Here is a 72,089-nt window from a genome sequence, read left to right as displayed (position 1 = left end):
ATAATAGTAGTTTTAGTGAGCCATAGTTATATCATAGTTATATTAAGGGTGGGGCTTACAAGATTTCCTGGTGAATTGGATATAGGTTGTAAGGTAGAGCTAAGAATGATTCTGACTGGCCTGGAGGAGTCGAAAGATAGAATAGACATTAACTGAGAATGAGAATATTGTATAGATTTCTTTGTTTACTCAACTTCCCATGTTCTACACTGTTCATACCTTGCTCACTGCCATGTTATATGTGGAATGTTAGTATTGGAGGCTTTGATACTGCAGGTAACAAGTTTCTGAAATAGAAGTAAAATCTAAAACTCATGGATATACTTTAATGATTTTCTAGTTTGGAATCCTATTATTGATCCAATCACTTGTGGAAGGAACAGCATCACTGGTGGATTCATTATTTGAGAAGTAAATCTGTATTATCTCAAGTTTGATTTGAATCAATATCTTTGTAGCTAGAGTTGTCCTAATCGAGAGACAGAGAAGAGTTTCATGGGGACATGTTCATTAAAAGAATACTTGAGAATAAGCCAGATAAGTAACAAAATCATGTTTTTAACTCATCAGAGAACTAAAGACACAAAATTAAGTAGCCAAATTCCAGAAAAAGATGAACACTTCCCAGAATTTAAAAAAAAAAAAAAAAGAAATCTCATGACTGTTTTTACCCCTAAGGGCACTGCAGAGGAAGGAGGCAATCTGCTTTAGACAGGAACAAAGAGAAATCAGCACAATTTTTAACAAGCTATTAATGGTCTTGTGGATTAGAGGGACGGTTAGAATTCCAAGGAGTCTCCATCAAAAGGCATTTCTGTAGCATTCAAAGAGGAGCTCTACTAAGTGTAAGGCCATGACTTGACAAAGATTGGTATAGGAGAGAAGAGCTAAAATAGCCTACCCCATGGCCTACAAGCCTTTCATCTGTTGCATTGTTACAACTACTTGGGGGCAAGGCGGCAGAGTGGGAGAAAGATATTCAGTGGCATGGAAAGCTTGGGTAGTAAAAAGAATGCTTCAATAACCCATAAAATCCAGACACTCACTTCAATTACAGATTAGATTGGTTCAGTCCCTCACACAGACAGACCGAGGAAGAAGCAGGCTTTGTGTGTGTGTGTGTGTGTGTGTGTGTGTGTGTGTGTGTGTGTGTTTACTGGAGAAGATAAAAGAAATTATGACTTATTTCAAAACTGCAAAATGAGAATGAATCCTTGGAGTCAGAATATGCAGAGATTGAAAGTGAGGTTCAAAAGCTTCATCAGAATTTTAATGACTAAACTGTATTAAGAAATGAAAAAACAAACTAATTAACAACAATAAAAAATATCTACTCTCCCAGAAAGCTAACTGTAGAGAAAAGAAATGGTTTTGAAAGAGGAATAATAATGTTGCAAAATGGAGACATGAACCATAACCCTGAAGAGTAAAATACCTAACAAAAAAATACCAAACTTAAAAAAACAATAATTTGTTCCTTAAAAATCTGCATCATTGGGATGCCTGGGTGGCTCAGCAGTTAAGCATCTGACTTCGGCTCAGGTTGTGATCCTGGAGTCCCAGGATCGAGTCCCACATCAGGCTCCCTGCATGGAGCCTGCTTCTCCCTCTGCCTGTGTCTTGCCTGTGTGTGTGTGTGTGTGTGTGTGTGTGTGTGTGTGTGTGTGTGTGTGTCATGAATAAATAAAATAAAATCTTTAAATAAAAAAATCTGCATCATTGCCCCTGGAAAGAAAATATATGACATGTGGTTGATAGCGCAGGCTGGTCTGAGAAATTTTAATGACTTAAGAGAAAAGATCACACACAGACTGACACTAACTGAAGTGGATGTTAAATTTGAAATTTTAGAGATAATAGTGCAATTTTGGCATATAGGAAAAGCCCAAGAGAATCAGGGAATCCTCTAAGTTAATAAGGGTTGTGTCCAGTGGAAAAGATTTGTAGATACATGATCTATGTTCTCTGTTGACCAATTCTGCTCCTGCTCTTGCTGTGCAAGAGCACATGACTCCTTTTTTTGCCTCTGATCATCAACCTTGATCAACAGGACTCATAATCTATTACATGCTTTCTGTCAATAGAACTGATGGCCCTGTATCCTTTAAAATGGAATCTGGTGGAAAGAGTCTTTAGAGATTTAGGTATTGCACCTTTGTTAGATTTTCATTCGTTAAAAAAAAAAAAAAAAAAAAATTCATTTGTTAGGTAGAGCCCTGGGCTGTCAGATGGTCAGCTGTGGTTCAACAAAAGACCAAAAAGAAACTGAAAAATAAAGAAGTTTATTACTCAGGGGTCCTGGAGAAGATACATGGTATATCTCTTAGGACCACGTGGAGAGGTCAAGAAAGGGTGTAGACAGAGGGTACAGGACTAGGGGCACATACCTTTAGTAGAGTTGGTGAGTAGAGTACTTTGGGGTTCCCAGGCTAAGACTGAATTTGTCAATTCAAACAAAAAAAAATTGAAGAGTTTTGGTAAGCTTTGCAAGGGTCTTATCAAAGGGGGGCACAAGGGGAAGGCCTCGGAAGGTGTAGGTTACTCCATCGCAAGGACATTTGGGGTATCATATCAGGAACTTACATTTGCTTGTGATTATGCAAGCTGTTATCTTGCCCTCATCAGTAAAGACATGCCTTAGAGAGGGGCTAGTGTCAGATCAAGGCCTCTGCAGGCTGTCGGTCACACAAAATCAAGGCTGAGGCAGCAATATTATGGAGAAGTTTAGCAAAACACTCAACAAGATGCTTCTGGCAATTTGCATCTTCACTATCCATCTCTTTACATGAAAGTAAAATGGCTGACTAAGGCTTTTTTCCTCTACCCCGTTACTAGGTTGGAGGCTCATAGAGGGATGGTACAATGGGGGAAATTGATGAGAGCAGAGGACACCCTTCCTACCCCAACCTTCCTCCAGGGAGTTTATGAAGTGTTCCTCTTCCTGTTCCATTACCTTCTACAGAAGTGTTTTCTTGGGCAACCCCATTACCCAGGAGCATTGTGAAATGTCTGTCCACCAAGAGGTTTCCTTGTCATCCTTCCAAACCCAGGATTTCACTCCACTTTCTGAAAGAAGGAATAAGTCCTTGTTGGGCTGAAATCTTCAAATATTCTGAAGATCTGGAATCTGAGCAAGAAATGTTTCTTTCTTAACTTGAGAGGTCAATCTGCCTAAAGGCTTCCCTCTGTATATCAAAAATCTGATGGAGAAGCCTTGAGCCACAGATAGGCCTGTCACATCTCTTTTCTTAAGTCATTTTGAATTCTCTTTCTTTTTACTCTAACAGCTATAAATTAGGTGGTTATACATTTACCTAATTCAAAGCTTGATCAAATTATAATTCTTAGGATAGAACTTTATCATTAATGGTGATTTATTATAATTATATGAGTGAACTTTTTCCACTTTATTGGACTCTCTAGGTTGTATGAGTATGATATTATGATGTCATTAAATAGCCAACAATGACACAAGCTATAATGGGCATTTTGCATATGTAGTTGAGCAACTGGATGGATTTTAAACTTTATAGACCATTTCTGTTTCTTTACAACTTATAATTGTGAAAGTTGCTTGAACTTCACCTAAGTCCTTTTTTATATTTGTTTAAAGAAGCAAATGAAAAGACATGGAACCTCTTGAAAAATGCTATGAAGGAAAAGCCATTCTTTATTCTCTTAGTGAAATGACTTAAAAGAGGTCAATCTGTCAAGAGGCTTGCCTCTTGTATCAAAAACCTGATGGGAAGGCCTTGAGCCAGAAATAGGTCTGTCATATCCAGAGGTCTCTACTTCCTTTGGAAAAACTGAAACTGTAGGCCTCATTTCATTTTATACCTAATTAAATTATTCAAACTAGGTAGTCCTATTTGTACGTTTCCCTCTCCACCTTCTTTGAGAACAAAGAAGACATATATCCATTCTCTTGTTTCTTGCTTTATTTCTTTTATTTATTTATTTTCATTTTGTGTAAGACCTCTGGAATCCCACTTCTCTGGTCAGTCTCAGTGTACTGATTTGCATTTTAAAGTAGCCAGTGTGAGATGATAAATTTACCAGTATTAGAGTCCTATCAGAGGCTGTTCTACTGGTGCTCTTAACACACAGAGACGGATAAGTGAGAGAAGCAAGAACCTAGGCGATAGACCCGTCTCATTTTAGTTCATTGTAATCAGTTCAAATTGAAGTTTCACACTCATACAGCAGAGATGTATCTTTTAGGAGGGAGGGATGAGATAGAATGGACCATCTGCCTCTCACCACAGAACAGAGGAGACAGGTGTTTCCAATCCACAGAATGGACACTGGAAACCCTATATCAGCCTGGCTCCTCAGGAAGATTATGGCTCCTTCTGAAGGGAGAAGAAATCAACAAAGAGGTGATTTTGGGGTTCCCAGGCTAAGACTGAATTTGTTAATTATTAACAAAAATTCAATTGTGAATAAAGAGATGAATAGACCACAAAGAAAGGGCTTGTGTGACACTAGGAGATGGAAATGGAATGTGGTGACATAGAAATTTAATAGAATGTTGGTACAGTGTTATATTTTTCTAAATCAAATAGTATTCCTAAAAATGTGGATATATTTATAAATCCTTTAAACTTAAAGGACTCTTAAATGTAAGACTGTTCATTAATAATATTGAAATTGAGGGCAGCCTGGGTGGCTGAGTGGTTTAGCACTGCCTTTGGCCCCGGGCGTGATCCTGGAGACCCGGGATGGAGTCCCACATTTGGACTCCCTGCATGGAACCTGCTTCTCCCTCTGCCTGTGTCTCTGCCTCTCTCTCTGTCTCTCTCTCTCTCTATGTCTATCATGAATAAATAATTTTTTTAAATATTTTTTAAAAAGAATTAAAAAATTAAAAAATTAAAAAAAATAAAAGAATAAATAACATCTTAAAGAAATAACAATAATAATCTTGAAATTGGAAAGAATTTGAGGGAAAAACTTGAAAACAGAGTATGTTTTTTACCATCTAAAAGATAAAAAAATGTTTCATACTTAAACATGTTTTGTTAGAGTTGAATGAACTCTTGCATCTTTATTAAAATCATGGTGACACCAGGGAGACATTTTTTTTAGATTATATGTATTGAATTAATTTTAATTCAAACCTAAAAAGACATACTTATATGTTGCCTTAGGGAAGTTACCAAATTTCTGTGGTCTCCTTTCTAATTTGAAAAGTAAAGATAATATCAAAAGTTGTTGAAAAAGAAAAGCTGTTGATACACAGCTAACATTGTAAAAAGTTGGAAGCTCTTCCTTCAAAATTAGGAAGAAGACAGGGGGGCAGCCCGGGTGGCTCAGCAGTTTAGCACCGCCTTCAGCCCAGGGCCTGATCCTGGAGACCCACAGGGATTGAGTCCCACATCGGGCTCCCTGCATGGAGCCTGCTTCTCCCTCTGCCTGTGTCTCTGCCTCTCTCTCTCTCTCTCTCTCTGTCTGTCATGAATAAATAAATAAAATTTTTAAAAAATAAAAAAGAGGAAGAAGACAGGGATGTCTACTCTCACCACTTCTGTTCAAGGTAGTATTGGAAGTCCTAGTCAGAGGAACTAGGGAATAAAAATAAATTAAAGGCCACTAAATTGGAAAGAAAGAGGTACCACTGTTATTAATACGCAGATGACATAATGTTGTGTATAGAAAACCCTAAAGACTCCACCAAAAAGGTCCAAATAAATTCAGTAAAGTTGCAGGACACAAAATCAATATACAAAAATCTCTTATGTTTGTAAACACTAATAATTAACTATCGGAAAGAGGAATAGAGAAAACAATGCCATTTACACTTGCATTAAAAATAATAAGGGGATCCCTGGGTGGCTCAGCCATTTGGTGCCTGCCTTTGGTCCAGGGCGTGATCCTGGAGACTAGGGATCGAGTCCCACATCAGGCTCCCAGCATGGAGCCTGCTTCTCCCTCCTCCTGTGTCTCTGCCTCTCTCTCTCTCTTTCTCTCTCTCTCTATCATAAATAAATAAATAAATAAATAAATAAATAAATAAATAAATAAATAAATTCTTTAAAAAAATAAATAAATAAAATGAATGAAATATCCAGGCACTTAGGTAGCTCAGTCAGTTAAGCATCAGACTCTTGATTTTAGCTCAGGTCATGATCTCAGGGTTGTGAAATCAAGCCCCACATGGGGCTCCACACTCAGCACAGAGTCTGCTTGAGATTCTCTCTCTCGTCCTCCCTCTGCCTCCCCACTTGTGCTCTCTCTCTCTCTCTCTCACTCTAAGTAAATAAAATCTTTTAAAAAAAGAATAAAATATCTAGGCAAAAATTTAACCAAGGAAGTAAAAGATCTATATGTTGAAAACTAAAAGACACTAATTAAATATATTAAAGACACAAATAAATGGAAAGTACTCTATGCTCATGGATTGAAAGAATCCGTATTGTCAAAATGTCCGTACTACAAAAGCAATCTACAGATTCAATTGCAATCCTTATCAAAATTTCAATGACATTTTCCAAAGAAACAGAACAAATAATCCTAAAACTTTTGAAAAATTTGTTTTCCTACAAAAAACTCTCAATAGCCAAATCAATCTTGAGAAAAAAAAAAAAAACAAAGCTAGGGACATCATGCTCCTGATTTCAAACCTGAATACAGAGCTGTGGATATCAAAACACTATGATGTTGGCATAAATATAGACAGAGAGATTTATGGAAAGGAATGGGGAGTCCAGAAATAAACCCATGCATCTATGATCAATTAGTTCATGAAAAAGGAGCTGGGAATATACAAGAGGGGGGAAGACAATTCCTTCAATAAATTGTGTTGGAAAAACTGGACAGCCACATGCAAAAGAAAGTAACTGGCTTCTGTCTTACACCAAGACAATAATATATTTCAAATATTTTACAGAATTAAGACACTATAAAATTTAGGGAAGCTTGGGTGGCTCAGCAGTTGAACATCTGACTTCTGCTCAGGGCGTAATCCTGGAGTCCCAGGATCAAGTCCCACATGGACTCCCTGTGGGTAGCCTGCCTCTTCCCTCTGCCTATGTCTCTGCCTCTCCCTCTGTCTCTCATACATAAAGAAAATAAAATCTTAAAAAGAAAAGAAAAATAAAATATTTAAAAAAATAAATACAGGCAATATCTGTTTAAAAAAAGACACTATAAAATTTAAAGTATAATTAAGTTGTAAGCCTTATTGAATATTATGCAAACTACTAGGGAAAATATTTCTCATTATGGGTAGACCACCAAGTTTATTTTTCTCACTGAAAGAGGTTATGAGAAGAGTTTGAACATTGTATTTGGCATGAAACAAAATATTTTATGGATTTTAGAGGGATTTATACTATTTACACAAACTACTAGAAGGAATGGTCAAAAAGAGAGCTATCATCTCTCTGATGAGGTTTTTAGGTTTGATTACACTATTTCTCTAGCAGATTTATTATAGCATTTATGTATCAGTTATTATGAGGGAATATTACAATTTGGGGATAATTTAGATCCCCAAATCCTAATAGCTAAAATATATAGATATAAAAATACTCACTGTTAATTAAATGTAGATTTTTACTTAGAGCCTCCTCTCTCTTACAAAAACATCTAAGCAAAGTTTTAGTTAACGACTAAGCAAAGAAGTGAGGCAATGTAGGTTAAAATCTAGATTTCAAAAGTCTTTACATTTAAGTAAATCTATAGCAATGCATTATTTAAAAGGTACAGAAAGACCCACCAAATCAAAAATACTTCCTTAAGTAGCAGTGCGCAAAATTCAAAATTCTGTCTTCTGGAGAAATCTATTGTATTAAAATGTCTTTTTGAAAAACTCCAATTAGTGAGAAAATGCCATATTAATTCATTACATTTGTCACTTAGTAATTATTGAATATCTATGAATTTCCAAACATAAAAATGACATATGATTTCTGCCCTTGACTTCACAGCATTAGGATGATAGACATGCCTAGAAAGTCTGCAGAAAGATGCAAACTCCTTTCATCGTAGTCTCACGAAGAGAGTAACCAACATCACTGCAGGACTGACAGACACTCTAACATAGTGACACTTGATCAGAGTTTTATCTAGGAAAATGGAATATATGTTCAAAAGCGCTGAAGCATGAAAGCTCACATGAAATGTGTTTGAAAATGGCAGATAAATCAGTTTGGCTGAGGCATAGAATTTTGGTGGGAATAAAACATGTGGCTAAGAAATTTATTTACCAAATAGACAATGAGGAACTAATAAAAGGATCAGAGTCAAGAGTGGCCTGACCCCATTTGCATTTCCAGACATTATTTTGGCAATAGGTTACCACATTCACTTATCTAATTGGTCGGGAGGGTCAATAGACAGCATTTAAATAAGGAAGGATAGACTGAAAAGTCAAAGGGTAGCTACTGTGAGAAGTAGAACATTACTTGGAGCCTGGATACTTGGAGTAGAAAAGATTCCCAGAGTTATGATGAGAAAATGCAGGAAATGCCTTCCCTTAATTTATGACCTTTCCTCAAGGTCATTGTTATATGCCATTGTGTCAAAAAGAGTGGTTTTAGATGTTACTCCCCCTCTCTCCACCCTAGATTCCCCAATGAACTCCCTACCCTTCTCCTGGGCTTGACCATATGGTTCCTCTTTGGAATTTGTGAATTTAACATTCCGCATTTTTCAGTAGTAACTGAAAGACTATGAAAGTTTACATCATCTAGTAACTTTTTGTTGTTGTTGTGGTTTTGGTTTATTTTTTTTTTTTTAAACACAAACTTTAAATGCTTTGAGGATGATAGACAAAAAGAGTTATTAGAGGACTATACCTAGTCAAGTCCCTAGTTTTAAAACTTCAATTTAGCTTTTAAAAAGTTCCCCTGGTCTTTGAATAAGGTGTAACTATTGTGAAATGATTCTAAAAAAGGGGGGGGGGTGGAATCAACAAGCAAATGAACAACTAAAACCACTATTTGTTTTTTTAATAAAATACGACCCTTAAAAATAAAAAGCCATGCATTAATAGAAATTATAGTAATAGAAATTATGAGGAAAAAAGTGAATAGGTTTAAAAACTTAATCCAAATGATTGATGTTTTGAATAGAAAAAGAAGAGGGGAATTACTGGTGAGTTATATCTACACAAAGACACCAAATAACCTTCATGGATATGAACATAAACAATTAGTGAAAGATTTTACATAGTTTCAGAAATATATTATTATGGAATCACCAAGTTCAGAGAATTTTCAAGGTCTAGGGAATATAAAGAACAATCTTTTATACATATAAAATGTTATAAATTTAATTAGTTTGATATTAGCTTTAAAGAAAGCTACTTGATTTTAAAGTCAAGGAAGTCCAGAAAATCTTCCCCATAAGGGTGTTGTATTTGCTTATTTAACATTTAGTTGTTATATTACTGTTTAAAATAGATTATTCATTTCACATACTGCATAGTGCATTGTTTTTGTTAAAATAATACTTTTTTTAAGACAAACTGACATCAAATTTAACTAAGATGGGTATAGCTTAATAGGACTTATGAGTTATTGGGAAAACAAAGGTTTAAACAAGTACTGAATTAGTTAAAATTATTCAGAAATGTGCTTGAAATAATTTTAATGGGAAAAAAATCATTTGTTGAAACTATTGGTATAGTAAATGCACTGATGGGTAACAACAAGCAACAATTTTACTCAGCTAGGGAGTATCTACAAATGACTACTTTTCTCCATAAATAACTAATTATTCCACTCCCATGTATAGAGTCTGGGGGAGGATGCCAAGGAGTTAAGCAAACAAATTAGGGAAAATGAGAATAAGAAAAGAACTGAAATATAAAGAAGAGAGAATAAAGATATCAAAAGATACTTAAATCACAAGAGGAGATCAGATAAAAACAAGATACCAGCTGGAGTTTGAGAAAAGAAACATTCTCAAACAGTTCTGGTAATATTATATTAGCATGAGTGTTGAATTACGGATCCTTTCAGTTCATGGGAATCATGTGTGCTTCTACTATAAAAACTAAACAAACCAATGAGAGAAGGAGGTTTAGATGGCTCTTTTAGACCAGGGTGGTGTTTTCTTATTGGTCATTCTAAGCTGTATCACCTTAAACCACACCTTTTATGATTTGTGGTTTATATCCTTTTGATTCCAAAGTATTTGCTCCTAGAGTTCTCTTTATCAGGAACGTGCCTTCATTTCTGTGTGTCTGATACCTATTTACAATTACAGCTAATAAAAAAATGTTTTTAATTAAAAAGACAAAAAAGCAATTACAGCTAATATGTTCTTTTGTCACTAATAATTCACATTTTATATGATTCTTGCGCATATACTTTATCCCTCAACTAGATGGTCAACTCTTTGAGCCCCAGAAATTTTTTTTCCCAGAAATTAATCTTAGACTAATTAGTATCAACTTATTTCTAACATAGTGCTTTATATGAATTTATAACCTGTGGCTGCAGTTTGAATAAATCATTACTCTCACTGAAAACATCATTAAGGATTATTACGTAAAACATGCTAGTAGGCACTGATGAAAATGAAAAATATGCAAATCTTTTAGTAAAAACTTACTGAACACCTATTGCCTGCCAACAGTGTACAAGACACTGGGAATACCATTGTGCACCAAAATGAACAGGGTTTAATTTTTATTCTAAGAGATCTGAAAGATGTTAAATAATCCTACTAGTTAATATGTAATTAGAAATTGAGGTAAGAGCTCTGAAGAAAAGAAGCTCAGTTGTTTCATGTAGTTTTGAAATCTTTATTTTCAAGCAAAGGAAAACATTCAAAATCAAGAGGGTTTTTTGGTATACAATGTATATTTTATTATTTTTCTTTTTTTTACATTTTTTAAAATTTAAATTCAATTTGCCAACACATGGTATAACAGCCAGTGCTCATCCCATCAAGTGCCCTCCTCATTACCCATCACCCAGTTACCCCATTCCCCACCCACCTCCCCTAAATCAGGAGATTATTTTTCTCGTTGTCTGTTTGTTTGTTTTCCTGACTTTACACTAAATACACTTCTCCAGAAATTATTTTTTCTACCACATGGAGGAATCATCCTCCAACTTCCTATGAATCCAGACGGACCTGAGGTCTAAGGGGACCTAACAGGTAGACACCCAATGTGTTGTGACAGAGTGTCCTGGACCTCCCTTCTCTGTTTTATTTTTCTGTAGATGAATACTGTCCAGGAAATACTTAGGTCCAGTGTCATAGATGAGCCTACATGGCATCTTAGCTCAGCTGAGGCAAGCCACACTCTACCAAGAGGCAAAAACTCTTGCCTTTTCAGTCCAAAGTGTTCGAAGATCATCAATTTGTGTTTAGTCATCTCATCTGTAAGGAAGACAGTTTTCACTATTGAGTAAATGAGCTGCCAACGTTGTAGGCACCAAACTTTCTTGTAAACGTTTAAGTTACATTAACAACAAAAAAAGTCACCATAGCAAATCATCACCTTTAGAAGTCAGCTTAAACATATGGGCATTCACGTGTGCCGGCCAAAGTATGTTGGCCCAGAGCTGACAGTCTTTCAGAGTTCCCCAAAGATCTTTCATTTTGCTTGGCTGACTCTGCAACTCCAGTAAAGTGCAGCCAGACTCGAGTAAAAGAAATAAAGTGAACACTTTGCTTCATCCTACCTTTGCTGCTGTTTGCATTTTGCCACCCGGCTTATGGACACGAAATCTATTACTCGGCAGGCAGTTCTTGCACAAATGAAAGATAAATTTTTCTTCTAGATAGGACAGATCAGTGAGACTCATAAAATATTAATAATGAAAGCTTTGGGAATTCGATATATCTCTGACCATAGGTTTCTCTTGACAGTGAAGCTCAGTCACTTTAACCCATTTTTTTTCTCTAAGAACCCTATCAAGAATGATACAAAGGGAAAAGAATACATGATTTAAGATTTAGATGAGCATAGATTTTTTTTGAGAAAAGTAATTTTTCTGTCTTTCATTTTCTCTCAAGTTTCTGTGTTACTTATCTGCTGTAAATTTCACTGAATGATGTAGTGTGGTTTGATTTCTTAAAGCTGCTTCTCTGCCTATGAAGAAAATTGCTTGGGAATAATACCAAAAGTACACAATTATTATTATTATTTAACATACAATGTAGTAATGCCTGACATTCATGTGACTGAAGAAATTTATTTATCCAAAAGTTAGGGATGTGTTGAATGTGTATTCACAGAGATATCATTAACAAAGGACTGTGTTTTTCAGAAAGTCAATGTACAGATATGTTTCATCCTGAGATTTGGTTATTCTGAAAATCCTTCCATTACCATTACAAATTTGTAATTGTTTCTAGGGTTACTATCTCTTTGTAGACTGCTTGGTCAATCAGCATTACCTTGAGATTTTTCCAACATATGTTTTCACTTTACACAAAGTATAAAGAAACACTTTTTTGCATTTATAAAATTTAAACATAATAGAAATTTATTATTATTATGACAATTTAAATAATTATGTTATATATTTATAAATGTATTTTATAGATATTTAAATATCTGTAATATCTGAATATTTGAAGCTTGAATATTAGAAATTGTTGAAAATAAAATGATTCCATCAATTGTTTAATTCTTTAAATTTCTGTGCTAACATAATGATTTGTAATGTCATTCAAAATATTTAATCACAATAAAGAACAGAAGTATATAAAACTAGTTATTGTTCATAATAGTGCCTCAGAAAGAAGATAATCATCCCAAAATGAAAGTAAACACAACTAAATCATATATAATTTAAATTACACTGAAAGTGCCCTCTTATGTGAAATATCAAATAAAATAAATTTTGCCAAAATAATATTTATAAAAAGAAAATAGATGACAATACAATCAGAGAAAGTTATCTTTGTTTAATTACTTTTCACTTAATTGAATATCTTATTTCATGTATATCTCTTCTCAGGTACACCTCTGTGATAATTTTCCTCAGTATATATGAGCAATAATCAGCCAAATATAATCCTTATAAACCACTAATGAGCCCAGTGCTTTCAGTATATGTGTGTTTCCAGTTGGTGATAGGCATACAAGGATAAATCAACAGCTTCCAGTGTTAATTAACCTTTCAGAAAATTCACCAACTTATTGTAATAAAAAATCAGATCTGTTAAAAACCTATCTTGAAATATAAGGTCATATCACTAGTAAATGGACAGTCAGAAGGCAAAGGCCATTACAAGACATTATAAGACATCCGGGTCTTGAAGGATGTTATAAAATCCTAAAACCAATACAGCTCTTTCTTGATTTCTTTATCATCTGATTACCACCTCTACTGTCTTGACTCCCTTCATCAATGTGTTCCATCCATAAGCTTAAAAACATAAAGTTCATAGACTAAATGCCTTGCTGTGGCCAAATACCAAATGCTTGCTATAATTTGACTTACTGGTGTTATAGACTTCTGCAGACCAAATTTTTTGGAATCTATAGTGAGATCTTTTTAAATACTACCTCCTTTATGCCCAACCCTAATCACTGAGTGGTAATATTTCCACTGAGAAAGGAGTTTATTTGAAATAAGAATCCCAAAAAGACTACTACCATTTTAAAAGATCAGTCTCCAATTGTAGCTATCCTTCCCATTATGGGGAAGCTATAGAATTAAAAATAGAGGAAAAATACAGAAATCCTAGTGAGGCTGAGGGTATGGTTGGCCACAGCAGTTGAGCACAGTACATCAAAGTAGATATGAAAAGACTGATGGAGATATCAGGGGAGACAGAGGAATTTGTGTTTTAAGAGCATATGAATTTTCAAACTCCAGAAAAAAACATTATTGTCTCCTTGGAAGTAACTAAATAACCCAGAGATGCACTGATTTTTTAAAATATATATATATAAATAGTACTTTTAAGTATAGTCAAGGAAAGTAATGCGAAATAACGACATATTTGTTCCTCAAACTATCTTTGCTCAAAGAATACCCACATGACTTTAAAGACTATTATCTTTAAAGACTTTTCTCCATGTACTCATTTTCTTATAGCTGCGGTTTTCTTTTGAATATCCTTGTTATATGGTGTGGCCAGCTTGCAGTAGCAAACTGTGGTCCAGCCAATGAGTTTATAATTTAGTAGCAGACACAATTTTTGAATGTTGTCAACCTTTATATATGATGGAAAAATTAGAAATAGACCTTTGTAACAAACTAGTCTATGCACTTCATAGGTGAAGCAAAGCTAAGTAATATGGACTGAAGTTACTTCCAAAAGGCAAATAATCCTGTGCTGAAGTGGAATACTATAAAATATATCTAAATTATTTACTACCACAAAAAAGTCAATGGTAATGTTAAAAGATATATATATATTATACATATATATATATATATACCTTTATATTATATAATATATGCTTCAAACATTTGACTATGAACATAATGCAACTGCATGGGAAATAACAAATTGTCTAGAATATTTTTTATTTTACTTTTAATAATAATAAACTAAAAGATTGTATTAGTAATACTGGACTTTCTTTTTTCCAGTGTATCAACATTTTCTGTACAGGACAGATTATGACAGCTTCTTTCTTAAGGTGAGATTGGCTATCTGTCATTCACAGTAGAATTCAGAGGAAATACAAATTGTTTATATATTATCAAAGGTATTTCATAAAATCAAATTGTTTTGGGGTAACTAGTCATGCCCAAATTGAAGATATTTGTTCATTAATTTTATGTAAGCAATTTCTGTTTTTTTCAGTACTGCTACTTTCACTGCAAAGTCTAGAGAGTGTTTATTGGAAATTTCTGAATTTATCAAAGCATTAATGTGATGTTTTGATTTAAACTTGAAAATATATTATTGCTAGAAGAAAAACCAGATCATAGAACAAAATTAAAATACACTAATATAACTAAGATATCTTCCAGAGTGTGCATACACACATGCATGCACACACACAGGCATGTTAGTATCTTTAACTCCCTCCCAACATACAAGTATATTAGAATATTTTAATTCTCGTGAGCCATTCAGATTTTTGTGTTAGTGTTGAACATATTTCTGCTCTATTATTCTAAAGTTGAAATTATTATTGTATTATAAACTAATATTATGTCAGATTTACTCACATATTAATTGCTTATTTTTCACCATTCCTTCTTATCAGAACTTCCATCTTATCTCTCTGCTTGAAGAATATTCTTTAAATTTTCCTTTAGTGGATGCTATTTCTTTTCTTTTTTTTTTTTTGACTGAAAGTATTTGTATTTTGTTCTCATTCTAGAAAATTAATATCCCTGGACTGTGAATCTAGATTGTCAGTAATTTTTCTGACACCATTTAAGACTTTATTCCATTTTTTTCTGGATTCTATTTATTAATGGAAAGTCAACTGTCTACCTCATTGCTATACCGTGTGTGTAATTTGCTATTTTACCTTGGCTGCTTTTAAAATCTTCTCTTGATCTTTGGTGGTCGCTGAAGCTAGTTATGATGTGTCTAGGAACAGGGTATTTTTAAAACACATTTTGTTTATTTATTTGAAAGAAAGAAAGAGAGTGAAAAAGAGAGCGAGCAGGAGTGAGGGGACAGAGGGGCAAAAGGTCAAGCAGACTTCCCACTGAGTGGGGATCCCAATTCGGGGCATGATACCAGGACCCTGAGATCATGACCTGAGCCCAAGTCTGACATTTAACCAACTGAGCCACTCAGGCACCCCAGTACATTTTTTTTATATATCACACTTTAGATTTCTTGGCCTTCATGAATCTGAGGATAGATATTTTTCAGCAATTCTGGAGCTACTCAGTCATTATCTCCTTTAATGGAACCTCTTCCTTTTTTCTCTTATCTCCTTTAATGGAACCTCTTCCTTTTTTCTCTATCCTTTATGTCCCTTGTTTTTCAAATCATTTCATAGTTTCTCAATGCCACTTCTTTAAATCTATATCCGATTCATTGCATTAACCTGCGTGCGTGACTCATTTTAAATTAATCTCTTTTTATACTTTTAATTTTTATAACCTTTGTGTTAATAAATTCCATTAGAGTGTTTTACAGATTTAATAATCTCTTCTTTCCTTTTCTAATGTTCCAGCCAAACTTCTAATTTTGTGATTCTGATTGTACTCCTGTTGTGTCTGCTTGTTTTCACATATGAAATCCTATTTTACTTAGGTGTTTTTGTTTTTGAGTATGATCTCACACATGTGGAATATTGTCGATGGGAATTCTTTAAGGCTAGATTTGGAATTCTGTTCTTAAAGTATTGGCTTTTATCAATCTCCGGCAGGGGGCAAGGAGGCTCTCAACCCAGGGCCACCTTTAAGCTAAATGCTCTGCCTTAGGCTTTTAATCCAACAAATAGCATGGATTCACATGTCAGATCTATGATGAGGACTAACTTGTTATGAATTCTTTTTCTTTCCTCTTCAGACAGCACTAAGGACAAGATTTCCTTTCAGAATCACTTTCTTTATGAGTTTTATTTCTCATTTTATGGGGAGAAGGGTTTTGATTATGCTTTCTACTTTGCTCCTCATGAAGCAGTCAAAAGGGAAGCGCAAGGTTTCTAAGAATTGCGGGAAGTTTTCATATTGAAAGCTGGCTTTGGAAATTACTTGTCAGGGTTTCTGATTTAATCTTTATATTAGTCTCTGCAGATATATATTTTTTCATGTTAGATCAAAGATTCTTAAGAAGTATATACATATGTGTTTATATGTAATTTTATTTTAATTATCTTTTCATCAGAAGTTTTCTCTGACTGTAGACTTGAAGCAGAAAATCAAGTGTTGTGGTTTTATAAAGATGCTAATATTTAATTGTTTAGACTCTGCAGAGTGTAAATGTGATATTTAGCAGAAAAAAAAACCTGCTAAAACTTTGATTCAAACTAATTTCCTACCTTGTTTTCAACCTTTCCCTTACATAATTCCAATATGCTTCTGTTATTTCTTTCTCTTTTCTGAAGCAAGGACTTCATCACATTAATCTTGCTAAATTATTAAGCCCTGTCAGCAGAGAAAATGAGTATGGTTTTTGTTTGATTCTGCTTTTGTAGAAAATAAAAAAGCATAATTTGTGTCCCTCTTCTAATCTTTTAGACTCTTCAAACACACAATATTAATTTTATAGCCTTTGAGATTCTTGTAATTATCATTAATGCTAACTGTTTCGCCAAGTGGACAATTCATAAGATGCCCATTCTGACTCTCTAATGAAGTTACCTATATGGTAGTTGGAAATAGAGCTAAAAATGGCAGTCCATGTACACAAGTCTTTTCTTCTCTTATTCACATGAAAGATGTGTGTTTAAGCAACTGTTGGTGACACTTTCTGATGTAAACATTTCAAAAATTTCTGCTTACTACCTTTGGGGACTGGCTCTTTCACACTGATTTAAATCAGGCAGATTTATTTGTAGAAAATAACATGATGTTATGTGTTTTTTTAAAATAAGATCCTTTTTCTTTACTTTAAACTATAACCACATGCTATTTTCTTGTTTGTTTGTTTGTTTGTTTCAGAAAAGATGTGAAAATGCTGTTATTAAAACATTCAGTTTATAACAGGCTGTCTTTTGAGAGAGGGAGGAAGAGATTTTCAAATGAAATTTTCATCAGTACTGAGTTCATTTTCATAAGCTTTTTAGTTTTCAATTTTTGTTTTTAAAATGCTGTCCAGTAACAATTAGAATTCACAGTAATTTGTGTTTTCCCAAATATTTGTAATATATGTCGTTCATTTTTCCTTTTGATAAATTGAGGGGTAGGGCTCCTTAATTACACTTGTGCTTTCTGGATTTCCACTACTTCAGCTTCCTATGGTTAAGCCAAAGAGTTCATAACAAAGTACAAAGCAGAAGAAGCTATGCTATTCAAATAGAGTGGGATTAGTCAGCTTCATGTGAACTTCCTCCCAAGTTCAGGAACACCTTAAGCAGATTTGGATTTTAGTGAGTTGCCATGCGCTGTAGTATGAAATATCAGCCCACAGAAAAATTGAGCCCTTCATAATTCTTTCATCACAGCAGATACGTAATCCCATATTAACTGTTATTTCTGATAAACATGGACACCTTAGGAGCTGAATAGTCATCTTTTTGCTTTTGATTTTATTTTACACACAATATTAGATAGTGAGACATTGTCAGTTCAAAATATCTTAATTTTGATCTTAGTATAATAAAATTTATGAGCAACTTCACCTTTCCTAGTGCATCATTATCACAACTCCAGTAGGATTCTTCAACCTTCAACCTCAAACTAAATTAGAAAAAACCTTATGGATGCTCTCTTAGTTAAAATTCTCAGGGTCATTGTTTCCATGTTCCATAGAAATTATTGCTTTGTATAGAATCAGGAAGAAAATATTTGTTTACAGGTTAAATCAATCAATGTTGATCAATATTTTTGCATGTGTATTGGAAAAGGAGTAAACCTATCTTGCAAGTATAAAATAATAAGGCACAGAATAACTCAGTATTACTAAAAATGATGAAAGCATGTCCCTGGTTGTATAGATTTCAAAACTTTATAACTACACAATATGCTAGAGGAAATATGTCATAAGGGACAAAAAATAGTGATTTTTACTTGAAGTATAACTTGTATTCTCATTATGGAGAAATGTCACAGATATAAAAAAGGTGACCTATTCTGTGTGGCCTGTGCACCTCTAGCAAGCCAGGGTGGGCCTGTACTGTGGCAATAAAGATTCCAGGACAGAGAATTGAAGCATGAAGGGCCTATTGAGTTCTAAGCTTAGAATTCCACACCATCAATTCTAGAGCATTTCTTTGGCCAAAACGTATGAAGAAGTCAACCGGCATTCTTGTGTGGGAAACAGATTCCACCTCCTAATGGGAATCATTACAAATTCATATTACAGAGGGGGTACATACAAGGGAGAGTGAAAAATTTGTGACATTTTGTCAGCCTGTCAACCATAGCATCCTAGACTCCCAACAAAAACATAAGGTAAAAGTAATCATTTCCTAACTTTCAATTGATTTAACTCTGTCACATATCCTACAGAATTCTGTAAGGACATATTTAGAAGTAATAGTGCTGCAACCGAAAATTCACTGGTGTTTTTGGCTTTACCCTGCAAATGCTTAGGTACAACCAGTATCTCAGGCATAAGAAACCTAACAGATGGATTCATACTAAATGAAATATATAGTACACCGAAATTAAGGAAAACTTCACTTATTTCTTAACTTATAATAATTTCTTAATCTATATATGCATATATATACATGTATATATATATATATATATGCATAATCAGCAAAATATCTTGCTATAGCTAAGTAATACTAACCATACCATGGGTATGCCATCAAAAATTCACTTTTGCAGAGATCAAAAGTAACCAAAATACCAAAATTTGAGCACATTTATTCCTTATAGGCAAATATAGATATCAGAATATTTTTCTCTGGTTATCAAAATACAAAATAAGAGGTTAGATGAGTAAAGATCTAATGACATTAAACCAAGAAAGACATATCTGAGTATTGTTTTTTCTAACGAGATGGAAAATGCTTAAAGTGTGTATACTATATCTTTCTCCACCTCAAAGATAACCATACCATTATAGATAAAAATACCAATTTTTTTTCAACTTGAACTCCGTTCCTGGATCAGATGCTGTATACTTAGCTGTCTAAAATCATAGAGGTAATATAAATGAGTGATTAGTTCAGTATTAAAATACTAACAAAATGGGGGAGGGGAGATCGCGTGAAACTGGAGAACCTTCCCATCTAAATGGAATTAGCAACTATTAGGTCTAGCCCATTGTTGTCATGTGGAAATGAAAGCTCATTATTACTGTACACTCTAATTTAAAAATAAATCTAGATATTTATCTAAATGTTTTTTCTCATATTGCATAGACTGAGTCAATTCTGTTGGAACCTAGATTCTCCCTTAATTGGCTGTTGTTGTGAAACCTACATCATCTGAGCATTGCAGATATTGCCATGAAGCTCTTGGTTTTTGCCCTTGTTTCAATTGATATGTTGCTTTGTATTGAGGTTATATATATTGATATTAATGTATGAATATTGATATTCATACATATTCATAATCTAGTCTTACTCTTTAAAAATTTATTCAGTCTTTTGCTCTTATGCATTAAAGTTCAGGAACACCTAAGCAGATTTAACTCAAATAAATAAAACTGTAAAAGGTTAGCAAAAAGCAGAGAGAGAAAAATGGGAGAGAAACAGAAATAACTATTTATATACATTTCATGCAGTCATTCTTGCTTACCATTTCACTCGGACTACCCCACTGTGAACCTGAGAATGAAATGGGAGATGTAAGTCACTATTCCCTCAGTAATTATTAGTTCCTATGTATGAACATCTTGCCAAACAGGTGTGATTCTAGAGATTAGAATGCATGTATTTCATGCATGATGCCTTAACTCCAAAAGATTACTTTCGGACCTCAATAGAAAAAGAACAATTGTTTATAGCACAGGGAGAACCATTGACTATGGTGAATCAAATGCTAGAGTATCAATCATAAGTGTGGCATGGAAGGTCTGCTTGTCCCATTTTGGATTATCCATGTCTTATGCCTTAGTTGGTGACTTTGAATTTAATGGCTAACACGAAATACCATGATTTTAGACTCTAAGGATATTTTAATCCTTTCCAATGTGTTATATTGACAGGGAACATCAGTCTAGTCTTTGTCCAATCAATAATAAGTTAAATCAGTCACTTGGACTCTCTAGTATTGATTTTTTATTTTGCATAAACTTATGGTTGGACTAATAATCTTCACATTTCTTTGTAGCTTGAATATACGGATTATCAGTTTGATTTTTAGTATCATTTTTTCATAATTTAATAAAAAATCAAGTATGCTTTGAACCCAAGTAAATGATAAACATTTTCTCCCAGATTATAATGTAACTAGTATTCTATTAGAAAGCAACTCAGAAACATGTATCAATTTTTAGTCTTTCCTCTTCAACTTTTTTTTAAAAATAAGCATCCCACGCTTTGTACATAGTAGATTTCTCAACACGTGTTTTTTGGTCATTGATAACAGCAAACTTTTCCATTTAATGCACTTTATCTATGTAGTACAATTTGTAGAGGTAGTCAAATCCACAAATGTCAACATATATCATAAGCCTCAGCATGTAAACACATAGCCAAGTAAAGATCTCTGCCATAGACTGTCATCTTTTGTATTCCACAATCATACTGATTTCAACCTCTGTGTCAATCTACAGACACATGTCTTAGCCCATTGTGCAATAACAAAATAAACAGACTGGAAAGCTCATAAATAACAGACATTTATTTCTCACAGTTCCAGAGGCTGAAAGTCCAAGATCAGATGAGGATCTTTTTCAGGGTTTCAAACTTCAGCTCATATCTTTCCATGGTGGAAGGAACGAGCCAGGTCTCTGCAGGTATCTTTCATAAAGGCTCCAATCCCATTCATGAGGACCCCAGTTTCATTACCTAATCACTTCCCCAAAACCCTCATATTATCCTCATATTATCAATTTGGGCATTAGATTTTCACCATATAAGTTTGGGGGAGACACAAATATCCAGGCCACAACACATAAATTTCATACAAATGGTTCACACACGCTTTTTCTTCTCACTAATTAGTCCTGGATTTCAAAATGTACAAACCTAGGGACGTCTGGGTGGCTCAATAGTTAAGCATCTGCCTTCAGTTCAGGGCATGATCCTGGAGTCCCAGGATCTAATCCCACAATGGGCTTCCTGCATGGAGCCTGCTTCTCCCTCTGCCTGTGTCTCTGCCTCTTTCTCTCTCTCTCTCTCTCTCTCTCTCTCTCTCTGTGTGTGTGTGTGTGTGTGTGTGTCCCTCATGAATAAATAAATAAGTAGAATCTTAAAAAAAAAAAAGTGTGGTTATTTTTGTTAAATGATTGTTTCTAAACTGTTCATCCAAATACAGTTATATGCAATTAAAATTAACCCCTAGACATGTTCTATGCTGTAATCATTAGGCATTTACAGTTCTTTTTGATGTTAATGAGACTTACACACATTCATCAATGAACAAAAGGAAAACTCTGAGCCAGAATCAAATTGCAATACAGCTACTTTATAAAGTTCCTTATTAGGTGTAAATAAGTATTACTGCTGATATCATGGGCAATAGTTTTAAATTAGATAAGTGGCTCCTTCCTCTCTGAAGAAAATGAATCCAAAGAAACAATAAATTAATTAATAATCTTCAAGAAATATTTCAGCAAGTTCTCCCTTCCCCTTTTTTCTTGGTACTCAGCATCTTGAGTAAAACAGAAAATGTGATTGCCACAAAAGCAGAAAGGAAATTTTGTGTTCTCACATAGTAAAAGACTCCACTGGTTTTACCAGTCCAGATCTCTGTGCAAGTAGTTAAATAGCAGTTTGTCTGTTTTTAAATAGACTATTTACAAAGCGTACTAAAATCATATTGTATCAGCCACATTTCCATTATAACTCTCATGTGATAGCAGATCCACCCCCACACTCTGAATTGACTATGCACTAACTTGGGGTACTCTTTTCTTTCCCACGACTCACCCTACTTTTTAACTCTGTCTCTTTTGACCTGATATTGACATTTGCCTTCAACTATGACAAGGCCTGATAGGGCTGGAGACCTGAGGATTAAGACTTTGCCTAAAATTACACAGCCATCAGTGGAAAATCCAGAATGCAAATGTAGATGTAACTGGCTCCCAAATTATCTCTTTCAAGTAGATGCAGGAGGAGATTTGGAGTTGCGTTTGAAGGATAAATAGAGGTTAATCAAGAAAGCAAGGAGAAAGTAATTGCAGGCAATGTAAACAATAATAACAAAGGTATATGTGGTAAAGTGAATGGCATAATTTGGGAAGCAAGTAGACCCTTTAACTCTCAGATTGGTCTTGGAATGGAACCCTGACAAATAGAATGGAAATGTAGGCTATAGCCAAGTTGTAATACACCCAACACAGAATGACAAGAAGCTATGTCATTGAAAGTTTTCAAATAGGTAAACAGAATTGTAATAAATCTTTAGAAAAATAATGCTAATAACAGTATGGAAGATGAGCTGTAGGAATGAGTGGTTTGGGCAGAGCAATTAAGTAAAACCCTGTAGCTACAAACAAGGGCTTCTGAGTCCAATCATCCTGTTGTGCCAATCTATTCTGGAGTAATTTCAAAAATGAAATATGAAATTTCACAAAGGACATACCTCTGTGCCTGGCAAATAATGACCCTCCAAAAATATTTATTGTTGTTAGGTTATTTTGGAAATAAGTATTCATTTGTTCCTTTCACAAACATTTGTTGAAAGCTTACTATGTGCAAGGATCTCTTCCAGAAACAAAGGATACTGCAGTGAACAAAACAGATCAAACCCTTGCTCTATAGAGTTTACATTCCCTTGAGGGAGGAAATGAGTCAGAAAAGAAAAACAAAACAAAACAAAACAAAAAAAAGTCAGGGACATTCCTGAGATAGAATTGACAGAAACTGATTACATCCTTCCTGTGGGATGGTATGCCTCATAAGTGAGGACAACAGGAAGAGTTAGGAATGATGCTGAGATTTTTACCTCGGGCATTGTCTTGTCATTAGCTGAAATAAGAAAAATAGACCCAAGAACACACGTGGGCAGCGTTGAGAAAAGGAGCAGGAAACGAATTTGATTTAGAACATGCCAAACTATAGATGTCTATACGTCCACGTAGAGATGATGGGCTCCGGAAATCAGTTTCTCTGGCGGTATGCTGTAGTAGAGCAGAAATAAATTTGCTCTAACCCCCAGCAAAATGCTAGGGTATACTGAACATGGGCTTAACAATTTTGTTATGGAAAATAATTCATGTATATTTTGAAGAAACGAATATCTGGAACTTCATGACTAACTTGCCGTAAGATGGTAATAAAGAAATTCCCTTCTGCTTCCCATCTTTACTGTTCTCTGACTACATCGCCTCTCAGATGCAAGTAACCAACCTTGAGTGGTTTATTTAACTTGCTGAGGTAAAAGCTTCCCTTGGGTAAGAGCAGTATTGTTCTTCTTTTCTAAGAATAACTCTGCTAAGATATTATTAAGCAGAACATAAGTTGATACTTAATCAGAATTTTAAAGACTGTCCATTAAGAGACTCTAAGCTTGTTAGTGGGAAATATTATATTCATATTTGCATCCTCATGCTTTATCCAGATACACAGTAGGCACAAAAAAGTGACAAATTAATAAATGAAGAATTTTAAAAATGAATGCTATATAACACACAAGGAAATGGATACCCCAAAAACAAATTATAATTCTTCACATAATCCAATCTGAATAAAAATGCTCAACTGATCCCAAATATTTCTTCTAGAAATGCAATTTTGGTACTAAAGTTTGACTGTATTGAAAATAAGTGAGCATATCATGTAAACAGATCTTACTTTTAGAGACCTTTTTAAATATAACAAAGAACATTTTCAAATTAAATCACACAAAAACAATGATTTTAAAGTAATTATACCATACAGTAGACACCTCTTCACAAAAACATCTATTAATACAGAACAAAGTCATATACTGAAGCTTTGGATTATTCATATTGGTTTTGCAATTTTTTTTTAAAAAGTGAAAAAAAATATGTAATTTGCACTGGAACTTTGACTTTTATCCAATTGACCTATCTCCCCATGTGTTGACAAACTTCTTATTGAAATGTCCAGTTATTCCAATAAAAATAATCTTCCATAACTAATAGACCTTATTTCCCTTGTTTTCCCATTTTTGCTCTTTAGTTTCAAAAGGCATAGGCTCAAGTAAAATGGTTGCTCCATTACTAACCTATCATCAAGATTCTACTTAGAGTGATTTCACAATGTCTGCAGATTTAAGGACAAACTTATTTTTTTCATTTTAATTCATTTTTTTCTGTTCCAGATTAATCTCCAGTCTCAAAAGCATACATAATAATACTTTTGTGATATGCCATGCTAGGCTGAAATTAACCAGGAAACTCCTTTCACCCCAAATTCAGAGAAGGAAGTATGTGTTGTGGTTGAGATCCTGGGTTCTGAAATCAGCTGTCTTTGAGTTCCCTCTCTGCCTCATTTCCAGAGTGTGTATCTTATAAGAAATGAACTTGTTCCCACATGTGTGAAATGACAAAGATATTAACGGTGCCTATCTCACAAATCAGATGAATTATAGCACATAAAATTCTTAACATTGAGCCAGCACTTAGTAAAAGCTCAATATGCTGGTGGTATGTAAGTTTGGAGATTATCAGCTTTCAGCTTTTGTACCATTGTCCATTTAAAAAGATCAGGTTTTTCACTATGTGTTATCTTTAACTAGTTCAGTCTCTTAAAGGGCTAATCATCTGACTCTGACTATGTTAAATGCTGCAGACAATAATTACAAAACCGAAAACACAGCGTTTGGTACTCCAGTTTGATCAAAATTACAAAAGTGAAAGTTTGAAGCCACTACATGTAGAATGAAAATATAGATAGATGACGATGTGTAATGAGAAATCTGAGGTCATTTATACCTATAATATGGCTCTTTCCCTCTTATTTCCTTCACCAGAGCTTTTTGTTTTAATGCAATCGTCCTGCTCCCAACCCCCAGAAACTCTGCTCAGACTCAAATTCCCACCCACACTTTTGCATATAACAAAGCCAACAAATTAGCAAAATAGCTTCTTATAATTCAGAGCAATTTCTTTGAAGCCCCACTAAAGGTTTCTTAAATTTTGATTAAAGAGATGCTTTTGTCTGTGTTCTCAAATGGCAAATTCATCAATTAAAAATCCACTCAAAAATGTTGGGGAACATCTCTGAGGTATACGTTTTCCTAAGTAAAGTATATATTTTGCCTTCAATGAACCCATAGTTTATTAGGGTGAAAATTGTGTAAAGAAATAACCAAAAGAAAGAAAGAATGAATGAATGAATGAATCACAAGGATGACTAGGATGACTGGGTGGCACAGTGGCCTGCTCACAGAGTGATCCCCAGGTCCTTGGATCAAGTCCCCCCATTGGGCTCCCACATGGAACCTGCTTCTCCCTCTGCCTATGTCTCTGCCTCTCTCCCTCTCTGTGTGTCTCTCATGAATGAATAAATAAAATCTTTATAAAAAGAGAAAGAATCGCAATAGAGGGTTAAAGCTGATACGATAGAAAAGTTACACAAAGGGTCCCAAATAAAGGACTGATCACTTCTGTTTAGAAGAGGGAAAATCAGGCAATGTTTCAAAGAAGCAACAACATTTGAGCTACTGGAGGTGGGGGAGTGGGGAGTATTGAGCAAACACAGAACACGGTGTTGGCGTGGAATACTGTCAATTACTAAGACAAAAGGAGGTGACAGGAGGTTTTGATGACATGCAAAAGAATTTGAACTTTGTACCATCAGCAAATGGAATTATGGAATATCTCATGCTTGAGAATGACATGGTCAGATTTGTTTTAAGGAAAGACTGCAGATGAGTGGGACAGGGATCTGAAGGATGTAAGATATTCTTTAGAGACAGCAATTGATGGAACAGTTTTAACAACACATGTTTGATGATTCTGGACTAAATACACTTGCTTTTTTTAAGATTTTATTTATTTATTCATGAGAGACACATAGAGAGGGAGAGGCAGAGACACAGACAGAGGGAGAAGCAGGCTCCATGCAGGGAGCCCTATGTGGGACTCGATCCTGGAGCTCCAAGATCACACCCTGGGCCAAACAAAGGCAGATGCTCAACTGCCTGAGCCACCCAGACATCCCGATACACTTGCTTTTTAAGGCTGGAAAATTTAGATATCTTAGGTCAATGAAGAACCTATAAAATCAAATATTATACTGATTATAAACCATTACTAACTATATATATTTTATGTTGATGAATCATTATTGCACATATGCAATATTGTCCTAGGAAAAATGAATAAGCACAGTAAGTCTAAAACTGTTCTTTCAAAGATGAGTTTAGCAAAGTGAAGGGAAGTTTAACATTAGTCAAATCTTTGGAATATGACAATAAAAGCTTTATGGATGGCCATGAAGCAAAGAAAGATTCTAAACTGTTTTATGAGTTATAAAATACACAGTTTCAGTGTTACATGTATTCACATAAATTCCAAGTGTTCGACTAATTGTTGAAATAGATAATTTCTCATTAAACAGAATATTTTATTACTGGGCCAGCATTCTCAACAGAATAGAGAACAGTTAAAATGTGTAGTCTGTAAAGACTGTATTCTCAGTTAATGTTTTTCAGATGAATTTTATGGATAAACATCCAAAAATTCTTGACAAGAAATAGAGGATAATATATGATTTGATCTAAATAATTAATTCAAAATTAGAGTAGCCAATGGCATATAAATGAGAAACTACTGATTTTTTAAATTATAATTTTCAAAATAAAAATCTAATAAAATTATTGAAAAATACCCAAAAAAGTCTAAATATCATTAAATAATGCTTCTTGCTAGGGTATTTCAACTTAGTCACTAGCCCATGTTTTTGTTTTGTTTTTAAAGATTTATTTATGCATGAAAGACACACGGGGAGGGGGGAGGGAGAGAGAGAGAGAGAGAGAGAGAGAGAGAGAGAGAGAGGCAGAGGGAGAGGCAGGCTCCATGCAGGGAGCCTGATGTGGGACTCGATCCCAGGACTCCAGGATCATGCCCTGGGCTGAAGGCAGGCACCAAACCACTGAGCCACCCAGGGATCCCACTAGCCATGGTTTTTGAGGATATATGGAAGACAGGAGAAGTCTGCTTTTAATGCTTAATTATCAGAAGAGTCAATAGTTGGAAAAATACCTATGAAAATGCTTCCTAAGGGTCTTTCACAGCCCCTTCACTTCCTGTTTATGATGCTATATGTTCAGTTTGCTTATGAGGTGGGGCTTAGTTTCAAAGTTAAAAATCTTCCATTTCCTGAGAGTCTCCTAATAATAGTCATTATAGCTCTGTTTTTTTTTCCTATTTTTAAGAAGATGGACATATTTATTTATAATATACTGAGAACTGGTTAATAATGATTTTAAGAAACCAAATTCAATGCAGACTGAAATATGCATGTTTTCTCTGGAGATCTCCTTCTACTCAGTAAATGGCACCCATACACAAATGCATTGTTCTTACTTTAATTGGAAAGAACCCCTTTTAGTAATGTCCCTGGCTCTGGAAGAATTATAAACACACAGATTGTAGGAGCTAAGAAAGCTTATTTAACTAAGCTGTCAACAACAGTCTCTCAGATCTGCTTAAATTTATTGGGAGGCGGGAAGATCTATTTGAAATGCTGACAAGAAACACAGAACCAGTTCTAATAGTGTTACATTTAATACACAGGGCTGTATTACAAGGTTAAAGAGAGTTGGCAGTATGTATCATAAATGTAGCTACCCTTTAACCCAGCAACTTCATTTATAGGATCATATCCAAAAATTATGCACAATAGGTTACAAGAATTCTTACTGTATCACTGTAGCATATTTCGTAATAGAGAATATTTGGAAACAACTTACAGATGTATGTGTAAGGAGAGGGGCAAATAAAAGTTCAATTATTATGATTCAGCAATTTTAAATAATATAGAACTATTTTAAATAATATAGAACTATTCATACTGACATGGAAAGATTTCCAACATATGTTAGGAAACAAAAAGACCCAAAGCAATACACATAATGTGGTTCAGTAAATTTGTGTTATTTTAAGCAGATGTGTGTGTGCTGTGTCTGTGTATGTGTAGAAAAGCGCCCTAGGAAATTAAATTATGAGGGGGTCTGGTTATTTCTAGTAGGAACTTTGGTATTTGGGGGAGGGGGATAGTCACTGCTTCTATTTTTATACATTCTTGTATTACTTGTGTAATTAAACTATGAAAGCAATATAGCTTCTCTTTCTATCTCACGCCTTATGAATAAGACTTGGACACTTTATTGTAACATTCGCTTTTTTATTTTTATATTAGCAAAAACATAAGATTTCAATATATATACATGCTATCACAACCACAGAATGTATCTATAGTACTATAAGCAATATTTCTCCTAATTTATCATTCTACTTTCACTATATTAGTTTGGCAGGTGACATATATATAGATATATATATTGACATATATCTATATATAGATAGATGATATAGATATAGACATAGATATAGATATAGATATAGATGATAGATATAGATATAGATAGATATAGATAGATATAGATAGATTAGATATAGATATAGATATAGATATAGATATAGATATAGATAGATATGTCTTTGGTTTGAATCTCAACTATTATGCCACCCTGGACAGGTTTGTTAAACATACTCTAAAACCTCTTTTTTCTTGTTTAAAAAATGGATATCATAGTATCTAGTTTTTGAAGTCCTAGGGGGATTTAACACGAGAGTGCATGCAGAAAGTCATGTAGCATAGTACCTATCATATGTTTCCCTAAAATGTAGATTTTTTAGTGCTTTTCCATAGTTAATAGCCCATTTTCCTCAATAAATTATAGAATTTATGAAACAACATATGAAGATATTATTCTGTGAATTTCTCAACAATGAATATATTTGCAAAACTTTTAATTTTCTAATAACATTTTAGCTATTGAATACAGAAATATAATTATTTTAGTATAAAAGAGCTGGAGGTTAGCCTTGAAGAAACATATTTTATGTAATTCTTTCATTTTAATCGATTATCTGCACAATGCCACGAGTTGGTGTTATTTGGGGTACACATGGGAAATAATGCAAAATAGATTACAAGAATGAACATAGGAAAATTGGATTTCCCTGTTGAAATTATTAATTTCTTTCTCAAATGAGTTTTTCATTACAGATTTTCATTATGCACTCAGGCCATAGCTTCCTAATCAATAAAGTAATTCCTACCAGGGGACAATGAAAAGGAAGAGAGACTTGAAAGGTTTGTATAAAAATAATGTTTAAGGAACTGGTAATGAATCTAGATTTAAATTTATTTATTTATTTATTTTTTAAAATCACTTGATGATCTCTTTTAAGAAATCTGTAGCCATGGGGAAAAAATAAAATTTTGATTCTGTTTCCATCTGAGAGTAAACCAAATGAATTGATGTTATTCTACAACTGTTACTAATACTAGGTTTAATCTTAACCTTACAAATCCAGGAACTGAAGAAGAAATAAGCTGATATATTAGAATTTTTTTAAGATTTCTGATAACAAAGTGAGTGAATGGAATTAACACTTTGAAACACATGTTTTAAAATGTCAATTACATCATTGCTGTAAAAATCCTTATGCCACAGATACTGCCAGGCTTTCCATTTGAGCATTTAGCTATGGAAATGACTGTTTCAATTTCACCAAGGGCAGGTTATAGGATGGCAAATGATATTTGTCTTGTTATGCCTGAATTAGCACTTCTGGTCAACCTGAAATTATGTATCTGTCTAGCTCTATGATGTAGAATTTTATGGCTTCAGTTGTCCATTTGAAGTACAAGTATGGCTCCTTTTAGAAATGAAAACTGTATCTTCTATAAAATTAATATGTGAGCATTAATTTTACAAAATATAAAAAGAGAAGGAATTGAAATATTCCTTAGCTCAGAATACATATTTTACCTTTAGACTAATACCTTCTAGTATTTTTGGTTCACACTTTTTTGTATAATTTTAAAAATACATTGTAGGTAGAATTTTAGTGGCTTTTTAAAAAATATGTTGTTTTGGGCAGCCCGGGTGGCTTAGCGGCATGATCCTGGAGTCCCTGGATCGAGTCCCACATCGGGCTCCCTGCATGGAGCCTGCTTCTCCCTCTACCTGTGTCTCTGCCTCTCTCTCTCTCTCTGTCTCTCATGAATAAATAAATAAATCTTTAAAAAAAATATGTTGTTTTAAATATGCTATGTGTCTCCCATTCATTTGGGGAATATGAATAATAGTGAAGGGGAATATAAGGGAAGGGAGAAGAAATGTGTGGGAGATATCAGAAAGGGAGACAGAACATAAAGACTTCTAACTCTGGGAAATGAACTAGGGGTGGTGGAAGGGGAGGAGGGTGGGGGGTGGGGGTGAATGGGTGACGGGCACGGAGGGGGACACTTGACGGGATGAGCACTGGGTGTTATTCTGTATGTTGGTAAACTGAACACCAATAAAAATTAATTTATTAAAAAAATAAAATAAAATAAAATAAAAATATGCTATGTGTCTATTACAGAGAATTAGGAAATATAGATGAGTATAAAGAAGTAAAAACCATCCATATTTGTATGAAACATACAACCAATATTAATGTCATTGTAGCTCTTTAATCTTTTTTCTCTATGCATTTTTGCAGTTAAAATTTTACATGTATTTAAGAGTAGTAAACATATAAGAACACTTATAGGTCTTAGATAAAAGAGAATATGTGGAGGTGATTTATTGACAAATTATGTTGGACATTTTCACTCAAGAAGAATTTTAAAGATATAGAAAAAAATTCATTTCTCAAATTTCTTGACATAAAAGTAACTTGTAAGTAACTCAACTCTACTGCTCTGGTAGGAATAAACCAAAACCAAAATTTGTTGGTAATTATACTTGTAAACCCAAATTATATAAATGCTATAGCCATCATAAGCATGCCTACTTTGTGAATGGAAGAAATTCAGTTACCATTTCTAGTGCCTATAAACCAAGGAGTAATGTATTGACCGTTGGATACAGTTCTATTGACCGTTGGATACAGTTCTATTAATACATTTCTTGATTCTTGAAAATTCAAAGGTATGAAGGAGAACTGAACTTTGCAGTATTCATTTATTTTGTTATTTTGATTTTATTTGGAAAAGGAAGAATTGCAATTCAGCACAAATGATGGTAAACCACAGACAAGTCTGAAGACACAAAGGGAAGTCAGCCTTTATTAAGTTTTTGGAGGCAGTTGAGGAGGATTTGCTTTTTAAATGTTTTTAAGATTTATTTATTTATTTGAGAGAAATCACATACATGGGCGAGAGTAGGGGGGTGCAGAGGGAGAGAATCTCTAAGCAGACTCCCCATGAGCAAAAGGCCTGACCAGGACTCAATCCAATCCCGGGACCCATGAAATCATGACCTAAGCTGAAACCAAGGGTTGGACACTCAATCAACTGAACACCCAGGTACCCTGAACTCTGTAGTATTTAATACAAAGTCCAGCTTCACTGTTCAGATTCAAAATCAACATGAGAACAGCTAATTCTTATTGGTTTCCTAGGTTCAGAATCAAAACTAAGAACTTTTACCTATGTAGCCCTTTCTCACCATGTCTCTCCATTCTTGGTTCTTAATTCGTCTCTAAATGACTTACTGGATATCTGTAAGTATTTCTAAAGAGAAATAATACTTGAGTTTTATTTCTCAAGACTTAATATATCAGAATAAAATATTTTATTTTGTCCCTGGAAAATAAAGAGAGCTTGTGAATTGCAGTTATGGGACAAGAGCATTTGCCTTGGGACATAAAGTCCCAAGATATTTTCTCATTATCTTCCTTTTGAATAAAATTATTATGGATGAGAAGTCTGAAACCAGTCTGTTTATTTCATTTGTCAAGATCTTGGTAGTTTATTAATGTGTACTGTGTCTGCTTAGATGATTGTAAGATTTTAAGAAAAGAGAAAAAAATACCAACTTCAGAAAACAGAAATGCTATACTCTACCTGCTGCTTTCTTCCCCACCCTTACCTACTCCATCTGCCACCATCTCCCCTATGGAACATTTCCTCAAGACATCAACTTCCAAGCAGACTGGGCAACTTCCTTCTTTCTCTATTTTGTGTTTCTACATATATGCACATTTCTAAAGTCATATTCTAACTTATTACGGATGTGATTTATTTTCCATTTACCTTGCATTAAATAGTAGTGCAAGAAAATGAACTTATTAATCTTTTCTCTCTAGTACAATTTCACGATAGTGAAACTTCAGTAAACACTGAAAGATCAAAAGGGATATTTAACATCTAGGACGACACAGACTAAGCAATCACCTAATGGTATTTCTAAAACCTCTTGATTTGGAAGGTATTTCTAAACACGATATGTGCTTTTATTTTACTTCCTCAGTATGTTTTTTTTTCCTGTTCTAGTTAGTCTAGATATGAAATTGCAGGCATCGTGCCTAGCACAGATACCTGGTACATAGTGTGAACTCTATATATACTTGAATGAAAGGATAAATAAATGGTAATGAATTTTCTAAACAGACTCATTCATTTTTATTTTAGAATTTAATAACAAACTTAAAACAATTCTTAGTGAAAGAGGAAAACACTACTGAGCATATTATTCAAATAGTAAGATATATTTATGCATATACCATTTTTATCTACCTAAACTGAGATTTGGCATTACTGGATTCAAGTTACTGTTTACCTGATCCATTACTATCCAAAACTGTGGCAATTTTATCAAAACAACATATTGCAGACTTTTATACTATTCTAATGATTATGCATAAATGCTTGTATGATCCTTTGGAGGAAAAATCATCTTGTGTAATATCTTCTCATATTAATGATAGAAATATGATTATTAATGTGTTTAAATATCATTTCTTTACTCCAAATTTAGCACCTAATTTTTAGGTCTTCCTGACAAACTGTTTGAGTAGGCTTTAATGCATAAAAAGTCAGAGGTTTGAAAACCTGTCATTTATCATACCTATGTAGCATACTTGGTATATACTGTCCCTGAGCACATGACTTTATCTGATCTTTAGTGTCCTTATTTGTAATGTGAGAATAATCACAAAATGTATTTTTATCTACCTCATAAGTTTTTTTACTTGAAGATTTATTTATTTGAGATAGGGGTGGGAGGGCAGAGGGAGGAGAGAGAGAACTTCCAGCAGACTTCCTGTGAGCATGGAGCCCAACACAGGGCTCAATCTGATGACCCCACGGTCATGACTCCAGCAGAAACCAAGAGTCAGACACTTAACCAACTGAGCCACCCAGGCACCCCTCTACCTCATGAGTTTTGTGAAGGACTTATTTTACAGTCCTCTAAATGAGTCAGTTATCGTCATTGTCACTGTCACTTTATTCCCCACCACAACTCGAAACAACTTGCATGCCCATAATTTGCCCAAGCACTATCTCCAGTATTCTCGCTAAAGTGCTTAGTTCAGTGCTATTATTGTTTGACTCCAGCTCGCTTTTTTCATTTAGCTCATTGGAAAGAAACTCGAAATCTGTAAGAGAATGATAGCCTTAAAAAAAGAAGTTGGTAAATACAGAATACTTATGGTCTCCGCTTCATGTTGAAAAAGATTGTTCTTTCTTCCCAATCCTCATCTCAAGTTTTACTATTTTAATGGTCAGTGACAGGAAACCTCCTGCTTGTCAGTGCTACACATTTTCTATCTGTGTTTCTTTCTGCTTAAAATAAACCAGAAAATCAATCTTGCTAGTCACTACTGTAAACCCTAGGGAATAATCTAGACTTTATAATTTTCTATTTTGCTACCACCTATAGCTACAAGTGGACTATACAATGTGAGATTGCAAAAAAATCTTACATTAAAAAACAATTTGTTCCATTAATATCTGAGCCATTTGTACAAAATGTAAAGATAATCATGTTTTGTAACACTCTTCTCATTTTTTGACTTCCTGAAGCTTTTGCTATGTCAGCAGCATTCTTTCTTTTCATCAGAAAGTATTGAATACTGCCCTGAGGGTGTATGCAGCCTTCCACAAAGTAGAAAAACAAATTGAGCAAGCATTAAAAAAGGCAAGCCAAGCAAGTCAGATACATATAATGGCACATGTCAGACAGATAAACAGTTGATGGCAAGACTCCTTTCATGATTTTCCCTGATGTGGGGTTTAGTATTGGCTCAAGCCCATATGACTTAGAGAATATAATTTTACTTTTGCATTTTTTTATTTAAAAACAGACTATTAATTAAAATGTAAACTGAAGCTTAGTGCCTTGGGGTAGATTAATGTAGCCACATTCAATCAGATGAATGTAGAGAACCGACATCCCTACATTAATGGCAGGGATATGGCTTCCCTTTCTCCCAATATCCTGTACAGCTGTGGAATAGTTTGCACTCGGGATGTATGGTTTCACCCTAAAGAGCCAGAGAGAGAACTGAGCTCATTAACATTTGGTGGTTTGTTGCATATCGTCCAAGTAACATTCTAGAAACATGAAGAATTTGTGGTAACATGCACGAGCATATGCAATCTAAGCAAACAGCTCTGTGGTATAGTAATTCACTTGTCACTTCACATCAGGATCAATTCTTTAATAAATGACCATTTTTTTTCTGAACTGATCAAAACTAGCACGCAAATTTCCACAGTGTCTTCCCAAGAAGAAAAATAACGGGAGTGCTTGTGGAACTAATATTCTATCTGTGTCCATGAGCAATAATTTGAAATAAATATTTATTGTGTTACCATGACATAGTCTTTATTTCTATATATATATATGTACATATGTATGAGGTAATAAAGATAAGCAGATGGTTCCACAGAGCCAAATAATATCTGTCCCAAAATTATATGGCTTCTAAAACTTTGTGCCATACATGAATTCTGATATTAGATCAGATTATGTCTGTCTCAGGCTCTCCTGGCACAAGCTAATTACTCTGTTTTGCTGGTGTTCTTCAAAGCACCCATAGTGTCAACATTATTTTTTTTTTTTTTGCTGCTGCTGCTGCTGCTGCATTTCTTAAATATTATAAGAGATCTTGATTTATCTCAGTTATGAAAGATTTCAATCCACCAAATACTAAAACTCACTAGTGGCATTATCCTCATTTTTCCCTGAAATTATAAAATAAACACTGAAGAGTCTATGGTACTTTGATAATGGACAAAGATAAGTTTTGCATTTTGCAACAAAATACCTAGAGATTACATTGTAGGTCTGGATCATGGCAGGGAAGCTCTTACACAAGATTTAAGAGTGGTGTGGGAAAGAAATACAAATATTCATCGCCTAGTAATTTTCTCATAGCCTCAAGTTCAAGATTTCTGCAATGCAACACACACAAACAGAACAGTAGTTGTTTGTTCTTAAAAAAAAAAAAAAAAGCAAAACAACAACACTTCTCCAAGTACTAAAGTGATATGATTTTGTTTGTTTGTTCTGTTTTTTTATGTAGGTTCCACGCCCAGCGTGGAGCCAAATGTGGGGTGTGAACTCACAACCTTAAGATCCAGATCTGAGCTGAGATCAAGAGTCGGATGCTTAACCAACTGAACCACCCAGGTGCCCACATGATAAGAAATTTTTTAAAAATATTCTACATATAATAAGCTCAGGATCTAAAGGTAAATAAGACATATAAAAACAATATCAAGAAGTAGAAAGTATTAAGTAAATTAATAGAAGTATAGATAAAATGGTAAAAGTTCAAAAAAATAAAAAACAATTTTCGACTAAATTGGTGTTCAGAAAAATCTTCAGCAAGAAAGTAACATTTTTGGTGATCTAAAATTAAATTTCAAAAAGTGGGAATTGGTAATAAAAGAGAGCAAGTGGATGGAGATTAAAATGTGAGGCAAATGTAGAGAACAGTATCTTAAACTGATGCACACAATTACAGAGCCTAAGGAGGAAAGGAATTATGTAGCAAAGTATGTTCACGTATTAGATAATTTATTGTTAAGCCTTTGAGAAATGAAATAGTGTCTCACATTTTTAGCCTTACATACTTCTAAATAGTTCAGTCCCTACATTTCTCTAACCAAGGGTAGGGAGGGATTCCAGAACTAACATGCAGATTGGCTTTCAGTTGACATCACTCAGCTTCACCTCTAATGCAGGACTGATTCCCCTCAATGTTGGATGCAAAAGTAGAGTCCAACAGAGCTTTCATGGAGATCCGCTGCATTTCCCCAGTAGGTATCTTCAGGCACAGGGATGCTCATGGTGGTGTGGGTGATTGCAAAGTTCTGCTGGATCTATCCCATTTGCGCACAATTTTAGATTCCATAGCTTGGGGCTACCCTCAACCAGAGGTTTTGCCAAGCAAGTCCCAATTCTGGCAATACGAGGTCATCTTCCTGTGTTTCAAATGGGTTATTCAAAAATCCTCCTAGTCTAAAATTGCTCAGAGATAGGTGACTTCAACCCTGTGACAAAACTTTGATAGTACCAGACTTATAGAATGGAAAAGTTCCAATAAACTGTATGAACATTTGTTTCTAAAAAAGGTATTGTCTTGCTTGACTGGCTCTCTTGCATTTTGTTGATCTGTAGATGGCAGCTTCATCAAAGATCCTGACCTCCATTACAGAAAGGGTTATCATGAAGCCTGGCTTAATCCTTTTTTTTTTTTCCATCTGCCTAACCTATCTATTTTTTAGCTATTATTTTCTGTACTGTCTGGAAGATGGTCATTTCTTCCACTTGCATTCAATGTAGTTATAGTAATTTCAGGGTTGTGTCTATGAGGAAGGATGTAGCCCATTTCTATGAAGTTGTGTCCGTACAACCACACACACTGCTATGTATCCAAAATCCAGAGATAGTCAGTCTTGTAGAATTTCAAAGTTAGTTGATCAATACTCTTTCATTGTGATCACTTGCTTTACATTTTAAAAGATGCAGAATTGTTTACAAACAAAACATTAGTAGTAAGCACTTCAACTTCATTAAAGGTCAGAGAGTTGGAGGCCACTGGGAAGTGACAGCTCTTAGATCCCTGAGGCACTATCAGAATGAAGCTGCTCAGTGTCATATTTTTTCCTCTAGTTAGGGCAGGAATTGCCAAAGCTCCTGCCTCAACCAATCTAAGCTTCATTGTGGTGGCAACTTTGCAGGGTGTTTCTTCCAGCTCTTAGATCCCTGAGGCACCAAGTTGAAACTATCAGAATGAAGCTGCTCAGTGTCATATTTTTTCCTCTAGTTAGGGCAGGAATTGCCAAAGCTCCTGCCTCAACCAATCTAAGCTTCATTGTGGTGGCAACTTTGCAGGGTGTTTCTTCCAGTTGGGTGACTGGGGGGCACAGTCACAACCTGTATAAATTTTAGGGTTCTCAAACAAGACGCCTTTCATATAGTCAAGAAGGATGGTTCTGGCCTGTGGTGGGTCCTCCACTGGACCTGGGGCTCCTCTTCCAAGTCCCCACTGATTGCCATGACTCCAGCACACACAGCTTGTAGGGAGGCAGCAAAGGGAGATCATACCTAAACCAATGGGACTCCCACCCTAGTGGATGTAAGTACTGTTTTATTTCCTATAACAAAAGTTTTGGGGTTTGGTTTGGTTTTTTGTTGTTGTTGTTATTTTATGTAAAACTACTTTATTATTACAAAACCCAACAAGCAAAAAAAATTAAAAATAAATAAAAATAAATAAATAAATAAAACAAGCTTTGGGTATTTTATCTCAGGGCTGGGAAGAAGTACAGGGTAAAGAAAACGTAGTGCTGATCCAAAAGAATTACTCAAATACTCTCTGCCTCCTCCACCTGCCCAGGGCTGCTGTGCTGTCTTCCAAGAACCCTTCCTCAAGAAATGAAAGTACAAATCTCAGTGCAGCTAATTCCAGAACTTGAAAAATAAACAAAATAGTTTTTAAGAACCATTAATTAGGTTCCCCTTTCCCTGTTTTTACAGAAAGCAGGACTGAAACAGACCAACTGGATTTGGCTTCACTGCATGAAGCTTGGGGTCTGGGGGGCAAGGGAAGTCCTGCGGGATGGGACCCCCTGGTTGAGCGCTGTGCAGGGCAGGCTGGGCTTTTGTTAACGCGCTTCACCACCTGGCATTGTTTTATCACTGTGATGACCGAGACCATTTGCAGGTAGCTTTCTTGATTTCTGCCCTGCGGCACAGCTGAGTCCTGTTGTTACGTTTTTCCCTACAAACCCGACCTAATGGAAAAGCCCCACCCCCACCTCCACCCACACCCCCAGGCCCCCACCCCTACCTCCCACCTCCCGCCTGAAAAGGCATCCTGACATCTAGTGTGGATCTTCTCACTTAGCAGCAGAACTTCCAAAGCTAGCTTCTTGCTTCCCGTTCAGGATCTGATACCTAAGAACTAAATGATGAAAAACATAAAGGTAGGAAAAACCATCAGTACCAGGAAGCATGAACCTGAACTCTGATAATGGTAGTTAAGAATGGGGAGAAATTGTGGCAGGTGAGAATGGAAGACTCGAGACAGAACCTGGAATATTTCTGACTTTGGGAGAGTAGGAGGCAAATAAATAACATCGGAGATGATTTGACTAGGCGATTAGAAACCTAGACCTACCAAAAATGAGACTCTAAGGAGGAGTAAGATGGAATGGAAAGTCATCCTGTTGTTTTAAATTCATTGTGTTTGTGTGATCCGCAGGAAATCTGCCTAGAGATAATAAATAGTCTCTATTCAAAAATTGGAAATAGGCTCCAAAAGGAACCCTAGCTGAAGATCTAAATTTTGAATTTTGCTCAAAAAGTGGTTATAAGAGAGGTCACATAATGCCAAAAGGTTGTAAAGAAAAGAAGACGGGACGGAATGATGGGAAAAAACAATATTATAGGAGGGAAAGATTGCTAAGAATGTCTTGTATCCTCTTTGGGGATGGTTTAGTAAAGTTAAGAAGACAAAATTCAGGAAGGATTAGTATTAGTATTAAATAGTGAGGAAAAAGAGTACCTTCTCACTAATCTACTTGTTTCGTTGACAGTGGTTATAGTGGTTTTTATATATATGCATAATTATGTGTATAAAAGTGTATAGGAGTATATGCTACACTATAATTTCAAAATTATATGTAAATACATGAATATATAATATACATTTTATATGTGAGTATATTATCCATATCTTCATATGTAGTCTTTATGAAAAGAATTACAGAGTGAAAATAATTTATTTCGGGGATCCCTGGGTGGCGCAGCGGTTTGGCGCCTGCCTTTGGCCCAGGGCGCGATCCTGGAGACTCGGGATCGAATCCCACGTCGGGCTCCCGGTGCATGGAGCCTGCTTCTCCCTCTGCCTGTGTCTCTGCCTCTCTCTCTCTCTCTCTCTCTCTGTGTGTGTGTGACTATCATAAATAAATAAATAAATAAATAAATAAATAAATAAATAAATAATAAATAATAAATAATTCCATTTTAAAAATGACTTATTTGGTATAGCATTACATCCAAACGATTTTTAAGTAGTTATGTCTTTGAAGTAGTTGTGTACATGTGAACATTCAAAACCTGGGTCTTCCAAAGAGAATGTGATTCTTCCTTAAAAAGAGAGAGAGAGAGAGAGAGAGATCTTATTGAACCAGATGTGCAAACTTTGCATACATTTGGAGCAGAGGAGTAGGGTTTTTACATATCCTTATTTCCATAACTATATTTACAATAGACAGTGTTGTATTATAAATTTCTGACAAAGAAGCTGTTTTTGAAAACATTTGCAGTAAAACTACTAAACAAAACATGTCCCATCACATGTGCAAGAGATAAAGTGTATTGTAGCATATGTTGTTAGCAAATAAATCTCTCATGACATTTAGGGGTATATAAAGATGATATATCATCCTGAGAAAATATCTCACTCAAACCATGATAATATGAGTTATCATATTTCTAAATGAACCTAATCTGTAATAATCAACCCATGACCTCTGAAAAACACTTTATACCTCTCTAGAATTATGCGAAGACCAAGCAGAAAATTTCTAACAAATAAGACACTGTTTGAACATGGAACCAAAATACTGCTCAAATAACCTGTCCTCATTTGTGTGACTGGTAGTTTCAAGCAGGAGCATGCTGGTGCCATATATGTTATCAGGATGTGCTCACCTGTTTAAGAACTGGAAACCAAGTTTTAACTGTCTTTTAATATTCCCAGTTTGGTAAGCATGGTGAGCTTGATTTTGCCAGGTGCAATATAGCGGTTTTCAATTGATAATCAGTTTTATTACTTAACTTGTATCAACATGCTTTCTTTTCACACTAGGACCCTGAGAGACTAATGCTGTTGCAGAGTGTCTATGGATTAAAAATGGCCACATGGAATGCCTGGGTGGCACAGTCAGTTGGGCATCTGACTGAGTTTCGACTCTGGTCATGATCTCAGGGTGGTGGGATCAAGTACCATGTCGGGCTCCACACTCAGCATGGAGTCTGCTCATGATTCTCTCTCCCTCTTCCTCTGACCCTTGCCATCCCTCTAAAAATTAATAAATAAATCTTAAAAAAAATAAAAATGGCTACCCAGTAATGCTATCATGATATCTAGGAGTTACCTTGCTTTTAAATCTCTCTACTTCTCTCCATCACATTTCCACCTAAGCCATCAGCATCTCTTTCATGGAATGTGCCCTTCTCTCCTTTGTTGAATTATTTTGTATTACATCAGTTTATGGTCAGACAGGAAACATTCTTTAAAATCTCTATGTACCAAAAAAAAATAAAAAATAAAAAAATATGTACCGTATATGCTTTGTTGACCAAAACATGCACAAAAAATTAAATATTAAGGGATAACATTGGATTATTCAGATGCTCTGTCTTTACTACTTTTTTTGGGCTATTTAAACTGTCAGATCCTGAGAGAAAGATATTACCATCCCTCACTGTGTTTGCAGACCTATAAACACGTGCTTATGTTTCTAAAAGTTCTTAATTTACATGTGTTTCTGCTCTGATGTTTCCCAATTTTTGGTCTCTTGACCTGTCTTGGGCTGTGAACATTTCCCTCATGTCTTTAGCTGAGCACCTAGTGCATGTGTATGAGAACATTATCCAACACTGGTAAAGAATCACTGGAAAAGAACAATTAGTTCAGTTTCTGGAACACAAAGACATAAGTAATTCATGTTTCCTTCATTCAGAACAGAAAAAAAATGTAATATATATATTTTTTAAATATTTTATTTATTTATTCATGAGAGACACACAGAGAGAGAGAGAGAGAGAGAGAGAGAGGCAGAGACGCAGGAAGAGGGAGAAGCAGTCTCCATGCAGGAAGCCTGATGTGGGACTCGATCCCAGGGCTCCAGGATCGTGCCCTGAGCAGAAGGCAGACGCTTAACTGCTGAGCCACCCAGGCGTCCCAAAATTGCAATATATTGACCATCAGATAGAGTACTCAGAAGAGTATTATCTTAGTAGTGAAGTAAAATTAGCCTTAGTCTGGAGGCTACTCTGAAACTGGCACTCTGACAGCAAAAGTTAAAAAGGGAAATTATAACTGGAGGGTATTATACTGAGCAAAATAAGTCCATCAGAGAAAGACAGTTATATGGTAACACTCATATTAAGAATATAAGAAACAGTGTATAGAATCATAGGGGAAGGGAGGGAAAAACAATGGGAAGAAATCAGAGAGAGAGACAAACCATGAGAGACTCTTAAGTATGGAAAGAAACTGAAGTTTGTTGTAAGGGAGGTGGGTAGGGGAATGGGATGGCAGGTGATGTAATGAGCACTGGGTTTGATATGCAACTGATGTATTACTGAATTCTGCATCTAGAACTAATACTGTTCTATATGTTGGCTAATTAATTTACATTTAAAAAAGAAAGGGAAATTATATATATTTCACTACTAAATATGTAGTTATATTTAGCTTAAATTCTAAAATCAATCAGTATAATTTATCATATTGAAAGAATAATAGAATAATAAACTCCATATGATCAACTTAACAGAAGAACAGTGTTTGACAAAATCCAGCCTTCATGCATGATAAAGACTATCAACAATTTAGAGATAGAAGGAAACATCTCAGTGAGATAACATGCATCTCTCTAAGTAATTTGCTTTCACTACTTTACTATTTCAGTTTAATATTATACTGGAGACTGTTGCCAGTAAATAAATAAGGCAGCAGCAGCAGCAACAACAAATTATAATAGCTTAGAGATTAGAAAATAAGTATTAAAACTGCCTTTGCTTGCTGATGCAATGACTATTTAACAAAGTCACATGATTTAAGATGTCAATATTAAAATATCAGTTGTATTTATATGTAGTAGAATCAAACAATTCAAAATGAAGTTTTTAAAAAGGCTCTAATAACATCAAAAAAGGTAAAATTGTTAGGAATAAAGTTTATAGAAAACATGAAAAATGTCAATATCACTGAAAAATTAAAACATTTGTTACAGAAATTAAAGATGATCTGAATAAATGGAAGTAACTACAATGTTCATAAAATATATTTTCAGATCCAAATAATTTAGTTATACATCGAACAAATTCTTAAATTCTAAACAGCTTTTTTTTAAGAAATTTGTGTTGATTTTGAGATAATTTATTTACAGACCTAACAAAGTCCTAATAAAAATCCTAACTATTTTTTTTCTGTCAAAACTGAGTTATTATATAATTTCCACAGAAATGCAAAGGACATGAAAAAGCCAAAAAAATCTTGGAAAAGAAGAGGTAAACTAAAGGACTTATAATAAAGATATGATAATTTGGATAGTGTAGTATTGGCATCAAGGTAGACAAATAGGTTAATATACCAAAGAAAGACTTCAGATATATAACTATGTACAAATCAAATTGTTTTCAGCAAAGGCACCAAATAAAGTATTTCAACAAGTGGTACTTGAGCAACTGATTAAGTCTACAGGATGAAAAAGGAACCTCATCCTTTTCCTCACATCATAAGCCAAAATTAATTTGAGATAATATGTAGACCTAAACCTAAAAGCTAAAACTACACAGCCTCTATAGGAAAATAGAAAAATTAGGTGATAGCTTGTCAGAATACAGAAAAGCACTACACTAAAAGAATTGATAAATTCAACTTGATGAACTCTAAAAGTCATTCCTCATCAAAAGACGCTGTTAACCCTTTTTTCTTATGCTCTTATTTTTGTTGAAATATATTTGACTTATAACACTATATAAGTTTAATGTGTACAACATCTTGATTTGATATATCCATATATTGTAATATAATTGTCATTGTAGTCATGTCATATCTCCATCATGTCACACAATTATCATTTCTCTGTTCTGGTGGTAATAATTACTATCTGGTTTCTTAGCAAGTTGGATGATTATAATCAGGTATTGAGTCTCTACTCACTATGCCGAGTGTTAAGTCTCTTCATATTGTATTACAGAGTATTGCATCATCTTTCAAGTAGGTAGAAATGAGATTTAAAGACTCCATCTTTGTAGTTTTTTTTTTTTTAACTTTTCATGGAACATGGTTGAATACTCAGAGTTTTTCATTTTCTGATAATGACAAGGAGAAAAATATAAACAGAAGTATTCACTTCATAATTATTAGATGAATCAGATGATTAATGCAAAAAGATAGAGTGTACACTACACCACATGATAATGGTAAAATTGATAGTATAAAAATTCAGAGCAATTACTGAGTGAAAGATATATGTCTAAAGAAAAAAGAAAATGTGGTATTCTTATTTAGAACATCTTTAAACAGAGAGGATTGCATCTCACAACGTTGCGTAATGAGAAGCTAAAACTCTTTTGTGTTCAGTGGATATGGAACAGTATTCATTCATTTCTTATGATGTTTACACCAAAATCTACTTGATACTATTATTAGCACACAAATGCTGGTGTGTAAACAAAATGAGTTGGAAGAAAATAAATGTAGATGTGAGACTGGTGTTTCTACTTCTACAAAAGAAAATGTAAAGTTATTATGAATCAAATAAGAAGACTATTCTTGCTTTAACAAAATTATGAGCCATCAAATTTCCCAAGAGCATTGAGTCTTCATGGTGCAAGTTCAAGAAGAACCTGAAGTAATGATACCTGTTTGAGATGTACTTGAAATTTGGAATTAGAACTTACAAGATGGATACATTCCTGCTTCAAGAATGATGGTTGAAAAGCAGTTTATGAAACATTAGGAACATATAGTTCTAAATTAGAAAAATAAGGAATAAAATTGGGATTATTTTTGCTTACATCCTTACTAATACTTCTAATGAAGTTGTTTTTACTATCTTTTTTTTACTCCTATAACTTATTTGTAAAATGACAAAATAACAAATAAACATTCTATTGTCTGAACATGAAAAGACACTCAACATCATTAGTCATCAGGGAAATGCAAATCGAAACCACGCAGAGATACCACCTAATACCAGTCAAAATGGCTAGTATCACAAAGACAAGAAATAACAAGTGTTGATGAGGATGTAGAGAAAAGGGAGCCCTCATCCATCATTGGTGGGGATGTACATTTGTGCAATCACTGTGAAACACAGTGTGGAGTTTCCCCAAAAAATTAAAAATAGAAATGCCCTATGATCCAGTAATGCCTCCACTGGCTATTTACTCAAAGAAAATAAAAGCAGTAATTTGAAAAGATAGATGCACTCTTCTGTTTATTGCAGCATTATTTACAATAGCCAAAGTATGGAAGCAGCCCAAACGTCCATCCATAGATGAATGGATAAAGAAGATTAGTCAACAAAACTCAAAGACAACCTACAGAATGGGAGAAGATATTTGCAAATAACATATCAGATAAAGGGCTAGTTTCCAAAATCTATAAAGAACTTATTAAACTCAACACCAAAGAAACAAACAATCCAATCATGAAATGGGCAAAAGACATGAAGAGAAATCTCACAGAGGAAGACATAGACATGGCCAACATGCACATGAGAAAATGCTCTGCATCACTTGCCATCAGGGAAATACAAATCAAAACCACAATGAGATACCACCTCACACCAGTGAGAATGGGGAAAATTAACAAGGCAGGAAACCACAAATGTTGGAGAGGATGTGGAGAAAAGGGAACCCTCTTGCACTGTTGGTGGGAATGTGAACTGGTGCAGCCACTCTGGAAAACTGTGTGGAGGTTCCTCAAAGAATTAAAAATAGACCTGCCCTACGACCCAGCAATTGCACTGTTAGGGATTTACCCCAAAGATTCAGAGGCAATGAAACGCCGGGACACCTGCACGATGTTTCTAGCAGCCATGTCCACAATAGCCAAACTGTGGAAGGAGCCTCGGTGCCCATCGAAAGATGAATGGATAAAGAAGATGTGGTTTATGTATACAATGGAATATTACTCAGCCATTAGAAACGACAAATACCCACCATTTGCTTCAACGTGGATGGAACTGGAGGGTATTATGCTGAGTGAAGTAAGTCAATTGGAGAAGGACAAACAGTGTATGTTCTCATTCATTTGGGGAATATGAATAATAGTGAAGGGGAATATAAGGGAAGGGAGAAGAAATGTGTGAGAGATATCAGAAAGGGAGACAGAACATAAAGACTTCTAACTCTGGGAAATGAACTAGGGGTGGTGGAAGGGGAGGAGGGCAGGGGGTGGGGGTGAATGGGTGACGGGCACGGAGGGGGACACTTGACGGGATGAGCACTGGGTGTTATTCTGTATGTTGGTAAATTGAACACCAATAAAAATTAATTTATTAAAAAAAAAGAAGATTAGACATATATAGATATACACACATACACACATTACAATGGAATACTACTTGGCCATTAAAAATGAGATCATGCCATTTGCAACAACATGGATGGATCTAGGAGTTGTTATGCTAGATGAAATAAGTCAAACAGAGAAAGTCAAGTGCCATATAATTTCCTTATATGTAGAATCTAAAAAAATAAACAGGCTAGTAAAAACAGAGAACAGCTGGTAGCTGCCAGAGGGAAGATGGGTCAAGGGATGGGCAATATATGAAGGGAATTAAGATGTAAAACTTCCATTCATCCCATAAACAAGTCACAAAGATGAAAATACAACATAGGGAATACAGTCAACAATATTGTAATGACACTATATGGTGACAGATGGTGACTATACAGTGAGCACGGAGTAATGTATAGAATTCTCAAATCAACATGTTGTACACCTGAAATTAATGTAGCATTGCATGTCAATTATACTTCAATAATAAATGTTTAAAAACGTCTTTTATCTAAAAGACCTTGTATAGAATATTGTTTTTTCCTCAAAAATATTTGGTAGAATTTGCTTTCAAGCCATATGAACGTGAAGTTTCTTTGCTATATTTTCCCCTGGGTTTACTAAAATATAATTGACATCTAACATTTTGTCTGTATAAGATATACAATGTGATCATTTGATAAATGTATATATTGCAAAATGATTACCAAAATAAGGTTATTTATCACCTCACATAATTACCACTTTGGTTTTTTGTGGTGAGAGTATTTAAGATCTATTTTCTTGGCAACTCTCAAACTTACAATATCATACTGTTAACTATTGGGCACTATGCAGCACATTAGGTTCTCAGAACTTATTCATCTTACAACTGGAATTTGTACCATTTGACTGACATCTCCCCATTTTTCCCACCCTCCCAGGCCCTGGCATCTGCTCTTCTAAATTCTCTGTTTCTGTGAATTTGGCTTTTTCAGGTTCTGTCTGTAAAATCATACAGTATTTTTGTTTTTCTGTCTGACTTATTTCACCTAGCATAATGCCCACAAGATCTATCCATATTGTCTCAAATATGGATATTTATTTAGGTTTTTCTTGACCCAGATGATTCTGTTTCAGATGGGACAGGACTATGGATGAATTACTAGCTTCCTTTTCTTTTACTGTGGTTTGTCTGGTATTATTTATTTATTAAATGACATATATTTTGGTATGTTTTCTGATCATTTGTTTGCTTTAGTTTGGGCTCCTCAGCCAATTCTGGGTGTTCTTGTTTTCACTTACATGTACAGTATTGTTTTTTCTGGGTGTTATTGTTTTAACTTACATGTACAGTGAAGTTTGTGCTATTAGCTTTCTCGTGGGTATGCCGAGGACGTACACTATGGAAGGTTATTTGTGCTTGGATATGGAGAATTCTAACTTAAAGGATTGGATATTAGAATTTAGATGGTCACCATTATTCTCTCAGGATTCTTTCTTTGCCAACTCTGGAATTTCAACAGGGGGTTTTGTTGTTGTTTTGTACTATTTTTGAATTATTGCAGAGTGCTCTGAAGTATTGCCTCCAAAGTGTTATATTTTCTACTTCTCATATTACTTGAAATATCACTTATCCCACCCACCTCCTCACATTATATATTTAAATGTTTATTAGGTCATTAAAAGTTTTTCTGCCAAAAACTGAATTTATCTTTTATATTATTTCTATGTTATTCAAGAGATTGAATAGGTGAGATAGTTTGTTGGCAACAATATGTTTAAAATGTTGTATGAAACCTAATTAGTAAACCATATACCAATAGTAGTTAATAGAGCAGATTCTGATCAATTACAATATTTAAAAACTGGAACCTTTCCTTATTAAGACATCTCAAGAAAACCCTAGGTTGTTTTTTTTTTTCATTTGTAAAACTAATGGTACTATTATAATCTCAGCATTGTTATGAAGGATCAATGAGTTACCCATGCAAACTGTATTGCCTAGCATTTAGTAAGTATTTAATACATTTTAATAGGTATTCTTATATTCTTTGTATATAATTATCTACAATTGGACTTTACAGATTGAATTTGCAGTCACATTATTTACATTTTTTCCTTTATTCCTTTGTCTCAAAGGAATAAAATTAGAATATACTTCTTCTTGACTTAGCGTTTATATTGAACTTGTAACATTCAAGTTCAGGGCATCCAAAACATACCATACAGTGCTACATTTTTAAAATTTTATTTCCTGGAAAAAATTGCTGCATTTTGCTTTTGTATACAAGAAATAAAATGCAGTTTTGTTTTCCAACAGTAGAGAATTTTGAAAATTAAAAGTAACTTTTTAAATACTAAATGTATGTACTTTGAAAGTATGGAAATTGAAAACAGTAAAAACAAGATTGAATATTCTTGATAATTATTCTATACTGAGATAATAGTGGTTAGTATCTTATTGTTTCCAATTTATTTTACAGTCTTCTAGCATCATGGTTAAACATTTACTCTCAAATACAATTTTTGTCTTTCAATAGATTTTTAGAAGTATAATTGCAGAGTCAAAGGAAATACATGCATTTCGTGCTATTGATAAGTCTTCCCAAATTGACATTTAAAAATATTGTGTCCTGTGGTGTATAATTAGATTCTAATGCTTTGTATTTTTGAATATTTTCAAAATACATATAAAAATCTTTTAAAACATGATGCAGTTTCATCTGTAGAATCATTACCAGGTAACAGAATTTCACTTAAATTAAATATTTTTTAAAATTTTAAGAAGAATTTCACTCATGTTTTGGTTTGAAATTGCTATATATTTTATTACTGAAAAATGTTATAAATGATGGGTTTATAAATACATTTTTAACCTGTAAATGAAAATTAGAAAGTGACCTTATTCTAGAAGTAGCATCACATATCAAAAGAATGGATGATCGATATAAAGTATGGGACACAATAGTAATGTTCTTCTTTATTTCTGGTTACACAGGAGATTACACTTCCCCACACGCTTGAAGTCAAGAGTGGTAATGTGACTAGTATTTATGGCCAGTTCCCTGTAAGTAGAAGACCATCAGCTCTCCATATGAAAAATTAATAAACAAAACTATTCTGCTACATGATAAAAGACACAAAGATAAAGTCTAGATATATTAAAAATCTATCCATGAAAAACAAGCAAAAAATAAAAGAGACTGCCCATATGATGTCAAAATTGGGAAGGATTTTTTAAACATTATACCAAAAAATAAAAGCTGTATGTAGGAAATAAATTTGAAATAAAAGACACTCAATGCAGAAGTGAGACCAAGAAGAAGAAAATATAATACTTGGAGAAGATATCTAAATATTTGCAACATAAGCAAAGATAAATGTATATATATGCATCTCTAGACATATATTTAAAACTTCTGTAAATTAACAAGAAAAATAAAATAACCTAAAGAAAATGAACTATAATGTTTATATTTCTTTTGAGACTTATTCTCTCCCTTTGTTAAGCCTTTCTCCCAATTCCTAATAACCTAAAGAAAAATATGGCTAAAGAAAATGAACAATAATTCTTATATTTCTTTTGAGACTTCTTCCATTCTCTGCCTTTGTTAAGCCTTTCTCCCAATTCCTAATATTCTTTCTTATAGTTTATAAAGATTCATAAAATCCTTCTTGTATTAATTCATCAAAGAGACATTGTTTGCCTGGTGTGTCCTAGACATCATTTAATGGCTTGGGGTACACGTCATTTTCACTTCTTGAAGTTCTTTATTCATATAAATTTTTTTATTTTTATTTTTTTTATTTATTTATGATAGGCACACAGTGAGAGAGAGAGAGAGAGGCAGAGACACAGGCAGAGGGAGAAGCAGGCTCCATGCACCGGGAGCCCGACGTGGGATTCGATCCCGGGTCTCCAGGATTGCGCCCTGGGCCAAAGGCAGGCGCCAAACCACTGCGCCACCCAGGGATCCCCTTTATTCATATAAATACTTCATGCTAACACTGAGCTTAGGAAGACCCAGTACCCAAATCGAAGGGGCACAGTTTCCAGACTATACTTGATTTTAGACAAAATATGATTCAACCGGTCTTTTGATCATTCCATATATGTTTATACTTTTGAACAAACAATCAGTAATCTAAAATCAGTGATTGGAAGATAACACAAAATGTACATGAGTGGAATGGGGAAAAAAATTAGATCTCCACTAATCTCGCTGGCAGTAATCTTGGTGGGTTTTTTGTTGTTGTTGTTTTATTTTGTTTTATTCTGTTTGCAGGCTATGAATTATTGTAAACAGCCAAACTTCTAATTAGTATATCAAGCAAGACAATGTAGATATGCCACTCCAGTATTTACTCTGACTTAACAAGAATTTTTGGAAAAATAAGCAAACCAACTGTTAACTCAAGTTCTCAAAGATATGTTTGCACTTAGCCCAAAACTTTAACTTCCTTTACAACTTTCTTTCTCTGACTCAGACTCCCTCCCAGGTGCTCTTCCCAGTGCACTTACTCCAAAATCAATATTAGGTGCATGCTTCTAATTTCTTCCATTTTCATTACATTATCCTATGAGGCAATAGAAGTTACCTTATAGTTTGTCTTTCTCTTTTATTTTTCTTCTGTTTAATCAGAGAACTTTTTTTTTACATGTTACCATTATCAATGTTCGTATGTGCAGAAATAACAGATTTACCTTTTATTTTTATTTATTCCACATCAATATAAGGCAGTGTATTGACCTTATGTTAAGATATGAACCATCTATGAAAGTCACAGTTGTGAAATTGGAAACAACTTTAGTTAAAAACGTGTGAAGGGTGAGATTTTATAAAGGCCTGGCTTTGGATACACATTATGAAAAAATACATCCAAAATTAATCATCAGTAATTCTGTGCCTCTTTTCCACAGGATAGAATGTTTAAATTTTGTCAAATGAAGCATATTTTTGAAATACTCGATAAAATGAGATGCCTGCGAAAACGTTCCACAGTGTCATTCTTGGGAGTTCTTGTCATTTTCCTTCTCTTTATGAACTTGTACATTGAAGACAGCTATGTTCTGGTAAGTTTTGGAGGTTATTTTTGTTGTTGCTGTTATAATAAGGTCTAAGTCAAATTAGGCTTAGTCCAATTGTAACCTGATTTCAATCTCAGGTTCCTGGAATAGCATTAGTTTGAGCAAAACTGTAACATATATACTTTCTATCTAGCTACTTGTATTAATCCTATATTACCAACATTACAATTACTTTGATTTGTGTTGCAATGTTTTCCTGCATATAGTAGTTCAAATATGCACATTTAGTTATAAATAAATTAGCTATCATCACTATGCTGAATTATTTTATTTGTGTGTACACCATAATACTTTTTGAGCTTTAACTTGAAATATATAGAATTTTAAAAATTGCTTAAAGATATTAGTCCTTACTTTCTCAATTTTTATATTATCATCAAATTTTCAAAATCTTATTTTTAATAATACTAATTATACTATTTTGGTAAGAAGTAATATTTTGTTATAATGTATGACACCTCATTTGATTTTGAATCAAATGTCATAAATGGCCACCATGTTATGTATTTATATTCACAGAAAAGTAGTAGAGAAGCTGAGGAAATGGAGATAATGATGTGAAAACTATTTAATAGCTTAAAAAGGATAAGTTAGCATATAACATATAAATAAATTTTTAAGTAAATTCTAGAAATAAACAAAAGGACTTACTCTGGCTAATTTTGAGAACTCATTTTGTTCTATCATTTTTTATTGTTATAGGTATCGCAACATTTTATGTCTGAGGAGAATAACATGAACATTTTTCTTATTCACTTTCTATGTGAACTGAGCTTAAGATATCTGAAAAAAATCCTACTCTTTTTGTTACATTTTGTAAATAAAACACATGATATTGGCAGGATACTTATTGTATCCAATGACTTGCATTTCTGAGACACTTTCAAACCCAATTTCAGTGTTTCATTTTAAACAGACAAAACACCATTGTGTATAACAAGCATCCTTATATCTTGTATATAGAATCTCTTCAAATTCATTATAAAATGTGTAAGGAGTAATAGAGTATATTTTTATAAAGATCAAATACTATTGTCCTGTCTTGTGGATTTTTACACATTTCTATACAAATTTCAGTCCTATCTAACTAATGTAAAAGGTGTGATTTAATGAAACAGCTCTTACTAAAATAATATTTTGTCAATGAAAATTTCTCTGGCTAGATTACATGTATATCTAGTCAAATTTACAAGTAAGCCCAAGTGTAGAGAAGGGATTGCTCCTTAGTTTTAAAAATTGTAATTATTTTTAAATACTTATATTAGGTTGGGAAAAAAGTGAGTTAAAATGATGGCTAAGGGACACCTGCGTGGCTCAGCGGTTGAGCATCTGCCTTTGGCTCAGGGCATGATCCTGGTCCTAGGATTGAGTCCCACATCAGGCTTCCTGCATGGAGCCTGCTTCTCCCTCTGCCTATGTCTGTGTGTCTCTCATGAATAAATAAATAAATAAATAAATAAATAAATAAATAAATAAATAAATAAATAAATAAATAAATATGGTGGTTAAATACAAGCACTCCCCTTACTGAAAATTTAATGACAGTATTTTTATTAGTTTCATTTCTCTCTATTTATTAGATGATTTTTTTACATAAATGCATTTAGAGCTAAATTTTATCCCAAGGCTTAATATGTATAAAGATTTAAAACATTCTTTAAATAATTAATGTAAAATTACATTAAGATGTTTTTCTAAAAATGTTTAATTGCCAAGGAGAACCAGCTACCTGCTGGTATACGATGTAGTTTCTCTGTAACACTTGTCCCTTTTGACCTTTTTATCCGTGTTTATTTCAGTTTTCACAACATTATCTCATTCGACTTTTTTTTGCCTTAACTCCAGAATACCACAATGTGTACAATTTGCTAAGTATAGACAATAGTACATTTTTCTTTTCCTTCCTTCCTTATTTCCGGGGGAAATACGAGTTATAATTCAGAGAAATCAGATAAATACTTACAAGTAAAAGATCTCTAGAGGGGATCCCTGGGTGGCGCAGGGGTTTGGCGCCTGCCTTTGGCCCAAGGCGCGATCCTGGAGACCCGGGATCGAATCCCACATCGGGCTCCCGGTGCATGGAGCCTGCTTCTCCCTCTGCCTGTGTCTCTGCCTCTCTCTCTCTCTCTCTCTCTGTGACTCTCATAAATAAAAAATAAAAATAAAAAAATAAAAAATAAAAAGATCTCTAGAGTTAAGGAGCACATTCTATTCTGCTGTTTTTGGTAGAAAAATGCATTTGTGGCCTTAAATCCGTGGTATATAACAGTTTAATGGATTGCTTACATATCCGGGACATATGTGCCTTTCGTTGGGAAAGGAAGCCAAGCTCAGTGCAAGAGACAAATACTATTACAAGGCAGTCTAAGTAGAAGAGACGCTACATGCCCAATCAACTTAGCCTCTGGGCTATGAGCATCTTCAAAGTAGCCACTAGGGTATATACTTAGTCTGTAGCTAGTGCATTGAATTGCATTCCTATCCAGAAAATGATTGTCATAAAGCTTTGTCTTATTACTGAAAAATACACCACAGCATAGTAGCTACAGAAAGAAGGTATCCAGGGAGAGCCTCGCTGTTCAGGTAGATGCCTCTGGAAAGCAGCCAACAAGACTGACTTAGGTGAAAGTTGCATTATTTATTTATGCTGAAAAGTGTAAAGAAGCTTGTTCTTGAGAATTTAATAAAGTGCTTTCATATAACTTCCATTTCATTTTATATTCTGTTATGTCCTTCAATCAGGATGAATGTACCCTACTTTCACACAGAAAAGGTCTGGATTTTTACACATTCAAGATAGAATTCTTAAAGAAAGATTCAATATCCTGCACTTCCTTTAGACTGTAAAATCACATAAGAACAGAATGATGAAATGAATTCAGAATTGTGACTACTGTGATTTTTATAGATATTTCTTCTAGACTCTATTGATAATGGGCACTATCACATTACTAGTATAAGCAGTTGGTGCTGAACTGAGTCCTTAGTTACTTTTTGGCAATCATAAATTTATTTTAAAGCTTTTATAATGTTTTATGTTTCCAGAGAGACAGAGACCAAAATATTTCTGTGTAAAGAAATTACAATTATCAGAATCCAACAGATATTCAGTTGGTATAAGAAATATAGAACTGAAGGCATAATTTCATATATCTTGGAAGTGTTACTTATAGATGGCAAATATATTATACATATTGTAAAAGACTAACATATTTTCCTCAATTATCAAGACAATATAAAAATAGAAATACAGTATTAAAGATTGAGTGTAAGTTTATAAACTTAATTGAGTATACAGAAGAGATATTCAGAATGGATCTTGAATTAGCAAAGACCAGACTGGAAGCTTCTCCCAGTCATGGCCTAATATTCTCAATTTTTATTCTAAGACAATTCCAGTCGGCCATTGATTTAAAATTTTGAGTCAGTCTCTTTCTTTATTGACATTTGAATTTGAAGCAAAATATTTAATGTTCCAAATAAAGTAAAATTTGTATTTGAATACTTTCTAATTTTTTATAAACACTGGTTTAATTAAAGTTTTATTGACCACAGGCAGATAATATAAAGACCAAATTTGTTCAAATGCATTTACTTTCTCTATAGTTTTAATGGCTTATAGGCTTAATGGCTTAATGGCTTACATATGCCTGGCCTGCCATTCTACATGGAATAGTGGAAATAGATCCATATAATATCACACAGTACAGTAGACACTTGCCTAAAAACAACAACAAAATTATTTCTAAATAGCTTATCTTTGAATATATTCTACTTGTGGTAGCAAGCCAGATACAAAGGCCAGGCAAGTCGATATTTTGCAAATAATATATAACCAACAAGACTTGATCAAATTGTGCTTAGGTAATCAAAATGTACTATTGAACTTATACTAAAGAGAGAAAAGGGAACCAATTAGTAATTAATAATATATTTTAAGCTAAATATGAGTATTTTTTAATATAAGCCTTCTCAAAGATTGGATAACATAAGTCCCTTACCAATTACATAAAGGGGATCTTAAATATAAAAGGACCAGACTTCAATTCCAACAGGCTAGTTTATACACACACATAAGCAGCAAGCAAATATATCATGAGAAAAACTAGTGTAAGGTCTGAAGACACTTCCTTGACTTGCCACAAATGTATTTTAATTAAGACATCTTGAAGACATTTGAAAAAACACTAATGTCAGAAGGACCGTGGCTATTTGTTCTCAACAGTCTTTGGTTATAGTGGCCAGAAAGATGACTGACTAAAACTCCTTCATTAATAAATTATCCAGAAATAATTATATAGAAATAATGTGTGGTATTACTTAATAATGCTTGAAGAAGATAAAATCTTAATATGCTTAATATGACTAAAATATGGAAAATTTAGTAAGAATTAGCTTTATGTGATTACTGTGAAATAGATTACTGTGAAATTTTAAGATCATCAAATTCCATAAAGGCAGTGGGAGTTTTCATGTAGAGATTTTTTTTTGTCAAGAAAATGCCATTATTAATGTATACTGTAGGAAAAGCAAACTGAAGTGAAGTACGAAGAGGGCAATAGAGTAGTGGAGTCTGGAGTAGAGACTCTAGGTGGGAATTCAGGTGTGAGATGAGGATCTATAACTTACGGTGCCAGTAGCTGAGATTTATAGAACATCCATATTATATATCAACCCCATATATTCATTGTGTAAGGAAAAACTTTATTTAATCCATGACCGTCTATTATTTATTTATTTTCTCTGCCTCCTTCTTGGCATTCAGGAAGGAGACAAACAACTTATAAGGGAAACATCCACACATCAACTGAATTCAGAACGTTATGTGCATACTTTCAAAGACCTATCTAATTTCTCAGGAGCCATCAATGTCACCTATCGCTACTTAGCTGCCACGCCTTTACAAAGAAAGCGTAAGTATCCCTCCAAATCAAGAATACATAAAATATTTTTGTTTTAAAACAATGACAACTGGCTTCATTTGTATAGCAATAAAACTTTATGGGCTTTACTAAAATATATTCTTTGGGAAGTAATTCAACATGTCTTCACAAATTGCAATTACTCACTGATCCAATTCCATTAATAACAAAAAAAAAGAGAAACTTTTAAATGCCTGTTTGAGATATAAACTTTCAAACAATTTGCTGTAGAACCATGTAGAGAGACTGAGAAAAATCCATTTATTTGCACTTATAAAACATATCTTTTAAAAATAACTATTCTCCTACTGATACATTTTCCAATAATAATGCTTTGGTTTTTATGCCTTGCCACTGCTTTTGAAGTAGTGAAAGTCATTATTTTAATTTACCAAGGTGCTGTAACAAATTATCACAAACTAGTTTAAAATCATGGAAATGTATTTTCTCATACTTCTGGAGACCAGGCATTCCAAATCAAGGTGTGGGCAGAACCATTCCTCTGAAAATCATAGGGGAGAATCTTTTCTTGACTGTTTTAGCTTCTGGTCACTCTTGGTGTTTCCTGGTTTGTGAGGGCATAACTATGATCCCAAGCTCCATCTCCACATGATCTTCTTTCCTTGGTCTCTATGTCTCTCTTCTTCTTCAAGGACACCAATCATTGCATTTAGAGCCCACTCTAAATCTGATGTGATTTATCTCAAGATCCTTAACTAATTATGTCTGCAATACTCTATTTTCAAATAAGGTCACAGCCTGAGGTTCCAGGTAGACTTGGATTTTTGGAGAAAACTATTCAGCTCACTATAGATAGATTGAGTCTGAGGAGTAACATACTACACACACTTTATGGATTTCAAGACACCATAGACTGTGGAAGGTATCATGACCTAATTAATGTGCCACTAGGAAAGCATAAGTATTAATGCTTAAGTTTTCATTGTAAGATGCCATCAATTGTAATATTCAACTTGATTTTAAAATATTTCTGTGTGAAAAATATGACTCATGAAATGAATGAAGCACAGTGATATCATGAATTTCTGAATTTCATGATAGATGATGTGGGGACCACAGAAATTGAGTTCCCCGTTAAGAAGTGTTTATGCAACTGAGTCTGTGATCACCAGGTTGAGGAAATTGTAGCTTAACTTAATTCAGGTTTCTTTAGGTCCGTCTTCCATTCATTCCTTCATTTCAAATGTCTATAGCTCTTAAGCTTTCTTCTAATTACATAAGATTGCCAATGTTTATTTTTATCTCCATCTGTTACACTACCTTTGTGCAAACATTACTAATTCTCCCTTTCCATCCTAAGCTTACTAATGTGTATTGGCACATATGCCACTGCTTTATACAAAGGGACAATATAAAACAGAGGGTACAAGCAGGGCACTTTGGATCTTGGCACCACACCACTCACTAGGTGTTACACTTTGCACAAGCAAGCTCATCTCCCTGTGATTTAGTTTCCTCACCTATAAAGCAAAAATGATGACAAGTGCAAAGCTCTTCCAAAAAACCGTTAGGAATATTCAAGATACATATTATATGCAAAATGCATAGATTTCTTCCTTTAATGTAGGAAGTATTCTAATAGTATTGGCTACTCCAGGGCATTTAAGCTGGTTTCTTGAATCGAGTGGTACCAGAGAACATACTCATTTTTCAGAAGAAGTTAGGGCCATAAATCCAGGTATTTAAGCAATATGTGTAAATCTCTACCTCTCTGACAGACTAGCGAGAAAGATAATTCTTGGAAAGGGTTTTTTCAGTATTGCGTAAGTCACAACAAGTAGGTATCTGTACTAAACAATGATCTTGGTGAATATAAACATTTTCCTATTTTTCAAGTAGTGGTTATGAAATTGTATTCAGTTCTGAATCATGGTGAGAATCAGAACTTTAAAAAGTGAGAATATTTCAATAAGGAGACATCTACACTTGTTAGAAGTAAACTGCGATTTCACAAGGTTTTATTTTATCCCCTAAAATATCCAGATTCTAATTTGAGATTTTAAGTATCTGAATAAAAATATCCCCACAGTAATTGCTATAAAATGTGTTTCAAAACAAGGAAGAGAGTGATACTCATGTGTTGGAACAATTTACTCTACATTTGAGTAATAATGCAGTTTTTAAAAATAGTATAATTTTTTTGGATTCTAATAGCATTCTAGGTAAATTTCAAAATAAAATTGTGGAGTCCAATTATTAATTTTTTGGTGTGAGATAATGAGAGTGATCAAAGGAAAATGAAAATGTAACATGTTTTGCATGAAAAATTTAGAGATTATTAAAATAATGAGTTATGCTTGATTTTCTTTCTTTTTATCATTTGAGACTGGTTTGTCATCCTTAACTGTGAATTCCCTTCTCCTTTTGCATTTTTTAATAATGTGGATATTATCCAAACATCTATCTTCTCTAATAGGCATTAAGCTGCAAAACACCTCAAATCATATTTTTTATTTCATAAATAAATGTTCACAGCAATGAAGCTCATACGTCATTGTGCTTAAGATGCATTTTTTCCATAGAAAAGTCAATTATGTATTAAGTACTGTAGCCTTTATGTATTTAGCATAATACTTCACTCACAAAATATTCTATACATATCATTTACTAGATTTACCTAATACAGTAGCAGGCCTAAGGAGAAAAGTTTTTTTCTGTGTTATTCAAAACCTATTTCACATTTAATTTTCTTCCTTCTGAATTCTTTTGCTCAGGGTTTCTTACAATTGGACTTTCATCAGTGAAACGAAAAAAAGGAAACTATTTACTTGAGACAATCAAGTCAATTTTTGAGCAATCCAGCTATGAAGAGCTGAAGGAAATTTCGGTGGTGGTTCACCTAGCGGACTTTAATTCATCCTGGCGTGATGTCATGGTCCAGGATATTACACAGAAATTTGCCCACCATATCATTGCAGGAAGATTAATAGTTATACATGCTCCAGAGGAATATTACCCAATCCTGGATGGCCTTAAAAGAAATTACAATGATCCAGAAGACAGAGTCAGATTTCGTTCCAAGCAAAACGTAGATTATGCTTTTCTGCTTAATTTTTGTGCCAATACTTCAGACTACTATGTAATGCTTGAAGACGACGTTCGATGTTCAAAAAATTTCTTAACTGCCATCAAGAAAGTCATTACCTCCCTAGAAGGAACCTACTGGGTAACTCTTGAGTTCTCTAAGCTTGGCTACATTGGAAAACTTTATCATTCTCATGATCTCCCACGTTTGGCACACTTTTTATTAATGTTTTATCAAGAAATGCCTTGTGATTGGCTATTAACTCATTTCCGGGGTCTTTTAGCTCAGAAAAATGTGATCCGTTTTAAACCATCTCTCTTTCAGCACATGGGTTATTACTCATCATATAAAGGGACTGAGAATAAGCTGAAGGATGATGATTTTGAAGAAGAGTCATTTGACATCCCTGATAACCCTCCTGCAAATCTATATACCAACATGAATGTTTTTGAAAATTATGAAGCAAGCAAGGCGTATAGTAGTGTTGATGAGTACTTTTGGGGGAAACCACCTTCAACAGGAGATGTCTTTGTGATTATATTTGAAAATCCAATTTTAATTAAAAAAATTAAAGTGAGTACTGGAACAGAAGATCGACAAAATGACATTTTACATCATGGAGCCCTAGATGTTGGGGATAATGTTGTAGATCTCAAACAAAGTAGACAATGTGTTACTTACTTAAGACTAGGGGAATTCAAAAATGGAAATTTTGAAATGTCAGAGGTGAATCAAAAAATTCCATTTGATATACATTGTATAAGGATATATGTTACCAAAACACAAAAGGAATGGCTGATTATTAGGAGTATTAGCATTTGGACTTCTTAGCCAATTAAATCAATATGTCCAGTTACTGAAGCAGGCTTTCCTGTTTCCTTTTTTGCTACCTTCCTCTTTTGCTACTTTTGTCCTTTGGAGGGAACGCAGTGGATGGGGTATTTTCAAAGAAAAATCTAATCATTTTGGCAGTTTTGATTTACTTATTGTCAAGATAATTTTACTCTAATCCACACTTGTATTTATTTTAACTCCTGAAGTTCAGTATCAGTCTATGGTTAATGCTACTTTCATTTATATTTTTAATGTGATCATGTTAGTTCCAAAATTTCAACTAAGTGTCAAAAGGACACATGAAGGATTTAAAATGAGAAAATTTAGTTTGTTAAATGTTGAGTCTTGGAAAAGAGTTGCCAGCTGTATATACTTCCTCAAGAATATTATCAGATAGCTTTTATTAAGCATCTGAGTGAATATGCAGTTGGTTAGAATTATAATGTTTTTTTCTTGTAAACATAGGTTTTCATAGACTTCTGTACATCTACAATGAATACCTCCTCATAGAAGTGATGTCTTTACAACAGAATTTTGTGTGTAGGTGGAGTGATGGAAAGAAAAAAATGACTTAAAAAGATTTCTCCCCCGATTATTTATATAAAAAGGGGCCTTGTTCATTGTATAAAAACATTTAATTGAGCACCTATTGTTAATAAATTTTCTGTGGGAAGCAGTCTTTTTCTAGATTCCCTTTTGCAAAAAGAATAGTTATGCTCAATATTTTCAAGTTATATTGGGTACCTACATTTAATAGGAGAAATTAGAGAAGGCCTATCGTTAGTTCATTCTTACAAACATTTTCAGTATATACAGAAAAATTTTTGAAATTGATTTTATATGTTTTGTATTAAAATTCATATAATTGAAATTGTAATCTATCATATGCTTTTTTTGAAGTTTAAATGGACATCTTATAAAAGAGAAAAGTAGGAAACATAGAAATCAGTTGACTTTTCTATATTCAGAGCTAGTTCATAGTAAAGCCAAAGTGAGAGATTAGTTGTTCCAATATCCAGACCGTGCTCTTTCCCTTATGTACAGATTGCTGCTCACATAAATTGTGCTTTCTGTTGGCCTCTCCATGAGTCTCAGATAGTAAGTAAGCTATCTTGAAATAGCTAGTATAATTCTTCCACGAGTCACATTATCATTCTGTGGAAGAAGCCTAAAGTGTCTGAAATGATCTCCTTGTATATTAACCCACATAGCGAGCAAACTTGACCAACTTTTACTATAAGGGACTGGACAATCGTGTCTAAACCATGTCCTACTAAAGCATTTCAGGACACCTTTGTGCATCATAAAGACATTGGTTGTTCGGAACGTCCTGAACTTACCTGATCCTTTCTCTCTTTTGACAAACAGCAAAGATGAAGGGGTTTACTATGAAGACATGAAAAGTACTTCATGCATATTTATGGAGAGGCTCAAATACATACGTTCATAGAGATTGGAAAATATTTCATTCACTTTATCCAAAGTGATTAAATTAGAAACTGGTAAAAATTTGGGAATTTTTTTTATTGATACAGTAGCTACTGTGTATTTTCCTTGCACCCAGTTGCTATAGTATAATAAAGAGTTAATATGAATCTATAAATATTAATACTTTGTTTCACAAAGTCTTAAAATCAGAAAAAAATGAACAACTGAATACTGCCACAAAACCATAATCTTTGCCTTGATTTGGAGGATATTTTCCAGACATTTAAAAGTAATCTATTTTCTTGGCTTTTCTCATCCTCTTTCATTACCTGGCTAGCTGTATAATATTCTACATATTTCTTAGAAATTACAAATAATCTTTTTCCTGCACTTTCAATGACAAAAGGTACACAACAAAAACATGTCATGTCCAGATGAGGCCGACTCCAAGAAGTGATTGTAAACTTTATGGAGTCTAAATAGTTTCTGAGAGTGTTTTCAGAGACTAGCCATTGACATCAACTTCTGGAAAATGCTTCAAGAAATGTTGTTGAGGGTAACAATGAAATTGAATGTTTGAGAATTATAAATGCAAATATGATATAAAGGGGTTACATTTTTTCTGAAACTTGATCTTTTCATTATGGAAACCAGGTTTGAGTAAGCTGGTCAGTCACCTAAGGATGTCTTTATGTTTTCTTTATAAAATGAGCGGAGGTCAACTTTTAAGGAAAGAGTTTGACAAAGCTTCTACAGTAAAGAACAAGGGGACAAATAACCTTTCTCTTTCAAAAAGATAATCTGACCAAATATTCTTTACATGAGTTAATGTTACATTTCCTATATTTAAAAATTCTGAATAAGGCTCCTGTAGTCTTGTTTCAGAGGCATAGAGCAAAAAGACAGTTACAAGGTTTTATTATATTCAATCTGTTATGAAGCATTATATGTGGTCACTGTCTCTCTGCAGTAAGTTTTTTAAAATATATGAAGTATTCTTTGTTACAAATATCCATCAAAAAACACTGGAATGTAATACAAAAGTTGAGTTATTTAATTACTATGTAAATAAGACGCTGACAGGGTTCAAGCACAAAATATGGCATGTACCTTAAATAATCTCTCAATTTGTTTACTTTAAACTGACTAAAAAAGCTTATTTATATTTAAAATTTTTCTCCTTAAGGGAGCCTTTTCGGCATTTATAAACATCAAAGAAAAGCATTCGTAAAAGCACAATAAAAATATGGAAATTATACATTTTTGGAAAATACACATTATAGCAGTAATAACATGTCTGGCTATAAAAATACATAAAAAGTGTTAATATAAGCACTTTTACATTATCATGAAAAAAACAATAACTTTCATAAAATAGATATTTTCCAGATATAAAAATATAATTTAGAAACCAAGCATCACTTAGAACTACTCTTCTCATAGAGCTGCAATTATGAGACTAGAACATTCCATTCTGAACCATTATTCTCTGGGTATCTTTATAAAGGTATAGAAAAACTATGCTGTACAATAATGACACATAAGCAAAACAAATATTTACAAATTACAAGGTATGGTAGGGAAAGCACTTGCTTTTCTAAATGTCCATGTGGGACACATCACTCAATATTTGCCAGTTTGTCCACATGTCCTTTAGAACATGGCAGCCAGGATTAATGTGGAAAGCTCTACTCTCAGTGTCTTCTAACATCTGAAGATAACAGTGTGATTCCCTTTCTTTGCCTCATTAGTATTTCCATTAATACAGCTTAAGGTCACATTTATTTTTATCACCATTAAACTGACTAATAAAGCTCACACTCAGACTTCTGGACATTTTTTTTACACGATCTCTTGATAAAACATGTTTTGCCATTTTGAATATCTTCCATTGATTTTTCTGGAAGTTTCTTTTAAAATTGATATTAATTTCGAGAGAATTTCACTGTTTCTTCTGACCCATGGTCCCCATATCTCTAGCTGTTGATTCCATCATTCTGCATTTTAACATAACTCTCCAGCTCTGTGGTACCACAAATTTGGTATGTGTGCCTTTTGTCCTCTCAGGAGATACACTGGAAGGGCCATGTAGATCTGAGTTTGAAATCAAGTTCTGCAATTACCTCCAGATAGGAGGAAAGTTAAACATTTTGAATCTTAGTTCCTTCATCTGTGAAATTGAAATAATTTTACTTTGTAGACTGTTAGAACTGGAAAGGAGATAACAAACCAATCAAGAAATATATGTTTCCTCTTTTTTTAGCTATATTGTATGTTTAAAAAAAGGATATGGCCCTTCAGAACACTACCAGAGGCCCTTATCCTGATCAATATCTTAAGTTTCATTACCCACTAGAAATGTCACTCAGACCACCTTTTCATATTTATATTGTTAAATAACGTCATGTAGAATTATGTAAATGCCTTCCTAAACTCAAGATATATTATATTCCTATCATTCCAATATATTACTCTAGAAACCTTATCCAAAATTTGTAACAGCTGTTCTTAATATTCATATTGTAAATATTAATAATCATTTTTTAAGAAACCTAAACCCATTTATTTTGAAAAATTAAGAAAAAAAGCCTTTTTGTAATTTCTAAAATTTTGTTCAAAATCTACATTATGCTCACAGAGCTGTGGTTTGCAGAATTTTTCTTCTTTTAATATCATTTCTGTTTGTTTGTTTGTTTTTTCCATTACTGGCAATAGTTACCAGTGCACTGGCTTGTAAATTACCTGGGCTGTGATGTTCAAACATGAAAAGAGGCACCTATCTCCTTGTCTACCTTGAGTTTCATTGCTTAGATTTCTACTGCTTTGAATTTCTTCTCCGTTCATTTCAGGATTATTCTTGTTAGAAGGAAGAAGGTGGTCATAACAAAATGTAATTTTATTAGTTCTTGCTCTTTGTTTTTTGTTTACTTTTAACTCTTTTCTAAAAAATGTTTCAAAATTACCACATCATTGCACATATGGGTGTGTGTATCTATGTCTAGCTGGACATCTCTCTGTATGTGTGTGTGAGACAGTATACCTATATGTATACATTCACATGTACATGTGTGTATACATGTAGATATCACTGTGCGTGTATATATTTGAATATATTGTGTTTGTGGGTGTTTGTATGTTTGCAAGAGCAAGAGGAGAGGAGAGAGAGAAAGATTGAGAAAGAGGTGTGTGTATCCTCAGCATTATTTTTGACTTCCACATCTCCACTTATTCTTGGTTTTAGTTTTCCTAACACACTGCTTTCCTGGTTGTGTCCCCCTTCTGAACTGGCTTTTGGTTATGTGTCCTTACATATTTTATGTATCACATTCTCTGAAAAACCATAGCTCATTAGAAATTTTTGTACATTTTAGATTCTCTAAATTCCTTATAAACTTGTTTATTAGAAGATCCCATATCTCTCAAAACAGAACTTGACTTTTAGAATATCAGCTTTATTTTATTTATCAGATTTATTTTTAATATCAGCTTTAATATTTATTTTAAATATCAGCTTTATTTTTATTTATCAGAAATTTATTTTATTTGAATTTCTTAACAGTTGAAGTTTAAAATATGAGTTGCAAAGCTTTCTTTTTCTAAACTATAAATATTATGAAAACAAGGTCATACTTCCCCCAAATTCTTGTCTCTTCCACCTCATTAATCTGCTCATCATGGTTACTCTGATTTAAGTCCAGAGTAGTATTCACTTCATTAGTTCCAAAATCTTCTGAGATGCATTAATGTTCTATTCTGAACATTGAAGTTGAAATATAGATTTGAGAGCATTTTCTAGATAATTGGATCTGAACATCTATTCTGAAAAACATATATATTTGAAACCAAAGTAGTTTTTTATTTGAACTATTGCTTCAGCTTCCCATTTTACTCCGTCTAGATACTCTCTTCAAAAATTTACCCAAAAGTTCAATTTATTATATGATATGAGTAAGATTTTTATGCTCACAGAAAAATCTAATCACATTAAGAATATAGAATGTTCAATTTCATGTCTTATTGAAAGAAAAATACCCTACATAACCAACTCTTTAAATAGCTTAACTAAAGCTATATTGATAAGATTCTCAATATTTTTTCCTATCAAATGAAAAATTTTATATGGCATACACTCATTAAATTTAATAAGCAGGAAATTATTTTATTTAACATTTATTTAAGGGTGAACAATGACAGCGGATAAACTGCATTCAGAAACTTAGCCTATGCTTTCAATATACTGTGTTACTACAACTTAAACTACCTTAGCCAACATAACTAACAATCAGTCTGCCTAGCTGCAGAGAACACAATTTTAATATATAAAAATAATAAAAATCAATGCATAACGTTAGCAGTCATAATTGAAAGCAAACTATTGTAAAAATTGTTTCAATATTTAATTTATGGTGTACTCAAAGTCTGAAAGAAATGTAAGGAACTTTTCTATCTCCTCATTCACTTCACCATCTATTTATTACCAAGGATATAGAAAATCTGAAGTACTGCACAGAGATATATGGCAATCCCCTTTTCAAACTCTAAGGTTTTAAATTCTATTACAAACTAGATGTTTAAAAATTGTTTTTATTGTAATTTCATCTAAGTCAATTTTCTTTTTCAATAATAAAATATCATTTTCTCAGCAGCCTGTCCCCAACTAATATGAAAAAGATTCTTAAGATATCATGCATCTTTTCCCCCATGCAATACTTACATTTACCTCTTTTATGTGTCCCATTTCCCCATCTTTAAATAATCTATCTAGTTCCCTCCTACTTTTCAATATATTGATATCCCACCACACTTAAACACTGTTACTCCACATTGTTTACTTTATCAGTGAGTGGAGTACATTTACAAAAAGTTAAAATAGAGATCTTGATTCACCTTTGCTTATCTTTTACAGGACTCTGGTTTTGACTACAAGTTACATCTGTAATCTTACATTTGTGTATCATTAGTCATTATGGTACCACATGAGATGATACCAATGATTGGCAGAAGTTATTCCCTACTATTACAAAATAAATTCAAGAACTTAAACTACATTTTGCACTTTAAGAATCAATACTATTGAAAGGTATTGAGGGTTTTCACCTTTCTATCTTTTTATATCGCACTGAATCAGCTTTTTAATTATAATTCTTCACCTACAAATAATTTGACTATTAATAAAGAGATATACATAAAAAGGATAGTTCCCTAAAAAGCCATTTCCTAGATTTATCAATCAGCCTAAACAGTTATTTTTAAAAGGGCACCCTGATTTCTGCTAGTAGATTGAGTGATGCTTTTTCCCTACATGAAAATACTATAACCTTAGTTTTGTATAGAATTACAATAAAAAGGCTTTCTCCTATGAAGTAAATATCCAAGTTACAAATATAAAAATCCCATTTAACTTCAATATTCAACATTTCTTAAGCTCTAAATTGTATGTACCTGGGCACACAAGTTTTGTTTTTTGTATAAGGGACCTTTGTCTACCATAATTTGCTAATAAATCATGACCTCATTAATGTCCTTTAAAATCACTAAAGAGTAGTTTGTCACTAATAAGAATGTTTCTAAGACTTAAGTGTATATTTTAAGAATCTATAATTTAATGGCTGGAGATACACTCACTTAAACCCATAAGTCAAACTGTATATTTCTACCCTCTAACTTGCTGCTGACTTACTGTACCCAGTCTTAAGGACAGTCAAAGCAGACAAGAGACACTCACTCAAAATATTCATCCTATCAAGTCACAATCATATGAGACATGATAACAACCTATCGCTAATTTAGCTCTTAATTTAGCTCTTATTATTGATGAGATACTCCTTTGAAATATTGTCATAAGGAGAATTTGCTGAGCATCCAGGGAATGCAAAAATCACAACAGAGGAAATGTTCCATACCAAAGCTGGAAGAATTCCGAAGGAAAGCTTTTCTTCACGATTTTGCCGAAGCAAGTTCTTATCTTTTCTCTCAGCATTGCAAATTTATCATGGCTCAACATTTTAGGCTATAATATTGCTCATATTTTATTCAAGCAAATCAAAATGTTATTTTTTAAGAGTGTCATAAGACAAGTTAGGTGCAAATCTCATGTTTTTACTTATTTGACCAAGTAGACCAAACTTATTCTTAATGAAATCAGAATTCCAGATTAGCCTCAAAGGTCTATTTTGTTTGCCATTTTTCTACATGGATAAACTCTTCTTTCCCATGGGATGTTACAAGATGTCTAAATTAATTAGGTGATGATGAATCTGAGTCATGTGTTTTTTTGTAAAACTGATAAGAAAAAATATAAGTGCCCTTCTAGATAAAGCAACTTAAGTTGAATGTCTTTTCAAAATAAAAAGATATTTTGTAGTATTTCTTTCTGGAAAAATTTTCAGTTGGCCAAGCCAATTTAATGTAGCCAAAGCTACACATTGCTAATTAGCATACCAACAGGTAAAAAGGTGCTTAATAAATAATGATCTGATGCACTACTGAAAATAGCTCTCATAAACATCCTTCATACGATGTGATCCTAACATTTAATATTTTGTTTTAGAAGAAAGTGACATTTGTTAAATTTTCTTGATAATACCTATTGTATTCTTATGAATCTATTTAAACTATTAATGTACATTTTATTACTATGAAAATGATATTTATTATAAACATTTAAAATTTTCACCATTTTTCTGATTTTCATTAGTAAATTTAATAACAACTGTAATTGCTCTCATAATATAAGATTTTGAAAGGATAATTGTACTTAGCACAACAGGCTACTGTTTCTTTTTATTATAATCTCATAATATAAGCAATTGGTTTTGCTTTTGTAGTAACAGGTTTTAGTAGTCACAGAACTAGACATTGTTTAATACAAAAACACATTTTTGGTAAGTTAAGAAACCAGCTTTACATACTATGTCAACATTCTAGATTAGTCAATTTATTGCTCTTGTCATGTAGAATATAATATAAAACATTAATCATTTTTATTTAAATTCCTTAAAATTTCTCCATTTGATCTCAAAACTCATTAATATCTGGATTGTAAAAGCACTACAAATTTGGAATAACCAAGGTGCTGTAAGTTCAATTAGTTAAATCACTAATCTTCTTCATAGTAAATTCAGGACAGATAATTTATTGAAATGAATGCACAAAGGAAGGCAATTATGTACATGAAGACTTAAAAATAACAAGAAATATATGATAATGTTAAGCAAGATTATACTAAATCAGCATTCACAGGTTTAAAGTAGTGTAGCAGGATTTTTAGGTAATGTGTCTAATTCATAATCACTTTAATGGCTTGACCCAATAATTTAGGTTATATTTCCTGATCACAAGAAAAAGCCTAGTTTTGTCAATTTCATGATAAATTAGAGTTTATGATTTAATAGAGTTTATTATGTTAATCAATCTACCAGATGATTCAGAATTCACCAGTTGCTTCATTCCTTAATGAAATTGCCTATCAACCTATTGAAGAGAAATAAAAATATAAAAACTCAGATGTTGGTCATTATGCAAACTAAGCCACTAGAAGAATTATTAAATTTTATCCCATTTAATTAAAGAGTGACCTAGGAAAGACATTCAGTTCCCTCTATTAACACTTAATTAATTTTAGTGAATTAATAATATTTCTTTAGAAACTGAATAATGAAATCATGATATTAATAATTCATATTTAGTGGAGGGCAAAAGAGGAGGCCACAGAGTGAGACTAAGTTATTTAGCTCCAAAGAAAAGGCATCCATACTATAAGAAAAGGAAACAAAAATAAATCTTCTCTAATTTACAAATCATTTAATATAGACTCAGCACCTAGAACAGACTCACACATAAGCAACATGTTCTAAAAAACTGTGAGACACAGTGGAAGACATCATGTTCATTTCGTTATCTTATATAATAGGCAAAAAAAAAATCATATGAGATAGAAACTATTATTAAACCTAAGAACATATGGGGAAATTGGATTTTAGTAACTTGTCTAAAGTCGTAGAACTAGTAAGTGACAGACAAGGATTCTATTTCAGGTCCATGTAATTCAGAAGTCTATGATCCTAACCACCTCCTAGTTATGGTTAAAGTGTACTGACAATGCATATAGCTATAACGTGGTTATCTAGAAAATATGATTATATAAAACAATGTAAAGTCTTAAAATGAATTTAGATAATTATAATTCCCTTCAAGGGAAATATTTTGTCTCAATTTTTAAAACTTGAACATCTAAAACACTTGTTTCTATAGTGGATTTCACTGAATGCAACCACAGCTTGGAAGTCTAGCTTTTTTTTTTTTTAAGCTTTTTTTTTAAGCTTTTTTTTTTTTTTTTTTCTTAATTCCAGTTAAGAAACAAACCAAATTCATGGATTCTGGGTACAGTAAAGGATTCTAAAAGTTGTAAATTTGAATTAATGCATTAAATGATGTTCTTTTGTAACACTAGACTCAAATCTGCAAATTGGTAGTTTGGCAACATGTGTGTAATATTTTTGGTTGATTAAGTGATTTTTTTTTTAAGAGAGAGAGAGAGAGTGAGTGAATCAGAATGGGGAGCAGCAGGAAAGAACAAACGGAAAGAGAAAATCTTAGGCAGGCTCCACATGGAGCTTGACATGAGGCTCCATCTTAAAACCCTGAGCCAAAACCAAGAGTCAGACGCTTAACCCACTGAGCCACCCAGGTGCCCTGATTAACTGAATTTTTAACTTTTCAGCTAATACATTCTAATGTATGAGGTTAAATAATACTAACAAAGTCTAAAGTTTCATTTAGCAGCTTAGAGCTTGCATGTATTGAGTGCTTAATATGTACTGGGTATTCTCCTAATGGGTACATCCATTACCCATTAAAATAACAGATGTCGCAACTCATTATGTTCCTAGTTTATTGGAAATGTATATTCCAGGTTTCTAGATTCTTAACTGTAGATCTGAGATGGGTCTTGGCATTTTTAATGTATTTCAGTTAGCGATGAGGCATGTGGTGCCTGAACTTTTTTCAGAATCATTGCATTAAATCCTTACAGCCCTGTCAAGTAGGAATGACTATTATTCCTATCTCACAGATGAGGTGTATCAGGGTTAGAGTTAAGTAATTTGCTCATATTCACACAGTAGAGATGAATCAAACTTCTGACCTTGTTATTGAATAAGAACCCCAATTCTTCTGAACTCTATTATTCCCTATTCATATTTATCTAAATTGTAGTTTTTAGGTCCGCCTGCTGATCATCACCAGGGAAACATTTTACTCATTCTTGAGCTCTGCTCTCAGAGTCTATCATATTTGTTCTAGAATTTCTAGGAATCTGTATTATAAAATGAAAATTCTTCATAAGTAATTCTAATGTACAGCCATAATTAGGAACAACTGTACAATTGAAAATCACTGTACCACAGTAAATTCCAAAATTTTATCATTTATCACGTTGGAAGGGCCATAGACCAGGACACAAAGTGAATGGTGTGGATTTTCATGTATATTCCCTGTCCTTTTAGGTTATTTCAATAGTATTATAGTTGAACCAGCCAACTACCTATTGCTTTGTCAAGTTTATTGAAGTGACCGTACATACCTTCTTACAGAATCCAGAATTCTAGTTTCCGGAAAACTGTACAAGTAATCTTTTTTTATTATTATTATGGGTCTTGACATGTACATCTTATTAATTAGAAAGTACGTATCTTCATTCTACTACATAAAACCTAATGATGCCATCTCTTTAGCTTGTTAAAATACAGGAACACAAAGAGCAATGTTTTTTAATCCAATGCTGTTTATAAGGTGAAGCACCTTCCTCTTTTAAATTTAGGTAAACTTATTCAAAAAAGAGGAAGTGGGATGCCTGGGTGGCTCAGCGGTTGAGCATCTGCCTTTGGCTCAGGGTGTGATACTGGTCCCAGGATCGAGTCCCACATTGGGCTCCCTATGGGAAGCCTGCTTCTCTCTCTCCCTAGGTCTCTTCCTCTCTCTCTATGTATCTCATGAATAAATAAATAACATCTTAAAAAAAAGAAAGAAAGAGAGAAAGAAAGAGAGAAAGAAAGAGGAAAGAAAGAGAGAAAGAAAGAAAGAAAAAAGAAAGAAAGAAAGAAAGAAAGAAAGAAAGAAAGAAAGAAAGAAAGAAAGAAAGAGGAAGAAAAACCACCACTTAGTTTTGTTTCAACTTTTCTGGTGGATTTTTTTTCATAAATCTTTTACGTGTCAACATATATGATCTTCTACATGCAGTCACAGTCCCTAGTATTCAAATCTCTAATTTACTTGTTTCTTTTTCCAGGAACCGGGTGCTTTGAAAATGTATTTGTCAAATTTTCAAATTTTAGATAACAGGCAGAAAACACATTGGCTTGCCCTGCATGATTAGAGACTTTGAGGTAACTTGATAGAAGCCTTGATACATACC

The 72,089-nt window shown here is 33.7% G+C and overlaps 1 protein-coding gene across 1 annotated transcript; it reads left to right on the top strand.

Moving 5' to 3' along the window:
* The first annotated feature begins 14,521 nt into the window (after nucleotides 1-14,521).
* On the top strand, nucleotides 14,522-60,320 carry MGAT4C (MGAT4 family member C). Its single transcript, XM_055342005.1, has 5 exons — nucleotides 14,522-14,566; nucleotides 49,355-49,423; nucleotides 51,278-51,430; nucleotides 56,211-56,358; nucleotides 59,103-60,320. The coding sequence occupies exons 3-5, from the start codon at nucleotides 51,284-51,286 to the stop codon at nucleotides 60,242-60,244; spliced, it is 1,437 nt and encodes a 478-aa protein (XP_055197980.1). The 5' UTR covers nucleotides 14,522-14,566; nucleotides 49,355-49,423; nucleotides 51,278-51,283; the 3' UTR covers nucleotides 60,245-60,320.
* Nucleotides 60,321-72,089: the final 11,769 nt, after the last annotated feature.

This window comes from Nyctereutes procyonoides, unplaced genomic scaffold (assembly GCF_905146905.1).
Source record: "Nyctereutes procyonoides isolate TBG_1078 unplaced genomic scaffold, NYPRO_anot_genome, whole genome shotgun sequence".
NCBI lineage: Eukaryota > Metazoa > Chordata > Mammalia > Carnivora > Canidae > Nyctereutes > Nyctereutes procyonoides.
The sequence above is the reverse complement of the archived record's forward strand: the minus strand, read 5'-3'. Positions and strand labels throughout refer to the sequence as shown.

Excerpts from the sequence above, each read along its gene's own strand:
- MGAT4C (XM_055342005.1), top strand. The coding sequence starts at position 51,284 with ATGTTTAAATTTTGTCAAATGAAGCATATTTTTGAAATACTCGATAAA. Across the intron at positions 51,431-56,210 it reads TTGAAGACAGCTATGTTCTG|GAAGGAGACAAACAACTTAT; the intron begins GTAAGTTTTGGA and ends CTTGGCATTCAG. Across the intron at positions 56,359-59,102 it reads CACGCCTTTACAAAGAAAGC|GGTTTCTTACAATTGGACTT; the intron begins GTAAGTATCCCT and ends TCTTTTGCTCAG.